Source organism: Lepidochelys olivacea (genome assembly GCF_965140295.1).
Source record: "Lepidochelys olivacea isolate rLepOli2 genome assembly, chromosome: 24".
NCBI classification, from domain to species: Eukaryota; Metazoa; Chordata; order Testudines; family Cheloniidae; genus Lepidochelys; species Lepidochelys olivacea.
The window spans coordinates 14,421,452-14,491,294 of NC_140434.1; the positions used below are offsets into that span (position 1 = coordinate 14,421,452).

At 54.3% G+C, this 69,843-nt stretch overlaps 2 protein-coding genes across 5 annotated transcripts; one reads left to right on the forward strand and one right to left on the reverse strand.

The window, feature by feature from the left end:
• Positions 1-3,305: 3,305 nt before the first annotated feature.
• HPN (hepsin) lies at positions 3,306-32,690 on the reverse strand. Of its 2 annotated transcripts, none has more exons than XM_084613368.1 (13): positions 32,521-32,690; positions 30,621-30,722; positions 16,022-16,123; positions 15,400-15,441; positions 14,813-14,942; positions 13,911-14,033; positions 12,391-12,431; positions 8,369-8,534; positions 7,898-8,088; positions 7,435-7,530; positions 5,724-5,866; positions 5,473-5,637; positions 3,306-5,228 (listed from the first exon to the last, which is right to left on the reverse strand). In XM_084613368.1, exons 2-13 carry the CDS (start codon positions 30,634-30,636, stop codon positions 5,190-5,192), a joined length of 1,254 nt encoding a protein of 417 aa, XP_084469494.1. In that variant the 5' UTR covers positions 30,637-30,722; positions 32,521-32,690; the 3' UTR covers positions 3,306-5,189. The 2 variants fall into 2 exon arrangements, with proteins under 2 accessions (XP_084469494.1, XP_084469493.1); XM_084613367.1 differs by having other exon boundaries at positions 32,480-32,690.
• A 19,600-nt stretch (positions 32,691-52,290) lies between these two features.
• On the forward strand, positions 52,291-68,300 carry LOC311512239 (B-cell receptor CD22-like). 3 transcript variants are annotated; one of them, XM_084613355.1, is made up of 9 exons: positions 52,291-52,804; positions 61,302-61,370; positions 62,046-62,387; positions 62,883-63,155; positions 63,481-63,756; positions 64,223-64,483; positions 66,166-66,312; positions 66,627-66,676; positions 67,270-68,300. In XM_084613355.1, exons 2-9 carry the CDS (start codon positions 61,331-61,333, stop codon positions 67,351-67,353), a joined length of 1,473 nt encoding a protein of 490 aa, XP_084469481.1. In that variant the 5' UTR covers positions 52,291-52,804; positions 61,302-61,330; the 3' UTR covers positions 67,354-68,300. The 3 variants fall into 3 exon arrangements, with proteins under 3 accessions (XP_084469481.1, XP_084469483.1, XP_084469482.1); XM_084613357.1 differs by having other exon boundaries at positions 62,052-62,387; XM_084613356.1 differs by lacking the exon at positions 52,291-52,804 and adding an exon at positions 57,389-57,502.
• Positions 68,301-69,843: the final 1,543 nt, after the last annotated feature.

Below are 69,843 nucleotides of genomic sequence, written 5' to 3' on the forward strand. Positions count from 1 at the left end.
AGTTGGTAGTTCCAACTAAGTACCGGGTCAAGCTCTTGAGCTTAGCCCACAATCATCCTAATGGCCATGCTGGGGTGAACAGGACCAAAGACCGTTTGGGGAGGTCATTCCACTGGGAGGGAATGGGCAAGGATGTCTCTACTTATGTCCGGTCTTGTGAGGTATGCCAAAGAGTGGGAAAACCCCAAGACCAGGTCAAAGCCCCTCTCCAGCCACGCCCCATCATTGAGGTTCCATTTCAGCGAGTAGCTGTGGATATTCTGGGTCCTTTTCCGAAAAAGACACCCAGAGGAAAGCAGTACATACTGACTTTCATGGATTTTGCCACCCGATGGCCAGAAGCAGTAGCTCTAAGCAACACCAGGGCTAAAAGTATGTGCCAGGCACTAGCAGACATTTTTGCCAGGGTAGGTTGGCCCTCCAACAACCTCACAGATGCAGGAACTAATTTCCTGGCAGGAACTATAGAAAGTCTTTGGGAAGCTCATGGGGTGAATCACTTGGTTGCCACCCCTTACCATCATCAAACAAATGGCCTGGTGGAGAAATTTCATGGGACTTTGGGGGCCATGATATGTAAATTTGTAAATGAGCACTCCAATGATTGGGACCTAGTGTTGCAGCAGTTGCTCTTTGCCTACAGAGCTGTACCCCATCCCAGTTTAGGGTTTTCCCCATTTGAACTTGTATATGGCCGTGAGGTTAAGGGGCCATTACAGTTGGTGAAGCAGCAATGGGAGGGATTTACACCTTCTCCAGGAACTAACATTCTGGACTTTGTAACCAACCTACAAAACACCCTCCAAACCTCTCTAGCCCTTGCTAAAGAAAACCTACAGGATGCTCAAAAAGAGTAAAAAGCCTGGTATAATAAACATGCCAGAGAGCGTTCCTTCAAAGTAGGAGACCAGGTCATGGTCTTAAAGGCGCTCCAGGCCCATAAAATGGAAGCCTCGTGGGAAGGTCCATTCACAGTCCAGGAGCGCCTGGGAGCTGTTAATTATCTCATAGCATTCCCCACCTCCAACCGAAAGCCTAAGGTGTACCATATTAATTCCCTAAAGCCCTTTTATTCCAGAGAATTAAAGGTGTGTCAGTTTGGGGGGGAGGGATAGCTCAATGGTTTGAGCATTGGCCTGCTAAACCCAGGGTTGTGAGCTCAATCCTTGAGGGGGCCATTTAGAAATCTGGGGCAAAAATTGGGCATTGGCCCTGCTTTAAGCAGGGGGTTGGACTAGATGATCTCCTGAGGTCCCTTCCGACCCTGATATTCTATGATACAGCCCAGGGAGGAGATGACGCTGAGCGCCCTGAAGGTGTCTACTACGAAGGGAAAAGTGCTGGTGCTAGGATAACCTCACTGGCATCTGACCAAAATGACCAATGAGGAGACAAGATACTTTCAAAGCCTGAGAGGGGAGAAACAAAGGGTCTCTCTGTCTGTGGGATGTTTTTGTCCAGGAACAGAACAGGAATGGAGTCTTAGAACTTAATAAGTAATCTAATTAGATATGCATTAGAATCTGTTTTGTTTAAATGGCTGATAAAATAACTTGTGCTGAATGGAATGTATACTCCTGTTTTTGTGTCTTTTTGTAACTTAAGGTTTTGCCTAGAGGGATTCTCTATGTTTTGAATCTGATTACCCTGTAAGGTATTTACCATCCTGATTTTACAGAGGTGATTCTTTTACTTTTTCTTCAATTAAAATTCTTCTTTTAAGAACCTGATGGCTTTTTTCATTGTTCTTAAGATCCAAAGATTTGGGTCTGTGCTCACCTATGCAAATTGGTGAGGATTTTTTATCAAGCCTTCCCCAGGAAAGGGGGTGTAGGGTTTGGGGAGGATTTTGGAGGGAAAGACGTTTCCAAGCGGGCTCTTTCCCTGTTATATATTTGTTAGACGCTTCGTGGTGGCAGCAATTAAGTCCAAGGGCAAAAGGTAAAATAGTTTGTACCTTGGGGAAGTTTTAACCTAAGCTGATAAAAATAAGCTTAGGGGGTTTTTCATGCAGGTCCCCACATCTGTACCCTAGAGTTCAGAGTGGGGAAGGAACCTTGACAGGGGCAAAGTCCTAACTCGGCCAAGCTCACCCATCATCCCCGACCCTGGGTGAAAGTGTGACAAAGTGGGGGGTTTCCCTTGTGATGTTGTATGTGAACCTTACTGTTTTGTATGAATAGTGTGTGTGTCAGTTTCCCCCGTGTATTGCAGCAGTGCCTAGGTGGTGGGAATAAGGGTGTGTGACTTTTGCTGAAGCCCTGGGGACAGGTGAAGAGGCTCCAGCTGCCAGCACATAAGTGGTGGCAGTTGCCCTTCATAACCTGAGACCCAGGAGGGGGATGTGACCAGGTGACACTTTGCCTGGGATGCAAGACAAAGACCGGAGGAGGGACAGTGGGCATGTCAGAGGCTGGGTCCCTGGGCAGTCTCCTGTTGGGGACTCAGAGCGGGGTGTCCAGGGCATCCAGCCCGGGGTGCCCACAAATTGGACTTTGCTGAAAGTCACTGATTCCTGTGCTAACAAGCTCTGTCCTACGCTGTGTTCCTGTCGACGAATAAACCTTCTGTTTTACACTGGCTGAGAGGCACAGCTGGCTACAGAGTGGGGGTGCAGGGCCCTCTGGCTTCCCCAGGGGTCCCGACCAGTGGACCCGCCCAGGGGAAGTGCAGGGTGCGAACAGGGGTGCTGAATGCTCCGAGGTCAGACCAGGAAGGCCGAAGCCAAGGAGGCTTTTTGCTCTGGACAGCAAGCCCTGAGGGAAGTCCCACCACCCCAGAGTCCTGGCTGGCTTCATACAGAGCAGTTCCAGAGCATCGGACCTGTGACACCAGCACAGAGAGGGATTAACCTTTGGCCCACTCCGTGATTAACCGGGGGGATTCTGCAGCGGACGGAGTGTTTTTTCTAACCACTTGGCTCTCAAAAGGATTGTGGGGCCGTTCTGTGGCCTGCGCGAGGCCAGGGGGGCCGGACTAGCTGATCCCATTGAGCCCTGCTGGCCTTGCACTCTCTGAAGGCAGACGAGGGAAACTTTAAGCGGCGATCCAGGCTAGCCCCGTATCATGGCAGAGCAGAGGACGTTGGCTGAGCGAAGGGCCATAGGGCAGTTGGTGCGAGGCAAGGCTGTCTCCGCGCCCGACTGCCTGGCAGGTGGGAACTTGGGACAGCCGCCTGCCTCCGTCCCCAGTCCACAGCGATGAACCCCTGGGCCCGCACTGGCCAAGGCCTCAGCTGCCAGGGTTAGTGACCTCCTAAGCAAATGTGCTCTGGAGCCGCGGGGGGGGGGAGTCCCAGACGTGTCTAATCAAAACGGTGTTTATTTTTCATTGCAGCGATCACTGTGCAAACATATACAACAAGAGAGACTCGCCCCCAAGGCCTGGGGGAGAGGAGCTAATGCAATAAGCTATGTACAGGAGCCCCCGCCCTCCCAGCCGGATTGCGCAGGCTCCCAGGTGTCACCCACTGAGCAGGGCTGGGGGTCGGGGGGATCCGTGAGAGTTTGTGTAGCAGGGATGCGGCAGGTGTATAGTGAGCTGGTGGGTGGTTGTGTGTGTCCAGGTTAGAATGGGATAGTGTGTGTCCCGGTCCCTGCTGCCCTCTGCTGGAAGGGAGGGGCCCTGCTCTCTCTGTGTGTGTGTGTGTGTGTGTGTGCACGCACACACGGGTGCTGCCCCCTACTGGAGGGGATGGGCCCTGCTCTGTGTGTCCCTCCCTACTGCCCCCTGCTGGAGAGCATGGGACCTGTTCTGTGTGTACATTCACCTCTCTAAGCCAAGCTGTTCCCCCTGCCCTCCCCAATCCCTGCTATGGGGTTCCCACCCCACGTACACTCCTTTGACCAATGCCCAGACCACCTGAGCAGGGTGTGTTCCAACCAGTGCTGTGCTCGCTAGACATGACCCTCCATACTCAGCCCCCTGGGATGCAGGGGGCTCAGCCTGGGGCCCCACATAGATGCAAGGGGAGCCCTGGTCCCTTCCCAGCCCCCAAGGACCAATTGCTGAGGCAGGCAATCATAGGAGGTGGGTCCAGCTGGGAGCAGTGCTACCCATGGGGGTGTTAAGGGGGCGGGGTGGATTTGCTGTTGGCAACCCTGGACCCGGTGCTGGGAGGGAGGCTCCCAGCCCCTGGAGGTGTGGGCACCCACTGGGAAGGGGGCAGCCTGGCAGGGGTGAGGGCAGCACTCCCTACGCCTCTGGGGCTCTGCTGGGGCAGGGGGAGGCTCTGTCCTGGTTTGGGGCATCAGCTCTGGACCCATGTGTCCAGCAGCCCCCAGAGCTGTGTATTAGGATTCCTCCCAGGGTGTGGGTCAGGGTCTACTTCACCCCACGCAGGGCTTTGTCTCAGCCCCCCCAGGGCTGTGTATTAGGATTCCTCCCAGGGCTGTGAGTCAGGATCTAATCCCCCACCACCCACAGGGCTGAGCTGCTGGCACTGGAGAGCCCCAGGCTGATGGGTCTGCTTTTGCCCAGAACTGCAGGGGTTAAGGCCAGGCAGCTCCACCCTGGTTGGCTGATGGTGGCAGAGGGTGTGGCCTATGCAGGCTCTCCCACCATTGTTAACCAATCACAGAGAAGCTCTTTTCCAGCCCCCGCCCCCTTGCTCCGGGGATGAAGAACTCCAGCAGGCCCTGGAGCAGCCATAGCTGTAGAACCCATTGGCAGGTGGAGGCTTAAAGGGCCACGCTGCATTGTGATAGGTGGAGCTAGAAAACCCCATTGGCAGGTGGGGTCTTAGAGGGCCGGTGCTGTATTATGATAGTGGATCTATAAGTCCACCATTGGTGGGTGGTGGCTTAAAGGGCCACACTGCATTGTGATAGGTGGATCTGGCCCATTCCTCCCCAGCCCCCACCCACACTCGCATTTAGGGTGACCAGATGTCCTGATTTTATAGGGACAGTCCTGATTTTGGGGTCTTTTCCTTATATAGGCTCCTATTACCCTCCACCCCCATCCCGATTTTTCACGTTTGCTGTCTGGTCACCCTACTCTCATTCCAGTAACGCAGACAAGGCGCTGTGGGGGTCAGAGGTCGAAGGTCATTGGGTTGCAAGGTCCAGTAGGTCATGTAGGAACAGCTGCCCCTCGTGGCTGGAATGGAGGGGGCAGCGTCTGTCTGGCTTGGGGGGCGAGGGGAGGGCTGGCGTAACTCCGTAGTGCGGGAACCTGGGCAGCAGGGGTCAGTGCTGGGAAACGATCCCGCTGGCCAGGGAGTGAGTCTGCAGAGAGAGACACGGGCATCAGGGGCTGGCACAGCTGGGGTGGGACAGACCGGGGCGGATCCAGGCTGGGGAGGGGGTGGCAATGCCACCCCCCTGCAAATACACTGGAGGGATGATCCCTCCTGCCTCCAGGAGGCCAGAGTAGGAGGGATGGGGGGGTCAGACTGGGGGATCCCACCCCCCTCAGGGAGAATAGACTGAAAGGGACGATAAATGGAGGGACCATCCCTGCCCCACACACCTTCATGGCCTGGTGGATCCAGTCGTGGAAGGCGCCAACCCTGGTGTAGACCCCCGGCTTTTGGGGCAGGGCGCAGCCGGTGCCCCAGCTGACCACGCCGCAGAGCCGCCAGCGGGGGGTGCGGGAGATGCCGTCCTCACACACAAAGGGCCCCCCGCTGTCACCCTGCCGGGAGGGAGACAACAAAGAAGTCAGTGCCCTGACACTGGCCCCTACTGCCCACCTGCCCTGCCCGCCCCGGCCGGCCCCACCTGGCAGGCATCGGTGCCACCCTCGGCATAGCCAGCGCAGAACATGCGGGGGCGGATCTGGTTGCCGTAGTACTCAGGCGAGTTGCACAGTGCGGTGCTGATGATGGGCACAGAGGCCTCCTGCAGGATGCTGGACTGCTGCCCTGGGGGATAAGGGGAGGGAAGAGTGGGCATGGGGTCCCCCGCCATGCCCCCACCTGCCCTGCCAAAACCCAACTGCCGCCCCCCCCAGGGCATCCCGCCCCATCCCAGCTTCTGCCTGCCCCACATCTGCCCCCCACCCCACCCCTGCCCACCCAGCATCCACTTGCCTGCACCCAGCCCCTGCCCGTCTTACTTCTCCCCACCCAGAACCCAGTGCCCACCCGCCCCTGCACCCAGCCCCCACCTACCCAGCACCCACCCCACCCCCCTGAACCCAGCTTCTGCCCACCTAGCTCCCACCCCTGCCCATTCCCCCAGCAACTGCCCTGGCACTTGAACTGTAACTCTCCCCCCCCACACACACACCTGCCCACTATATGCCTCCACCTGAACCCTGGCACCTCACCTGCCTAGCATCCACACCAGCATCTGAACACTGGCACCCATCCCTATAGAGGAGGGACCTCCGGATTGGTGCGCCCCCATGGGGGTGGGCTTTCCTGAACTTGGTTCTTGGGGTCAGGATATCATGGGTTGCTCTGGGTGGCATCTTGGGAAGCCCCTCCCCATGGGCGGAGCCTAGCATTGCTACCCATCCAGTTTTTACCTGGTTTTTGGTTTCTGCGTCTGGGTGCCATTTAGGGTTATCAGGTGCCTGGTTTTGGGGGACCTGACAACCCTAAATGGCATCCAAACCAAAAGCCCGGTTACCATGGGCCGGGGGGAGGCTAGGGTTACTAAGGTCCAGTTTTCAAGCGGAATGCCCGGTCGAAAAGGGACCCTGGAGGCTCCGGTCAGCACCGCTAACCGGGCCATTAAAAGTCCAGTCGGCGGCGCAGCGGGGCTAAGGCAGGCTCCCTGCCTGCCCTGGCTCTGCGCTGCTCCCGGAAGTGGCCAGCATGTCCCTGAGGCCCCTAGGCACAGGGGTGATCAGGGAAGCGCCACACACTGCCAGAGCCCACAGGCATTACCCCTGCAGCTCCCATTGGTCAGGGGGCCAGTGGGAGTTGCGGGGTCAATGCCTGTGGGTATGGGCAGCGTTAAGAGCCCCCTGGCCCCTCTGCCTAGGGGCTGCAGGGACGTGCCGGCCGCTTCCGGGAGCAGCGCGGAGCCAGGGCAGGTAGGGAGCCTGCCTTAGCCCTGCTGCACCCAACCCCCTGCCCCAGCCCTGAGCTTGCTCCCACACCCCAACCGCCTTGTCCCCTGCCCCACCCCAGAGCCTGCACCTCCAACCAGAGCCCTCACCCCCTCCTGCACCCCAACCCCATTGAGAGGATCCAGTGAGCAACCAGAGGGGGAGAAGGGGCGATGAGGGTGGGCCCTGGGGAACAGGTGGAGTGGGGTGGGGCCATGGGGGTCTGGTTACCAGGAATTAGAAAGTTGGCAACCCTAGCGGAGCCTCTAACACAGGTCTCTGTTGCCAAATGGCCCATCTTCCTCCATCCCCAGCCCCCCAGCTGTGTGACCCTGATGAGGGCCCCTCCCCCTGGTTGCCCACAGGAAGGGGCGGGGCCATGTCTAGGGGTGGGGCTGTGCCCCATGGGGATGGGGGCAGTCACACACTCACCGTAGTACTGCGTGTTGCCCCAGCCGGTCACGGTGCAGACCTTGCCGTCCAGGAGGGGCTGCCCCAGCGCCGGGAGGCAGACGGGCTGGACGTCCTCTGGGGAGACAGAGTCTGGGCATGAGGCATAGACAAGGGTTGCACGCCACACAGCCACATGCACAACACACACACCGCACACTATACACACAACACGCACACGACTCGAACCCATCGCGCTATGCACGCAGATAAATGCCCCCCCACACACACACACACGCCACACGCCTTACACGGACCCCACACACTGGTAGGTAAATGCACACCGCGCACACACTACAGACACCCCTCACCCCCACACAACTGCGACACACCCCGGCGTCCCTAACCCGCTCACGCGACCACCCGCGCACAAAGCCCCCACGGGTGGCTCCCTGCAGCGCGAGGTCCCAGGTCCCCGGCCGGGCGCCCCACGCTCCCCACGCACCGGTGAAGCTGAGGGGCGCGGCCAGGTGCACCAGCGCAATGTCGTTGCCATTCTCCTCGCTGTTGGGGTCCAGGAAGGGAAGGTAGCCCGCGTGGTACACCACGCCCGTCACCCCCGCCTGCTGCCCCCTGCTGGACACCTGAGAGATGGCGCCTGAGAAAACCCGCCAGCGGCTCACCACCCGGTTTCTCCTGCGGGGATGGACAGACAGAGACGGTGCATCAGGGGGCTAGGCGGGGCACCTGGGATGGGGCTGCTGCTGAGAGCTGGGAGGCAGGACTCCTGGGTTCTCTCTCTGGCTCTGACAGGAGTGTGGGGTCTCGTGGTTAGAACGTGGGGGCACTGGGAGCCAGGACTCCTGGGATCTATCCCCAGCTCTGGGAGGGAAGTGGGGTTTTGTGGTTAGAGCAGGGGGGCAGGGCTGAAGGCAGGACTCCTGGGTTCCATCCGCGCTTGGTGCTGGGCACTCACTCAGGGAAGCAGTGTGCGGCAGTGACAACCCACTGGCTGGAGATGATGGAGCCGCCGCAGAGGTGGGTTCCGTCATAACGCAGGCTGACCTGCCACGGCCACTTGCCCAGACTGGCGTCCTGGCCCCCCACGATCCGGTCAACAGACAGCTTCCTGCGCCCGCAGTCTGCAGGGGACACGCCAGTCAGTGCCAGCCACCCCCCGCCGCAACCACCAGGGGGAGACAGCACCAAGCCCCCACCCTGCCCCCACAGCCACCCCGGGGGCCTTGGCCACTCCCCCAGCACGGTCCCAGGGGTAACCAGTGGGGCAGCCCCAGGTGACCCCCCTCCCACCCTGACGCCAAGGGAGGTTTCCTGGGTAACTCTGGAGGCTGCATTTTATCCTCTAGCTTCTTCCACGCTGGCTCTTGGCTGTTTTAACTGGAAACTGCAAGCCCAGGAAGTGCCTGTGCAGATCACAATAGGGCCCCGAGCTCATTCCACCAGACCTCCAGCTGGGGTCAATGGGCCGTAGCTCCACTGGAGTCAATGGGGTCAGATCCCAGTTGGGGTCAGTCGGCCACAGAATCATAGAATCTCAGGGTTGGAAGGGACCTCAGGAGGTCATCTAGTCCCACCCCCTGCTCAAAGCAGGACCAATCCCCAATTTTTGCCCCAGATGCCTAAATGGCCCCCTCAAGAATTGAACTCACAACCCTGGGTTTAGCAGGCCAATTGTCAAACCACTGAGCTATCCCCCTCCCCCAATCCCCCCTCATTCTTCTCTTTTGCAAACTAAACAATCCTGGTTCCCTCAGTCTCTCCTCATAACTCATGTGTTCCAGTCCCCTAATCATTTTTGTTGCCCTCCGCTGGACTCTCTCCAATTTTTCCACATCCTTCGTGTAGTGTAGGGCCCAAAACTGGACACAGAACTCCAGATGAGGCCTCACCAGTGTTGAATAGAGGGGAACGATCACGTCCCTCGATCTGCTGGCAATGCCCCTACTTATACAGCCCCAAATGCCGTTGGCCTTCTTGGCAACAAGGGCACACTGCTGACTCATATCCAGCTTCTCTCCACTGTAACCCCTAAATCCTTTTCTGCAGAACTGCTGCCGAGCCATTCGGTCCCTAGTCTGTAGCGGTGCATGGGATTCTTCCGTCCTAAGTGCAGGACTCTGCACTTGTCCTTGTTGAACCTCATCAGATTTCTTTTGGCCCAATCCTCCAATTTGTCTAGGTCCCTTTGTATCCTATCCCTGCCCTCCAGCGTATCTACCACTCCTCCCAGTTTAGTGTCATCTGCAAACTTGCTGAGGGTGCAATCCACACCACCCTCCAGATCATTTAGGAAGATATTAAACAAAACCGGCCCAAGAACCAACCCTTGGGGCACTCCACTTGATACCGGCTGCCAACTAGACATGGAGCCATTGATCCTACCCGTTGAGCCCGATGATCTAGCCAGCTTTCTATCCACCTTATAGTCCATTCATCCAGCCCATATTTCTTTAACTTGCTGGAGTCAATGGGTCCAGATCCCATTGGCGTCAGTGGGGTCAGATCCCAGCTGGGGTCAATCGGCCGTAGCTCCACTGGACTCAATGGGGCCAGACCCCCAGCCCATGTCAGTTGGCCGTAGCTTCATTGGACTCAGTGGAAATTTGAGTTTTTGACAAAGTGAAATTTCTCAGGAAAAGCCTCTGCTCTGGTTGAAAACCCAACGTTCCTGTCCCAGAGAGACTGACGTGTACCCTGGGAGTCCCTGGCTCTGGTACCTCAGGGTGTCTCAGCCCACAGACAAGACCAGGGGACAGGAGGCAACTGAGCTGCACTGCCCACGAGCACTGCGGCCACGTTCAGAACCCAAACGCTCTGCAGTCTGACACTTCCCTGAAAACTGTTAATTTCCCTTGGAAATAAAAAATAAATACTTCAACCAACTCTAATTTGGGCTGGTTATGATGAGCACTGACTAGAGAGAGAGTGGTATGCATGGGGATGAACCCACAGACAGGTTTGTACAGGAGAGATGAACAGAGGGGTGGCTGGAGAGAAGGAAGGATGGGGGGTGTAGGTGTGGACATGGGTGAATGGAGGAACTGTGGAGGGTGGGTACAGAGGTGGATGGATGGATCGATGGGGGTGTGTAGGTATGGAGATGGATGGGTGGGTAGATGGCTGGCTGGGTATGGAGGTGGACGGATGGGTAGATGGATAGTGGATGGGTGGCTGGCTAGCTGGATACTGGGTGTGTAGATGAATGGGTGGGTAGATGGCTGTCTGTCTGGGTGGGTATGGAGGTGGATGGGTGTATGGATGGAGGGGGTGTGGAATGGAGATGAATGAGGCATGGATGGACAGATAGTGGGGGTGTAGTTGTGGAGATGGATGGATGGGTTGGTATGGAGATGGATGGATGGATGGAGGGGGTGTGGAATGGAGATGGATGGATAGTGGATGAATGGATGGATGGACGGGGTGTGGATTAGAGATGGAGGGAGCGATGGACAGTGGGTGTGGAGATGAATGGATGGATAGGGTGTGTATAGTTGTGGAGATGGATGGGTGGGTAGATGGCTGGCTGGCTGGGTGGGTATGGAGGTGGATGGATGGATGGTGAATGTGGAGATAGTTAGATGGATACAGCCAGCATGGATTCACCAAGGGAAGGTCATGCCTGACTAATCTAATCGCCTTCTATGATGAGATTACTGGTTCTGTGGATGAAGGGAAAGCAGTGGATGTATTGTTTCTTGACTTTAGCAAAGCTTTTCACACGGTCTCCCATAGTATTCTTGTCACCAAGTTAAGGAAGTATGGGCTGGATGAATGCACTATAAGGTGGGTAGAAAGCTGGCTAGATTGTCGGGCTCAACGGGTAGTGATCAATGGCTCCATGTCTAGTTGGCAGCCGGTATCAAGTGGAGTGCCCCAAGGGTCGGTCCTGGGGCCGGTTTTATTCAATATCTTCATAAATGATCTGGAGGATGGTGTGGATTGCACTCTCAGCAAATTTGCGGATGATACTAAACTGGGAGGAGTGGTAGATACGCTGGAGGGGAGGGATAGGATACAGAAGGACCTAGACCAATTGGAAGATTGGGCCAAAAGGAATCTGATGAGGTTCAATAAGGATAAGTGCAGGGTCCTGCACTTAGGACGGAAGAACCCAATGCACAGCTACAGACTAGGGACCGAATGGCTAGGCAGCAGTTCTGCGGAAAAGGACCTAGGGGTGACAGTGGACGAGAAGCTGGATATGAGTCAGCAGTGTGCCCTTGTTGCCAAGAAGGCCAATGGCATTTTGGGATGTATAAGTAGGGGCATAGCGAGCAGATCGAGGGACGTGATCGTTCCCCTCTATTCGACATTGGTGAGGCCTCATCTGGAGTACTGTGTCCAGTTTTGGGCCCCACACTACAAGAAGGATGTGGAGAAACTGGAGAGAGTCCAGCGAAGGGCAACAAAAATGATTAGGGGACTGGAACACATGACTTATGAGGAGAGGCTGAGGGAGCTGGGATTGTTTAGCCTGCAGAAGAGAAGAATGAGGGGGGATTTGATAGCTGCTTTCAACTACCTGAAAGGGGGTTCCAAAGAGGATGGCTCTAGACTGTTCTCAATGGTAGCAGATGACAGAACGAGGAGTAATGGTCTCAAGTTGCAGTGGGGGAGGTTTAGATTGGATATTAGGAAAAACTTTTTCACTAAGAGGGTGGTGAAACACTGGAATGCGTTACCTAGGGAGGTGGTAGACTCTCCTTCCTTAGAGGTTTTTAAGGTCAGGCTTGACAAAGCCCTGGCTGGGATGATTTAACTGGGAATTGGTCCTGCTTTGAGCAGGGGGTTGGACTAGATGACCTTCTGGGGTCCCTTCCAACCCTGATATTCTATGATTCTATGATTCTATGATAGCGGGTATGTCAGTGCTGAAATGCATGGGTCGGTAGATGGCTGGCTGGGTATGGAAGTGGGTGGATGGATGGAAGGACGGGGTGTTGGATGGAGCTATGCCCAGGGCTGAGGGCTTCATACCTTGGCAGAGCGTTGCAAGGAACTGGCCCGTCGGGCAGTCGCTGTAAGACAGAAATGCGAGAGGTCAGCGTGAGGGTGGGGCAGGAGGGGATGTGTGGGGGATGTGAGGTGCGTGATCACCCCCCACTGAGCATCTGGGGAAGGTGCCACTCCCACGGATAAGGGCGTGTATGCACACCTCAGAGCCACGTACGTTCACTGACACAGAGACCGGGCTAGACAGAAAAGGACAGAAAGTAGGTGTGAGCTGGGGCAGCAGGGGACAGACACACAGCACGGGGCAGCAGGGGACAGACACACAGCACGGGGCAGCAGGGGGACAGACACACAGCACGGGGCAGCAGGGGGACAGACACACACACACAGAGTTCATTATCATTCATTTATTACGTGATGTTACGATGAACTAACTTCATATAGAATCAAGATGTGCTAAATCGATGCAAGTCGTAGGACTAGAGCAGTAGACATTTGCTCGGTAGCCTGAAGGGATATGGGTGCATTCGCTAGCCAAGTAAACAGGGCTGAAACACCAGGTCTACAGGCTCAGGCCTGTAATATGTCAGCTTAGTCACACTCAGCCAGAAGCTTAAGAAATGCTGGACATAAGTGACCAAAAACGGGCCCTAAGCTACAAGATTCCTGGGAAAGGTGTTGCAATGGGTGGCATTGGGGAAAATTAACAGGAAGAATAATTCTGACGAGAGGACACAGTGTCCTAACCTGTGCCCTTGCCCTAGCCGTAACCCTAACCGCAGGGCTTACGTCATGCTAATGCCACTAAAAGGAACCATAACCAACCTATGGGAAATGGGGAACCCCAACATTCTTGGGGGACACGATACAAATAAGGAAGAAGAGGGTGGACGCCTTCACACGCACACACAGAGTGTTAGATGTGGTCAGAATCACCAGACAAAAGAAGGCTCCCAGACGGGGGGAACTGAGCTTCCTACAGGCATAGGTGCTGACTTTTGGTTTGGCGGGTGGGTGCCCCATCCCGGCGCCGCCCCTTCCCCAAAGCCCCGCCACCACTCTGCCCCACTCCACCTCTTCCTGCCCACGCTCTGCCCCCTCCCCTTAGGTCCTCTCCCCTGAGCATCTCCTGCCCACTGCTCACTCCTTTCTGCCCCCTCCTGCCTTGAAGGCGAGGTATGTGTGTTTGCGGGGCTCAGCCTCCCCTCAGAACTGGCAGGACACAGACAGACAGACACACACCCAGAGCAGGGCTTAGCCTCTCCCACGGGGTCAGCAGGACACACAGACACGGCAGGGCCCATCCCCTCCAGCAGGGGGCAGCAGGAACAGAGAGAGAGAGAGAGCACGCGCGCACAAGAGCACACAGGGCCCAGCCCCTCCAGCAGGGGGCAGCAGGACACACACACAATGCCAATATAAGAGTAACCGGTCCCCAGGGATCCAGCAGCCCAGGCGTGGGGGAAGGGCTGCCCACAGGGTCCCCCTGCCCCATCCTAGCAGCATGGCACCCGCTGCTGAGCCCCCCGCCCTGCCCCACGCACCAGATGGAGACGACCTCACTGAGTCTATGGGCCAGCGGCAGGCGAGACTCGTCCACACAGAAATATCCCGACGTCCCGTTGGCGCCCACGCGCTCCACGTCCAGCTCCGAGTGCCAGAGAGACCTGGGGAGGGGACAGCGTCACCCACAGGCAACCCACCCCTGTCAGAGATCTGCCCCACCGCACAGTGCCCCTCACTCCCGACCCACAGCCCCTGCTATCCCACCCCTGGTCGCCCCCAGTTCTGTCAGTGCCCCTCACTTGTGACCCACAGCACCTGCTAGCCCACCCCTGGGTCCCCCAACCCAGCTCTGTCAGTGTCCCTCATTCCCTACCCATAGCCCCTGCTATCCCACCCCTGGGTCCCCACTGGCTCTGCTGGCGCCCCTCACTCCCGACCCGCAGCCCCTGCTAGCCCACCCCTGGGACCCCCCCACCCAGCTCTGCTGGCGCCCCTCACTCCCGACCCGCAGCCCCTGCTAGCCCACCCCTGGGTTCCCCCCACCCAGCTCTGCTGGCGCCCCTCACTCCCGACCCGCAGCCCCTGCTAGCCCACCCCTGGGTCCCCCCCACCCAGCTCTGCTGGCGCCCCTCACTCCCGACCCGCAGCCCCTGCTAGCCCACCCCTGGGACCCCCCCACCCAGCTCTGCTGGCGCCCCTCACTCCCGACCCGCAACCCCTGCTAGCCCACCCCTGGGTCCCCCCCACCCAGCTCTGCTGGCGCCCCTCACTCCCAACCCGCAGCCCCTGCTGGCCCACCCCTGGGTCCCCCCACCCAGCTCTGCTGGCACCCCTCACTCCCGACCCGCAAGCCCTGCTAGCCCACCCCTGGGTCCCCCCACCCAGCTCTGCTGGCGCCCCTCACTCCCGACCCGCAGCCCCTGCTAGCCCAGGCTGGTACCTGACGAAGCCCATCTCTGCACAGCTCATTGCAGCCACCAGGGCATTGGAGGAGGTGGAGCAGATGAGGCGCCATTTGCCCGCGCTCTCATCGTACAGTGTGAGCCGGAGGTCCGCCGACCCGACCTGGACTGTGGGGTGGGAGGGGACCGCACTGAGCAAGGGTCTAAGAACGTCGTGGGTCACCCTCCACCTCCCCTCCAGCCCTGGACTAGCACCGCGGGGCCGCCTGTGTCCATGTCTCCCTCCAGTGGCCATCCCCAGCACTGCAACAGCCATCCTCGGGGCTCCCAGCAACAGGGAGGGTGGCTCAGGGCAGGGCTCTGGGCTGTTCACAGACCAGCCAATTTCCTACTAACACCCACAGAGTGGCAGCAGGACCCAGTGGACGAGGGCCCTCTACGGGCAGTCAGGACTCCTGGGTTCTATGTCTGGTTCTGGGAGGGGAGTGGGGGCTGGTGGGTTAGAGGAGGGGGATTCGGGTCCTACCCTGGTGTGCACAAGGGGGAGGGTGTCAGACCCCCATTACTGAGGGGGGGCCAGTAGCTCTCAGTCATATGGCCCTGAGCAGGGGGCTCCACAACTTACCACCATACAATCCTTCACTGTCACTCCCCAGCACAGATGTCACTGCAAGAGACAAGAGCCTTAGTGTACATGCAGAGCCCAGCAAGCCCAGTAGGGGGCAGCAGGAGGGGGAGCGCCAGGTGCGCCCACGGCCGTGATTGTGGGGAATGAGGCTATGGCATCAGGGAATGTGAGCCGGGGGGTGGGAATGAGGGGCACCGGCAGGGCTGGCAGGTGGGGCTAGCAGGGGGCTACAGGACAGGAGTAAGGGGCATTGGACAGTTGGGGAGGAGTAATGGGGGCTAGCGGGGGCTGCGGGTCGGGAGTGAGGGGCACCAGAGGGTTGGGTGGGGAAAGCCCAGGGCTGGGCTAGCAGGGGGCTGCGGGTCGGGAGTGGGGGGCACTGGAGGGCTGCGGGGGGGGTGGGGGAGTCCAGGGCTGGGCTGGGCTATCAGGGGGCTGCGGGTCGGGAGTGGGGGGCACTGGAGGGCTGCGGGGGGGGTGGGGGAGTCCAGGGCTGGGATAGTAGGGGGCTGCGCATCGGGAGTGAGGGCCCTGGACAGGGCTGGGTAGGGGGAGTCCAGGGCTGGGATTGCAGGGCCTGTGGGTCAGGAGTGGGGGCCCTGGGGGGCCAGGTTCTTACCAATGGCCCACACGCTGGCCCCGACGCCAGCTAAGAGCAGGAAGCCGCCAGTCACGACAGCCACAACCTTGGGCAGCGACCAGCACGGCACCGTTGGGCCCCCTGGAACAGGAGGGGGGTTAATGGTGCTAGGAACGACCCCCCCTCCCTGGCTCTCAGCACAGGCTATTGCACTGAGTCCCCCCAGCCGGCTGGAACCCCTCAGCCCAGCACACGGCCCTGGGACTGACCCTGGTATCCCGCCCCAGCTCAGCAGCCCCATATCTCACCCTAGAGGAGTCACAGGAACCTGCCTGCCGGTGGCCCCATGAGCCATCCTCCTGCTGTCTGCCCTCCCCCCCCCACCCCCCACTCAGCCAGGCCCATGGGCTCCCGTCATCCTCCCGCCCGGGGTTGCTGTGGTACCAGAGGGATGGAGGGAGGGGAAAGTAGGCCTGGGGACGAAATAGGGGCCTGGACACCCGAGGGGGTGGGGGTGCCAAGCCTCCGCCCCTGTAACCACTAGAACTCCCCCTCCCTCCCTGTACCAGGAATAGAACCCAGGAGTCCTGGCTCCCAGCCTCCTGCTCTAACCACTAGCCCCCCCTCTCCTCCCCTCCCCTCCCCTTTCTGCCAGGCACAGAACCCAGGAGTCCTGGCTCCCAGCCCCATCGTGAAGAGTCAATGAATTCTATGTCCCACAGGCCGAGCGTGGCGGGGTGGGGGTTGGTCCAGGGGGACTTTGCCCTCGGGCAGGGTGCAGTGACCCAGCAAGCACCTGGCAGAGTTGTTCCCATTGCTGGGGCCCCTGCAGGAGAGGCTGGGCCCCCCCCCAGGCATAGCAGGGTCACAGGGGAGGAAACCGGCCCCACGGTGCCACTGACTGGGAGCCCCCACAGCTCAGTTGCCCCATCTAGGGCCAGAGCACCAACCCCTAGACACTGAGTTTTCTGTGTGCCCCTACAGGAAGGTCCCCCAGCACCCGGGGGTCCAAGCTGCAGGCAGTTGGGTGGCAGACTTTGTAGGGGGCTCCATGCTGCAGGGTTGGGGGCTCAGAAGGGGGTCCACGTTGCAGGGGCTGAGGAGGGTTGTTTTGCTCTCATACTCAGTGTTAGCCCCAAAGCCCCACATGGCTCTGGAGGTCTGTGTTCCTGGCAGCACCATCCAGTTTAGTTGACTGATTCCCAGCCCCCCTGCTCTGACCACTAACCCCCCCCCCAAGCTGGGATAGAACCCAGGAGTCCTGGGGAGGGGGGTGTCTCTGTGGGGACATGGGTGTGTGGCTGAATCTGTCCCATGGCCAGTGCAGGGCTGAAGGAACGCAGTGCCAGCCCCATGCTGGGCCCTGCCCTGAGCCCAGAGCCTCATAGCCAGGGGCCACCTGGGCTGGAGCTGCGGATGCTGTGCTGGGACAGTCAGGGAACGAGTGCAGGACGGGTTTCTTGATCTCCTCACACCTGGCCTGGGACGATTGACTCCCCCCCGCCCCCCCCCCCACACACACACCCCGACAGCCCAGCCCAGGTGGGGGGAGGGAGCTGCCAGCCTATACCTGGGGAAGGGGTGAGGGCGGGGTCCAGGGCCTGGCTCAGCCTCACGGCTGCTCCACCACAGGACGAGTGGTGCTCTCTGAAATGTACAGACAGGGAAACTGAGGCACAGAGCAGGGCAATCAGAGCTGGGGATAAAACCCAGAGTCCTGGCTCCCAGCCGCCCACCCCACGATGTACAGGGACAACACAAAGGCTTCTATATCTTCAACTGCACTGAAATAATACAATGGCAACACACTAATTCAACAGCCCTAGTGTCACACAACTGGCCTGTGTGTGTGCAAAGTCACCCTGGGAAGGGGGGGGACACTGGGGCTGTATGTGTGTGTACAGACACCCTGGGGTCACACCCCAGGTTCTGTGGTTCTGTGTGTGTGTGTGTGTGTGTAGAGTTGCCCCGGTGTCACACAGTGGGGATATGTGTGTGTACATTCACCTGGGGAGCATAGTGGGGTTGTATGTGTATGTACAGTCGCCCTGTGTTTCACACAATGGGGCTCTGTGCGTGTGTGTACAGTTGCCTTAGGGTCAAATAATGGGGGGGGTGTGGTTGTGTGTACAAGTACAGTCGCCCGGGGGGCACAGTGGGTCTGTATGTGTGTGTACAATCATCCTAAGGTCACACAGTAGGGCTCTGTGTGTGTGTGTGTGTGTGTGTGTGGTCGCCCGGGGGGGGTACAGTGGGTCTGTATGTCTGTGTACAATCATGCTAGGGTCACACAACTGGGCTGTGTGAGTGTGTACAGCCGTCCTGGGGTGGCACAGCAGGGGTGGGTGTGTGGGTGTGTGTGTGAGACACAGAGAGCGAGAGAGTGTGTGTGTGAGAGACACAGAGAGAGAGTGAGAGTGAGTGTGTGAGACACAGAGAGAGAGCGAGAGTGTGTGTGTGAGACACAGAGAGCGAGTGAGAGTGTGTGTGTGAGAGAGACACAGAGAGCGAGAGTGTGTGTGTGTGTGTGACACAGACAGAGCGAGAGAGACAGTGTGTGTGTGTGTGTGAGAGACACAGAGAGAGAGCGAGTGAGAGTGTGTGTGTGAGAGACACAGAGAGAGAGCGAGTGAGAGTGTGTGTGTGAGACACACAGAGAGAGAGCGAGTGAGAGTGTGTGTGTGAGACACAGAGAGAGAGTGAGAGTGAGTGTGTGAGAGACACAGAGAGAGAGCGAGTGAGAGTGTGTGTGTGAGAGACACAGAGAGAGAGCGAGTGAGAGTGTGTGTGTGAGACACAGAGAGAGAGCGAGAGTGAGTGTGTGAGAGACACAAAGAGAGAGCGAGTGAGAGTGTGTGTGAGAGACACAGAGAGAGAGCGAGTGAGAGTGTGTGTGTGAGAGACACAGAGAGAGAGCGAGTGAGAGTGTGTGTGTGAGACACAGAGAGAGAGTGAGAGTGAGTGTGTGAGACACAGAGAGAGAGTGAGAGTGAGTGTGTGAGACACAGAGAGAGAGCGAGAGTGTGTGTGTGAGACACAGAGAGCGAGTGTGTGTGTGTGTGTGTGTGACACAGACAGAGCGAGAGAGACAGTGAGAGTGTGTGTGTGAGACACAGAGAGCGAGAGTGTGTGTGTGTGTGTGTGTGACACAGACAGAGCGAGAGAGACAGTGTGTGTGTGTGTGAGAGAGACACAGAGAGAGAGCGAGTGAGAGTGTGTGTGTGAGACACAGAGAGAGAGTGAGAGTGAGTGTGTGAGAGACACAGAGAGAGCGAGTGAGAGTGTGTGTGTGAGACACAGAGAGTGAGAGTGAGTGTGTGAGAGACACAGAGAGAGAGCGAGTGAGAGTGTGTGTGTGAGAGACACAGAGAGAGAGCGAGTGAGAGTGTGTGTGTGAGACACAGAGAGAGAGCGAGAGTGTGTGTGTGTGTGACACAGACAGAGCGAGAGAGACAGTGAGAGTGTGTGTGTGAGACACAGAGAGCGAGAGTGTGTGTGTGTGTGTGTGTGACACAGACAGAGCGAGAGAGACAGTGAGTGTGTGTGTGTGTGTACACAGCCATCCTGGGGTGGCACAGCAGGGCCAGCGATGAGCAGTACCATTAGTTGGAGCCCTCCGTGAGCACAGCTCTCTGGGGGTCCCTGGGCAGAGCCAGACCTGGTGTGATACGCACAGCCCCAGCCAGAGCCGGGGCAATGAGGCCGATCATCTATGGGACAGGGACTGTCTCTCGGCCTGTGCAGCGCCTAGCACACAGCCTCTGACCCACCCCCAGGGAGCAGGTGATAGGGATGGAACTGGCGGGCAGAGGAGACATTAACTCCCAGCGCTGAATTCAGTTGGACACCCTGCTGAAGCCAGCTGCCCCTCTGCCCCGTTGCATCACTTCCCCAGGCACGGCCAGAGAGGCTAAAACTCCTTAAAGCAGGGAGGGCTCTTCCCTTGGGAAAATTCCCACTTTTTGTCAAAACTAAAATATCTCCCCCCATATCAGTTTTCAGTCCCCAAATTTTTTTTTTTCTTCTCCCAAGGGAAAGTCAGAAAATTCTCAGAGATAGAACCCAGGAGTCCTGGTTCCCAGCCCTGCCTGCTCTAACCACTAGATCCCACTCCCCTCCCAAACCTGGGGAGAGAACCCAAGTGTCCTGGCTCCCAGCCTCCCCCACCACATCCCCTCCCCTCTTCTGCCAAAACTTTTGTTTTCTTGAGAACCTGATTTTCCATCAGAAAAAGAGTCGCAGCCGGGTCAGCCCCACTCCAGGGGAAAGGCTGTGTAAGCGACTGCCCCAGGCACGGAGCAGCCGCCCCAGAGACAGGGGTCACCTCCCACTCCCAGGCTGCAGGGCCATGTGAGCAGCTCAGGCTGTGGTGTCCTCACTGGAAGATGATCAAAACAGCCACTTACCCAAGCTGGGTTCTATTCGGGGCACAACCCCACCCCAACCCCCGCCCCCCAGGGCTTCCCCTGCTCGTACAGCATAGAAACATAGAAGATCAGGGTTGGAAGGCACCTCAGGAGGTCACCTAGTCCAACCCCCTGCTCAAAGCAGGACCAACCTCAACTAAATCATCCCAGCCAGGGCTTTGTCAAGCCGGGCCTTTAAAACTTCTAAGGAAGGAGATTCCACCCCCTCCCTAGGTAACGTATTCCAGTGTTTCACCACCCTCCTAGTGAAAAAGATTTTCCTAATATCCAACCTAAACCTCCCCCACTGCAACTTGAGACCATTGCTCCTTGTTCTGTCATCTGCCACCACTGAGAACAGCCGAGCTCCATCCTCTTTGGAACCCCCCTTCCGGTAGAATCATAGAATCATAGAATATCAGAGTTGGAAGGGACCTCAGGAGGTCATCTAGTCCAACCCCCTGCTCAAAGCAGGACCAGTCCCCAGTGTTTGCCCCAGATCCCTAAATGGCCCCCTCAAGGATTGAACTCACAACCCTGGGTTTAGCAGGCCAATGCTCAAACCACTGAGCTATGCCTCCCCCCCCCCATTGAAGGCAGTTGAAGGCTGCTATCAAATCCCCCCTCATTCTTCTCTTCTGCAGACTAAATAATCCCAGTTCCCTCAGCCTCTCCTCGTAAGTCATGTGCCCCAGCCTCCTGATCATTTTCATTGCCCGCCGCTGGACTCTCCAATTTGTCCACATCCCTTCTGTAGTGGGTGGACCAAAACTGAACGCAATAATCCAGATGTGGCCTCACCAGTGCCGAATAGAGGGGAATAATCACTTCCCTCGATCTGCTGGCAATGCTCTGACTAATACAGCCCAATATGCCGTTGGCCTTCTTGGCAACAAGGGCACCCTGCTGACTCATATCCAGCTTCTCATCCAGGCCCTTTTCTGCAGAACTGCTGCTTAGCCAGTTGGTCCCCAGCCTGTAGCAGTGCATGGGATTCTTCCTTCCTAAGTGCAGGACTTTGCCCTTGTCCTTGTTGAACATCCCACCCTGATGGGTCAGATTCCTTGTGACTCTCCCAGGCCACAAACCGCTAACAGGGGGAACTGCTGAGAAAGCACCAGGCCTTGTAGAAGCCACAGACCAGCCTGATCGGTGCTGGGGAAACACCCCTCCAAGCCAGGCAGGGGAGGGAAGAGGGACAGGACCCCAGTGCCCCTCACTGGCACACACAGCAATGACCTGCCAGCCTTGCTGGGGCAATCCCTGCACTGGGATCCCGCCAACCAGCTCAGGAGAACCGTTCCCATCATCCCCTCCGACCAACCCACTGCTGCCCAGCACACGCCCCCGAAATCAGCCAGGCCAAAGTACACCTTTACTGTTGAGATGAAGGGGGGACTGAAAGCCACAGAAGTGGACAGACGTGGCACAGATGAGTGGATGGATGGAGTCGGAAGGAGGGGTACATGTGGAGATGGATGGATGGAAGGGTACATGGAAGTAAGGAGGGGTACATGTGAGGATGGATGGAGGGAAGGAGGGATACATGGAAGGAAGGCGGGGTACATGTGAGATACATGTGCAGATGGATGGATGAATGAATGGATGGAGGGAAGGAGGGGTACATATGGAGGGAGGAAGGGGTATATGGAAATAATACAGCAGGGCAAAGATCATCCAACAAGTTCTGAGAATGTATTGGAGAATTTTTTTTATTTCAGATGGTGGAGAAAGCTAGTGGGGAGAGGTTGTTCTAGATTTGACTTTGCCAAATAGGGAGGAACTGGTTGAATTTGAAAGTGGAAGGCAGCTTAGGTGAAAGTGTTCATGAAATGATCATGATGAGTTTGTGATTCTAAGGAACTGGGAAAACAGCACAATAAAGATAATGGATTTCAAGAAGGCAGAGACTTTAGCAAACAGAGAGTTGGAGGTAAGATCCCATGGAAAGCAAGTATAAGGGGAAAAAGAATTTGAGAGAGTTGGCAGTTTTTCTTAGAGATGTAATTAAAGGGAACAAGAGCAAACTATCCCATTTCAAAGGAAAGATAGGAAGTTTGACAACAGACCACCCTGTCTTAACCAGGAGATCTTCAATGCTCTGAAACTCAAAAAAGAGAGTTCTACAAAAATTGGAAATTAAGTCAAACTACAAAGGATGAATATAAACAAATAACACAAGTACGTAGGGACAAAATTAGAAAGGCCAAGGCACAAAACAAGATTAAACTAGCTAGAGACATAAAGGGTAACAAGAAAACATTCTACAAATACATTAGAAGCAGCAGGCAGACCTGGACAGGGTAGGCCCATTACACAATGGAGAGGGCTGGGGGGAAACAATAACAGAAAATGTGGAAATGGCAGAAGTGATCAATGACTTTGTTGTTTCGGTTTTCACCAAAAAGGTTAATAGTGATTGGATGTCTAACCTAGTGAATGCCAGTGAAAATGTGGTAGGATCAGAGGCTCAAATAGGGAAAGAACAAGTCAAAAATTACTCAGACAAGTTAGCAAAAAGAAAAGGAGTACTTGTGGCACCTTAGAGACTAACCAATTTATTTGAGCATAAGCTTTCTTGAGCTACAGCTCACTTCATCGGATGCATACTGTGGAAAATACAGAAGATGTTTTTATACACACAGACCATGAAAAAATGGGTGTTTATCACTACAAAAGGTTTTCTCTCCCCCCACCCCACTCTCCTGCTGGTAATAGCTTATCTAAAGTGATCACTCTCCTTACAATGACAGGTTTCAGAGTAGCAGCCGTGTTAGTCTGTATTCGCAAAAAGAAAAGGAGGACTTGTGGCACCTTAGAGACTAACCAATTTATTAGAGCATAAGCTTTCGTGAGCTACAGCTCACTTCCTCAGATGCATATCGTGGAAACTGCAGCAGGCTTTATATATACACAGAGAATATGAAACAATACCTATTCCCACCCCACTGTCCTGCTGGTAATAGCTTATCTAAAGTGATTTCCAGCACAAATCCAGGTTTTCTCACCCTCCGCCCCCCCACACAAATTCACTCTCCTGCTGGTGATAGTGGTGATTCTCCTTACAATGTGTATGATAATCAAGGTGGGCCATTTCCAGCACAAATTCAGGTTTAGATGTCTTCAAGTCACCAGGGCCTGATTAAATACATCCTAGAATGCACAAGGTGACTGAAGAGATATCTGAGCCATGAGCGATTATCTGTGAAAAGTCATGGAAGACGGAAGAGATACCAGAGGACTGGAAAAGGACAAATATTAGTGCCCATCTATAAAAAGGGAAATAAGGACAACCCGGGGAATTACAGACCAGTCATCTTAACTTCTGTACCCAGAAAGATAATGGAGCAAATAAGCAATTAATTTGCAAACACCTAGAAGATAATAAGGTAAATAACAGTCAGCATGGATTTGTCAAGGACATATTGTGTCAAACCAACCTAATAGCTTTCTTTGATAGTGTAACAAGATTTGTGGATGCGGGGGAAGCGGTAGTGTGGTATATCTTGACTTCAGTAAAGCTTTTGATACTGTCTCGCATGACCTTCTCAAAGATAAACTAGGGAAATACAACCTAGATGGAGCTACTATAAGGAGGGTGCAAAACTGGCCAGAAAACTGTTCCCAGAGAATAGTTCTCAGTGGTTCACAGTCATGCTGGAAGGGTATATCAAGTGGGGTCCCGCAGGGATCAGTTCTGGGTCCAGTTCTGTTCAATATCTTCAATGATTTAGATAATGGCAGTACACTTATAAAGTTTGTGGACGATACCAAGCTGGGAGGGGTTGCAAGTGCTTTAGAGGATAGGATTAAAATTCAAAATGATCTGGACAAACTGAAGAAATAGTCTGTGGTAAATAGGATGAAATTCAATAAGGACAAATGCAAAGTACTCCACTTAGGAAGGAACAATCAGTTGCACACATACACAATAGGAAATGACTGCCTAGGAAGGAGTACTGCGAAAAGTGATCTGAGGGTCATAGTGGACCACAAGCTAAATATAACTCAACAGTGTAACTCTGCAGCAAAAAAAAAAAAAAAAAAAAAAGCAATCATCATTCTGGGATCAGGAACAGTCAACATGGATTTACCAAGGGCAAGTCATGTCTGACCAACCTGATTGCCTTCTATGATGAGAGAACTGGCTCTGTGGATATGGGAAAAGCAGTGGATGTGATATATCTTGACTTTAGCAAAGCTTTTGACACGGTCTCCCACAGTATTCTTGCTAGCAAGTTAAAGAGGTACGGATTGGATGAATGGACTATAAGGTGGATAGAAAGCTGGCTAGATCATCGGGCTCAACGGGTAGTGATCAATGGCTCGATGTATAGTTGGCAGCCAGTATCAGGCAGAGTGCCCTAGGGGTCAGTCATGCAGGCCGGTTTTGTTCAACATCTTCATTAATGATCTGGAGGATGGTGTGGATTGCACCCTCAGCAAGTTCGCAGATGACACTAAGCTGGGGGGAGAGGTAGATAAGCTGGAGGGTAGGGATAGGGTCCAGAGTGACTTAGACAAATTGGAGGATTGGGTCAAAAGAAATCTGATGAGGTTCAACAAGGACTAGTGCAGAGTTCTGCACTTAGAACGGAAGAATCCCATGCACCGCTACAGGCTGGGGACCAACTGGCTAAGCAGCAGTTCTGCAGAAAAGGACCTGGGGATTACAGTGGATGAGAAGCTGGATATGAGTCAGCAGTGTGCCCTCGTTGCCAAGAAGGCCAACGGCATATTGGGCGGTATTAGTAGGAGTATTGCCAGCAGATCGAGGGACGTGATCCTTCCCCTCTATTCGACATTGGTGAGGCCACATCTGGAGTATTGCATTCAGTTTTGGTCCCCCCACTACAGAACGGATGTGGACAAATTGGAGAGAGTCCAGCGGAGGGCAACGAAAATGATTAGGGGGCTGGAGCATGTGACTTACGAGGAGAGGCTGAAGGAACTTGGGTTATTTAGTCTGCAGAAGAGAAGAGGGGGGATTTGACAGCAGCTTTCAATAACCTGAAGGTGGGTTCCAAAGAGGATGGACCTAGGCTGTTCTCAGTGGTGGCACATGACAGAACGAGGAGCAATGGTCTCAGGTTGCAGTGAGGGAGGTCTAGGTTGGATATTAGGAAACACTATTTCACTAGGAGGGTGGTGAAGCACTGGAATGGGTTACCTAGGGAGGTGGTAGACTCTCCATCCTTAGAGGTTTTTAAGGCCTGGCTTGATAAAGCCTTGACTGCGATGATTTAGTTGGTGTTGGTCCTGCTTTGAGCAGGGAATTCACCAGATGACCTTTTGAGGTTTCTTCCAACCCTAATATTCTATGATGTATTAGCAGGAATGTTGTAAGCAAGACACGAAAAGTAATTCTTCCGCTCTACTCCACACTGATTAGGCCTCAGCTGGAGTACTGTGTCCAGTTCTGGGTGCCACATTTCAGAAAAGATGTGGAGAAATTGGAGAAAGTCCAGAGGAGAGCAACAAACATTATTAAAGATCTAGAAAACATGACCTATGAGGAAAGGCTGAAAAAACTGGGTTTGCTTAGTTTGGAGAACAGAAGACTGAGAGGGGACATGGTAACAGTTTTCAAGTACATAAAAGGTTGTTACAAGGAGGAGGGTGACAAACTGTTCTGATTAACCTTTGAGGACAGGACAAGAAGCAATGGGCTTAAATTGCAGCAGGGTGGTTTAGGTTGGACATTAGGAAAAGCTTCCTGACTGTCAGGGTGATTACGCACGGAACAAATTGCATAGAGAGGTTGTGGAATGTCTGCCACTGGAGGTATTTAAGAGCATGTTAGACAAACACCTGTCAGGGACGGTTTAGCTAGTATGTGGTCCTGCCTTGAGTGCAGGGGACTGGACTAGATGATCTCTCAAGGTACCTTCCAGTCCTACACTTCTATGATTCTGTGTGGGCTGACGGCTGGCTGGAGCAGTGTGTGTGTGGAGATGGATGGGATGTGTGTGGAGATGGATGGATGGATGGGATGTGTGTGGAGATGGATGGATGGATGGGATGGTGTGGAGATGGATGGATGGATGGGATGGTGTGGAGATGGATGGATGGATGGGATGGTGTAGAGATGGATGGATGGATGGATGGGATGCGTGTGGAGATGGATGGATGGATGGGATGCGTGTGGAGATGGATGGATGGATGGATGGATGGGATGCGTGTGGAGATGGATGGATGGATGGATGGCATGGTGTGGAGATGGATGGATGGATGGGATTGTGTGGAGATGGATGGATGGATGGGATTGTGTGGAGATGGATGGGATGCGTGTGGAGATGGATGGATGGATGGGATGCCTGTGGAGATGGATGGGATGCGTGTGGAGATGGATGGATGGATGGGATGCGTGTGGAGATGGATGGATGGATGGGATGGTGTGGAGATGGATGGATGGATGGGATGCGTGTGGAGATGGATGGATGGATGGGATGCGTGTGGAGATGGATGGATGGATGGGATGGAGTGGAGATGGATGGATGGATGGGATGTGTGTGGAGATGGATGGATGGATGGAGAGGTATGTCTGGGAATGGATAAATGGATACATGGAAGGAGGAGATGTGTGTGGAGATTGAGGGAGGGGAACATATACATATGATTTGGCTATCAGATCACTTCACCTCCATTCTCCATGAAGAAACCCTAAATCAATAAAGCCTGTAACACCACTGCAGCTGACATCTGATAGCACTGTTAGTATTTATTAGTAAATATTCACCCTTTTAGTCCTTTACTTTCAGCATATTTGATTAATTTATATATCAACTATGCTTTAGAATCTTTATGATATTAACAAAGGAGATGTTTGAATTCTAAGGACCAAAACACTGGGCCTTGTTCTATAAGTAACCCTAGTCAGGTATTCTATCTATTAGGCTTTAATCTAATAATCTGTGGCATCTCCATGCCTATAGAACTCCAGATATCCTTGATTCCCTTAATCAGAGGCTAAAATAGGGAAAGAACAAGTCAAAAATTACTTAGACAAGTTAGATGTCTTTAGGTCCCAAGGCCTGATGAAGTGCATCCTAGAATGCACAAGGAACTGACTGAGGAAATATCTGAACCATTAGCGATTATCTTCGAAAAGTCATGGAAGACGGGAGAGATTCCAGAAGACAGGAAAAGGGCAAATATAGTGCCCATCTATAAAAAGGGAAATAAGGACAACCCGGGGAATTACAGACCAGTCATCTTAACTTCTGTACCCGGAAAGATAATGGAGCAAATAATTAAGCAATCAATTTGCAAATATCTAAAAGATAATAAGGTGATAAATACAGTCAGCATGGATTTGTCAAGAACAAAACTTGTCAAACCAACCTAATTAGCTTTCTTTGACAGAATAACAAGCCTTGATGGAGGGAAGCAGTAGACGTGGTATATCTTGATGTTAGTAAGGCTTTTGATACAGTCTCACATGACCGTCTCATAAACAAACTGGGAAATGCAACCTAGATGGAGCTATTAGAAGGTGGGTTCATAACTGGCTAGAAAACCGTTCCCAAGGAAAGAACAGGAGTACTTGTGGCACCTTAGAGACTAACCAAGTTCCCAGAGAGTAGTTCTCAGTGGTTCACAGTCATGCTGGAAGGGCATAATGAGTGGGGTCCCGCAGGGATCAGTTCTGGGTCCAGTTCTGTTCAATATCTTCATCAATGATTTAGATAATGGCAGTACACTTATAAAGTTTGTGGATGAAACCAAGCTGGGAGGGGTTGCAAGTGCTTTGGAGGATAGGATTAAAATTCAAAATGATCTGGACAAACTGAAGAAATAGTCTGTGGTAAATAGGATGAAATTCAATAAGGACAAATGCCAAGTACTCCACTTAGGAAGGAACAATCAGTTGCACACATACACAATAGGAAATGACTGCCTAGGAAGGAGTACTGTGAAAAGTGATCTGAGGGTCATAGTGGACCACAAGCTAAATGTAACTCAACAGTATAACACTGCAGCAAAAAAAGCGAACATCGTTCTGGGATGTATTAGCAGGGGTGTTGTAAGCAAGACACGAGAAGTAATTCTTCCGCTCTGCTCTGCGCTGATTAGGCTTCAACTGGACCATTTTGTCCAGTTCTGGGCACCACATTCCAGGAAAGATGTGAAGAATTGGAGAAAGTTCAGAGAACAGCAACAAAAATTATTAAAGGTCTAGAAAACATGACCTATGAGGGAAGATTGAAAAAATTGGGTTTGTTTAGTCTGGAGAAGAGAAGACTGAGAGGGGACATGATGACAGTTTTCAAGTACATAAAAGGTTGTTACAAGGAGGAGGAAGAAAAATTGTTCTTCTTAACCTTTGAGGACGGGACAAGAAGCAATGGGCTTAAATTACAGCATGGGCGGTTTAGTTTAGACATTAGGAAAAACTTCCTAACTGTCAGGGTGGGTAGGCACTGGAATAAATTGCCTAAGAAGGTTGTTGAATCTCCATCACCGGAGCTTTTTAAGACCAGGCTGGACAAACACCTGTCAGGGATGGTCTAGATAATATTCAGTCCTGCCATGAGTGCAGGGGACCGGGCTGAACGACCTCTCGAGGTCTCTTCCCGTTCTATGATTCTATTAATGTAGATCTGATGCTGACATAAGCATATATAAACCTGGGATTGATGAGGGGTGATGTTTCGTAGGGGAAATCACTAGGGAAGAATGACCATGGGGAAAGGAGGACCCACTGAGAGAGATTATCTTGAACAACGTTGGTCGTCTCCACTGTAAATAATGATGCCTTTACACATCAATTGGTAAAGATTTCCAAGATTTCCTCTGAAAGGAAATCCCATCGGAACAGATGGTTCTGGGCAGGGGGCTGGGACCATGTGCATAGTGGGGGTTCTGAGAGCCACTGAACCAAACTGTAAACCCTGGATATGATGGAAACCGATTCAAGCCAGGGGGTGCAGCAGCACCCCCAGCACCCCTAGTCCTGAGGGCGGGGTTTGTGGCAAGGAGGGGTCTCTTTGTCTATGTATTGACAGAAGGTTTGGAACTTAGTTGGAGGATGAAACTGCGTGTCCCACCAGTTCCAGTGGAGAAGGGACACGGCCGACTCTGCCCCTCACCCCGGGATGGGGCTGGATCTGTTCTTTCTGTGCCAATCTCCGACTGTGGATTTTGGTTACAGAATTCCAGCTGACCCTCTTATGTGACAATCTCAAACTGCCATTAACTTCAGACATGCAACAACATCACCTCTGCCCCTCCTCTGCCAGCTGGGCCAACTCCTCACCCCCACCACCCATGCACTAACTCCCCACCCCTCTCCCGCAGGCTTCACCCGCCTCCCCACCCCCATCTGGCCCTGGCCCTGGCCCTTCTCCCCAGCCTGGGTGGGGGGGGGAGCCGGGAGTGGGGGACCAGCAGGGAGCTCAGTTCAGGCAGCGTGACCCTCTCGTGTTCTCTGCCCAGCCATCTGGCACTGTTAATGATCAATTTCTGCTGCAGTTCGGGGAGTGGAGTGGGATCAGAAAAGAGGTAGAGGGGAGTGTGGATTCAGAAGGGGGCAGACGGGTGTGGGATATAGGATTGGGAGCATGGGATCAGGGCCCATCGGAGGGGTGGGAGCAAGGATTGGGGAGGTGTGGGGGACTGGAGAAGGGGGTGTTGGATCAGGGAAGGGATTGGAGAAGGAGCAGGGACATGGGATCAGGGATCAAGAAGGGTGGGGGTGTGAAATATGGGACCGGGGAAGGGGTGGGATCAGGGATTAGGAAGGGGCAGGGGTGTGGGATACAGGACTGGGGGAGTGGTGAGATCAGGGATTGGGAAGGGGTGGGGTGTGAGATCTGGGACTGCGGGAGGGACATGGGGAGTGGTGGTGGTGTCAGATCTGGGATTGGGGAAGGGGTGGGATCTGGGATTGGGGAAGGGGTGGGGGTGTAGGATATGGGACGGAGGAAGGGGAGGGATGTGAGATCAGGGTTTGGGGGGCAGGGTGGAATATGGGACTGGGGAGGGGTGGGATCAGGTATTCGGAAGGGGTGGGAAGGATATGGGACTGGGGGAGTTGTGTGATGGGGGAGGGGTGGGGGGATTGGAGATGGGGGTGTTGGATCAGGGAAAGTAGGAGGGATTGGGGAGGGGCATGGGTGGGATCAGGGATCCCCCAATCATAGGGGGCACGGCACTGGCTCGGGCAGGGAGTGGGATGTGGGATTGGGGCAGGAGCAGCCCGCGGCCCAGCTCCCCTGCGACTCACTCACCGTCTTTCTCAGCCATCTCCTTGCAGCGGTTAATGATTGACTGGGGCCACTGGGCCGGGCCAGACAGACCCCGCTCCCCTGGCACCCGGCAAGTCCTGCACCCTGGGGACAGAAAGCACAGTGGGGCGGTGACTACAGGGTTCCCAGCCCTGGCTGGCGCCAGTGAAGGACTCCCGGGCTCTGAGATCCCGCCCGGGGACCCCAAATCCCCTGCCTCTGCAGCCTTTCACCCCACAAGCCTGGACACACAGGGATGGTTTGCTGGGAGCTAAGGTACAGCTACCTCTCAGGCGGGGCAGCTGGGGAACAGCTGCATGTAACATCGCAAGGGGACAGCTCACCCGGTGCTGACATGCAGCCACCTCTGGGGTGGGGCCCGATTCTGTGCTGTCCAAGCTCCACGTACTGAGCCACAGCCCCTGCAAGCCCATGGGGCAGGCACTGGCTGTGGGCGCTGCACTGAGGAGAGACAACCACAGCAGCCAGCCAGCCACTGCCGAGCCTGCACTGCTGTTTTGGCAACGGGCAGCGCTGGATAAACCATACCCACATGCGCCTTTCCATCCACCCATCCCCCATCCAGCCACCCTCCCCTTCCCCCCATGCACCCCTCCATCCACCCCTCCATCCCCCCACGCACCCCTCCATCCTCCCATCCCCCAACCAGACACCCACACATCCCCCCCACACGCACCCCTCCAGCCACCCATCCCCCATCCAGCCACCCTCCCTTCTCCCCACGCACCCCTCCATCCACCCCTCCATCCCCCCCACGCACCCCTCCATCCTCCCATCCCCCAACCAGACACCCACACATCCCCCCACACGCACCCCTCCAGCCACCCATCCCCCATCCAGCCACCCTCCCTTCTCCCCACGCACCCCTCCATCCACCCCTCCATCCCCCCACGCACCCCTCCATCCTCCCATCCCCCAACCAAACACCCACACATCCCCCCACACGCACCCCTCCATCCACCCATCCCCCATCCAGCCACACTCCCCTTCCCCCCATGCACCCCTCCATCCACCCCTCCATCCCCCCACGCACCCCTCCATCCTCCCATCCCCCAACCAGACACCCACACATCCCCCCCACATGCACCCCTCCCTCCATCCATCCCCCATCCAGCCACCCGGCCCTCCCGCCATACACCCCCCCATCCAGCCACCCCTCCATCCACCCACACATCCCCCCACACACACCCCTCCATCCACCCACACATCCCCCCCACACACCCCCACACATCCCCCCAGCGCACTCTTCCATCCATCCAGCCAGCCACCTGCTCCTCCCTGCACACACCCCCATCCAGCCACCCGCCCCTCCCCCCAGGCACCCCTAAATCCAGCCATCCCCCAACCAGACACCCACACATCCCCCCCACACACACCCCTCCATCCACGCATCCCCCATCCAGGCACCCACCCATCCCGCCCACACATCTCAGTCCACCCATCCATCCCCCCACATGCCCCTCCATCCACTCATTGACCCCACTCACCCCACCCCCCCATTCTCCCTCACACCCCTCCACCCACCCCACATACCCATCCCCCAGGGGGAGGAGTGATCTGGGTGTGGTGCCCAAGGGGGCGGGAGATTTGGGGCACAGTGCCCAGTGGGGGTCAGAGTGGGGAGCTGAGTGGGGAGCCCAGGGGAAGGGGTGATGTGGGTGCGGTGCCCAGGGAGCCCGGGACAGGGGTGTCTGTGGTGGGGGTGTCTGAGCACGGTGCCCTGGGTGGGGGTGCCCGGGGGGGGTGTCCGGGGCACGGTGCCAGGGGTGGGGGAGTCCGGGAGCAGTGCCTGGGGCAAGGGAGACTGGGGCGGCGGGTGCCCGGGGCGGGAGGTCCCTTACCGGCGACACGTCCCTCCCGCTCCGGCTGCCTGCGGGCTCACCGTGCAGCTGGCCGGAGCTCCCCCGAGCTAGGCGGCTGGGCGCGGGCCGGCATGGCGGGGGGCGCCGGGCTCAGCGGGCCGATGGCTCACCCGGGGCGGACGGAGCCGGGGGCCCGGGAGGGGAGGACCCGGGCAGGGCTGCCCAGTGGGCGTGGCAGCTCCAGGACACCTGTGCCCGCCCCCCCCCAGCGCCCCCCGGGGAGGGGGCAGGGGGCCAGGCTACACACAGCACAGGTGGGGGGGGGGACGGTAACTGGAGGGGAGAGGGGGCTAACGGTTGGGGGGCGGGGTCTGGGAGCCAGGACTCCTGGGTTCCATCCCACCTCTGGGGGGAGTGCCCTGCCAGGAAGTCTCTCCCCTCGCCGTCCCGGGGGCTGGCTGGGCAGGTAGCCCCCCTCCCCCCCGCATTTTCCTGGCAGTGTCGCTTACCGCTGCCGCCTCCCTTCGCTCAATGGGGCCATTGTGTCCTGTGCCCCTCGGGGCTCCCCTTAGCCTGGGCACGGGCTGGGAGGAGGGGAGTGGGGGCGGCAGATGGGAAACCTGCCCTGGCTGGGTCCCAAGCTGCTGGCTGCTAGGCCTGGCATTGTCCAGGGGAGGAGCCCACACTCTACTGTCCCCCTTCGACCCCGGGTATAGAGGGGAAACTGAGGCACGGTGAGATATTCAAGGGTAGAACCCAGGAGTCCCTGCTCCCAGTCTCTGCTCTAACCACAAAGCGGGACAGCCAGCTAACAAGGGCCCCCATTTGTCAATGGGCTCGCAGCAGAGGCTAATGTTGGCTTAACACTAATTTGCAACCCTGGAAAGGCTGCACCACAAAGTGTCTCCTCTTACAGCCCGGTGTAAATCAGGAGGGACCCCATTGCAGTCACTGTGGTGGATCCCTCTCTCGGTAACACTGGTGTAAATCCACTGATGCATCTGACTGCAGCCTGCCCTGTTTCTCTCCCCCCCCCACCCCCATTGGCCCCTTTCCCATAGGCAGAAAGGGGCCAATCCTGCGCTCTGGGCCTGCATCCAGCCAGCCCCTGGAACAGGCGCCTGAGGATGGCAGGGACAGGCAGCTCCCAGCTCCCCAGGCCAGAGGGGTTTGCTGACTCGGGTCTCTAAGTGCCTGCTCCAGCTTGGAATGAGCCCGGAGGTGCCGGGAATCAGCCTACAGCCCCCCAAGTCCTGCTGCCACTCTCGATTTGCTCTGGTTAATGCACAGCAGGTTATAGCATGTCTGTGCTAGATTGGGAGGGGAAACTGAGGCACACAGTGGGGGAGGGACTGGCCCAAGGCCGTATGGCAGGCCAATGGCCCAGCTAGGAACAGAATCCAGGTGTCCCGAGCCTTAGTCTAGTTCTCCACCAACTTGGCCATGCAGGACAGAAAGTTATAACCCTGAGAGCCCAGATCAGTTGGAATGAAATGACCAACACTGGCCACTAGACAAGGTCAAGGTCCCACCAGCCACTTATCAGGGGCATTTCAGTATCCAGTGCAGGCAAGCGAATCTGGGAACCTTCGAGGGAACCCATTTCCCATTAGAGAGATTGGGGCCCCCCATTGTGCCAGGCACTGCACAGACCCCGACTGAGATCAGGGCCCTGTTGTGCCAGGCTGTCATAAATATAAAGGGAAGGGTAAACACCTTTAAAATCCCTCCTGGCCAGAGGAAAAACCCTTTCACCTGTAAAGGGTTAAGAAGCTAGGATAACCTCGCTGGCATCTGAGCAAAATGACCAATGAGGAGACAAGATACTTTCAAAGCTGGAGTGGGGAGAAACAAAGGGTCTCTCTGTCTGTGGGATGTTTTTGGCCAGGAACAGAACAGGAATGGAGTCTTAGAACTTAATAAGTAATCTAATTAGATATGCGTTAGAATCTGTTTTGTTTAAATGGCTGATAAAAAAACCTGTGCTGAATGGAATGTATATTCCTGTTTTTGTGTCTTTTTGTAACTTAAGGTTTTGCCTAGAGGGATTCTCTATGTTTTGAATCTGATTACCCTGTAAGGTATTTACCATCCTGATTTTACAGAGGTGATTCTTTTACTTTTTCTTCGATTAAAATTCTTCTTTTAAGAACCTGATGGCTTTTTTCATTCTTCTTAAGATCCAAGGGTTTGGGTCTGTGTTCACTTATGCAAATTAGTGAGGATTTTTATCAAGCCTTCCCCAAAAAAGGGGGTGTAGAGTTTGGGGAGGATTTTGGGGGGAAAGACGTTTCCAAGCGAGCTCTTTCCCTGTTATATATTTGTTAGACGCTTGGTGATGGCAGCAATAAAGTCCAAGGGCAAAAGGTAAAATAGTTTGTAGCTTGGGAAAGTTTTAACCTAAGCTGGTAAAAATAAGCTTACGGGGGGTTTCATGCAGGTCCCCACATCTGTACCCTAGAGTTCAGAGTGGGGAAGGAACCTTGACACAGGCACTGCACAGACCCCTAACTGAGATCAGGGCCCCGTTGCACCAGGAGCTGCCCAGACCCCGACCGAGATCAGATGCCCCCACTGCACTGAGTGCTGCACAGACGCTGTTGTCAGATATTTGGCTGCATGTGTGCATTCTCCGTGTGTGCTGCCCCAGCTCTGCACAGACAGCCGGCACAGCAGACCTCGAGCGAACCGCCCAATGACCACAAGTTCCGTTAAGGTTCGAAGGGACCAGGCCAGGTTTATTGTCAACAAAGCATGGTACTAGCACCTGGCAGACTCTACGTGCAATCCATCCCATCATCCAGATCATTAATTAACTAAAACTTGTATGCATGTGACAATGGACAGCTCAGTGAATGGTGGGACTTTTCATTCCGCCTTTGGCTGGACAAAGATACTCCCTCTGAGATACATCTTTATACCCTGATACATACAAGTTACATACTGCTTCTGACATAGTCACTGCCCCCTGCCGTGGCTAGTTATTAACCATCACCATGTAGATGTTGGTTTGATCAGAACATTTCTATTGCATACTGTCATCCTGACCTTATTTTTTAAGGAGGGGCCAGTGTGTTCCTGTTACTCTTGGGGAATGTTTTTGTACCATCCTTGATATTGGGATGTTCTTGTACCACTTGATATCAGGCTGTGTTTCCATGAGTGCTCTGTGCCTAGCACTTCTTAGCAATGTGTATTTCTGCAATATCAGCCCTGTTCTTGAGAGATTTGTGAGCAGGTCCTGCCTCATACCAGGCCTCTGATACAAGGGCTTATGTCTCAGGCTCTCTTCCTACTGCATTCCCCTATTTTTTGTCTTTTTATGCAGAGGATGTTTATCCATCGTCCCAGAAAAGCATAATGCATGGACTGAAGATGGCCCAGTGGACTAAACACTGTTATGTGACCACCTTACTTTTCCATTCACACATGCATAGAATCATAGAAGATCGGGGTTGGAAGAGACCTCAGGAGGTCACCTAGTCCCACCCCCTGCTCAAAGCAGGACCAACCCCAACTAAATCATCCCAGACAGGGCTTTGTCAAGCTGGGCCTTAAAAACCTCTAAGGAAGGAGATTCCACCACCTCCCTAGATAACCCATTCCAAGGGCACACTGCTGACTCATATCCAGCTTCTCGTCCACTGTAATCCCCAGGCCCTTTTCTACAGAACTGCCACTTAGCCAGTCTGTCCCCAGCCTGTAGCAGTGCATGGGATTCTTCCATCCTAAGTGCAGGACTCTGCACTTGTCCTTGTTGAACCTCATCAGATTTCTTTTGACCCAATCCTCCAATTTATCTAGGTCACTCTGGACCTTATCCCTACCCTCCAGCATATCTACCTCTCCCCCCAGCTTAGTGTCATCCACGAACTTGCTGAGGGTGCAATCCACACCATCCTCCAGATCATTAATGAAGATGTTGAACAAAACTGGCCCCAGAATAGACTCCTGGGGCACTCCACTTGATACCAGCTGCCAACTAGACATCAAGCCATTGATCACTACCCATTGAGCCTGACAATCTAGCCAGCTTTCTCTCCACCTTATAGTCCATTCATCCAAGCCATACTTTTTAAACTTGCTGGCAAGAATACTGTGGGAGACCGTATCAAAAGTTTTGCTAAAGTCAAGAAATAACACATCCACCACTTTCCCCATACCCGCAGAGCCAGTTATCTCATAGAAGGCAATCAGGTTGGTCAGGCATAACTTGCCCTTGGTGATTCCATGTTGACTTCCTGATCACCTTCCTCTCCTCCAAGTGTTTCAAAATGGATTCCTTGGGACCTGCTCCATGAGTTTTCCAGGGACCATGACTGAGGCATGGGGTATAATCTGTGAGTGACATAAGGAGTCCTTTATACTTTGTTGGTGGTTGATGATATGGGCTTTGGTCAGGATTATAATATGCATATTTGTTTATGTTTGTACCTTATACATTTTTATAGGACACATTTGGTTTAACACACGCTGCAGAGTATTAAAGTATACAGATGTCCAACAGCCCTTACAAACTGTATAAATTCAAGCATTTTCTTTTAAAAGATTAATAAGCATTTGATTATTTCTTATAAAGATTATTCTTTACTATGGCAGTGTCGATAGCTAGTTTTGTTTGTTGGTTTGGTTTTTAACCAGGTGTTGTAATTTGGCTTTTTTGGTTTGTCATTGCATGTAGCAACACATTCCCATCAGTGCAATTACCGTTATGGCTTGTATTCCCAGCAGTGTTACACGAAGTGTTTGGATGCTTGGGTGTCGAGTAACATCCTCTGGGATTGCCCACCAAGTTGTTTCCTGTTTGCACGCCTTCTACTTCTTCTATTGGATAAGAAGGGCTGTGGGTATTAAGGCTGCCTTAGTTCTTGCCACCAACTCATGTATGTCCAACTGTAATTGCTCCACTGGGGGAAACAATTCAATCAATAAATGTTCTAGGTTGCCAGGAGGAGTAACAATATCGAGTGCTGACAGTCCTTGCTGGCCAAAAGGCCTGGGTTCCGATTTGGATTGCGCTAGTGACTTGCACACAAAATCCTATATTGATTCCAGGACAAATGTTTCCATGTATAGAAAAACTGGAATATCCCAGAGCACATACCCATCTTGTATTCGTTCTACCTCATTGACTAATTCTTTTTGTACCAGTAAGCAGAGGCGCCAACTCCATGGGTGCTCCGGGGCTGGAGCACCCACAGGCAAAAATTAGTGGGTGCTCTGCACCCACCGGGAGCCAAGCTCCCCTGCCCCACCGTCTCCTCCTCCCTTGAGCGTGCCGTGTCCCCGATCCTCCACCTACCTCCCAATGTTTCCTGCCCGGCCGCTGCCAAACAGCTGTTTGGCAGCGTTAGTACGCTCTGAGAGCGGGGGAGGAGCGGGAATGTGGCGCGCTCAGGGGAGGAGGTGGGGAGGAGGCGCGGCCGGGGCGGGGATTTGGGGAAGGAGTTGGAATATTGGCAGGGAGGGGGCGGAGTTGGGGTGGGGACTTTGGGGAAGGGGTGGAAAAGGGGCGGGGTAGGGGCGGGATCTCATGGAAGGGGTGGAGTGGGGCCGGGGCCAGGGGCAGAGGAGGGAGTCAAGCACCCACGGGAAAGAAGGGAAGTCAGCGCCTATGCCAGGAAGGCCAAGTCTCTTTTTGTGTTGTTGCAGCATTCATACAGCCATCATCCATTATGTTTTGTACAACAAGCCTGATTAATTTTTAAGCCAGTGTCAGTTACTAGGCGCACCATGGGATCATGCTGTACGTCAGTATTAGCTACCAAATGGTAGCAACAGTATTAGCTACTGTTGGCATAGTAAACTTTGACTGGATCTCGCATCCACCTTGGGATGGCCATCATGATCTGAAGGCTTTGACTGTCATTATGATCCAAACTTGAAACCTTACCAAATGTAGCAAATTGTAAAAACACTGGCACAATATTATTTACCCCTTGCTCCTGTCTGTGTTTTGAAATGGCTGTGCGGGCCAGGATTCGGGGCCAATCGTCTCATTTTAATAGTAATAAGCTTTGCTTTATGATTTCAATTATTCTATCACCACAGGCCAGTGTCAGTGCACCCGTCCTCGTTCTTTTCCATGCTGTTAATAATTGACAGGACAGTAGAATTTAGGTGGCTGAACCCTTGAGCAATTGAATTGAACCCTTGGTAATTGCATGTTGATCCAGCAATCGGCTGGTAACGCCTCCTCCAGTTTTGACTGCCTTACCTATTCCATTAACGATGCTGTTTATTTTCAGATTGAGATTTTGGATATCTGCTGAACTCCAAATCATAGAATCTCAGGGTTGGAAGGGACTTCATGGGGTCATCTAGTCCAACCCGCTGCTCAAAATAGGACCAATTCTCAATTATTTTTTTTTGCCCCAATCCCTAAATGGCTCCCTTGAGGATTGAGCTCACAACCCCAGGTTTAGCAGGCCACTGCTCAAACCACTGAGCTATCCCTTTCTCGCTCCTCAGATGGGCATGCCAAGACCTGAGCCTCCCAATACGGTCCCCATAAGACCTCTTTTGTTTTCTCCTTTGCTGCAGATATGGTGCAGATATGGCCTGGAGATTTAAGTTTAGAAAATCTGCATCATTCATTTGAAATGGCCAGATGCAGCCAGAGACAGTCCCTGCCCCAGCTGAGATCAGGGCCCCGTTGTGCCAGATGTTGCCCAGACACAGCCAGAGACCATCCCTGCCCCAGCTGAGTTTGGGACCCTTTGTTGTGCCAGGCGCTGCCCAGACAGACTGAGAGACAGTCCCTGCCCCCAAAGAACTTGCAATCTGAACAGCTGAGACAGAAGCTGTCTTTGAGGGGAAACTGAGGCACAAGGTGGGGGGAGGGGAAGAAGTAACTTGACTGAGGTCACACTGTGGCCACACTGGTAGTTGAACCCTGGAGTCCTGAGTCCCATCTTAGTACAGCACCCACTAGTTCATGGTGCCTCTCAGTGAGTGACAAGTCAGGGCTAAATTGAAGTTGCCCGTGTCTTTTTCTTGTCAGAGAATCTCAGGGTTGGAAGGGACCTCAGGAGGTCATCTAGTCCAACCTCCTGCTCACAGCAGGACCAATCCCCAATTTTTGCCCCAGATCCCTAAATGGCCCCCTCAAGGTTTGAACTGACAACTCTGGTTTTAGCAGGCCAATGCTCAAACCACTCAGCTATCCCTCCCAACCACTGAGCTATCCCTCCCATTGTTGTATTGTCTGGCCCAGAGGAAGTCCGTCTGGTCGCTGTGCGTGGGTGTGTAGCTAGGCATGCGGGCCAGGCTGGCTGACGCTCCTGCAAAGGGCTCAGTGCAGACCCACGCACCGCAGAAGGGAACGGCACCATTCCCTTTCCTACCTTGACTTTTTTTTACCCTAGGAAATCAGCTCTAGTCAAAGCTGGGAGCCCCCGTGGAGAGCAGTGGGGCTGGCAGGATGACAGACTCCCAGCCGGTGCCCAGAGCGTGAGCCGGGAGTGAGTGGGGTTCCCAACTGTTAAACCTCTGCTTCCTGGTGAACTCGATGTAATGCAGAAGCTTGGGCTAAAGGCCACCGACTACGGCTGGGAAACCCAGGCCGGTTGAACCTCACAAGCCTAAGGCAACCGTGCTGCTTCTGCCAGCTGCTGAGTGGCTTGGAGCCCCAGTCCCCCTTGTAAAAAGAGATAGCGTTCCCTAGTAGATAGACCAGGACCTGCCACTTGCCTGCTGGGGACCTTGGCCTTGAGAGCTGCTGCTGCTAAGAGCTAGGAATTATTATAATTATTATTATGGCTGGAAGGGGGAGATCCATAACACGAAAACTTGGATTATGCCTTTTTTGTGCTTTTCTTTTCTGCCCGGAAACTCCCCCGCTCCAAAAAAGGCTTGTTTCCTGCTTCTCTTTGAGCTTAGAGACGCCTGGCACTCCCTGGTTGTTCTGGAGGCGGCTTGGGAGCCCCTGGGATGAAGCGTTGGGACTTTTCTCAGCCCATCTGCGAAACATCTGGGTTTTTATCAGAGTGTTTTTCTCCCAAGTGTTCATCAGGAACAGTCCATTTCCCTAGCCCTGGGATTGCAGACCTGACGCGGAGCGCTCTCCCTACGCGGTCCCATTGCAGGAAGGATGCTCTGTGCTCTGTGCTCAGAGCCCTGGAGGCAGACCAGGAAACCCAAACCATGGGGCTCTTCACCCTGGTGGGGTTAAAGATGATGGGGCTGGCATAGCACAGAGCTAAAGCAACCTGTCCAACTATTGACCTGGCCCCAAAGTCTCCATCTGACCCTTCTCTCTGAACCCAGCAGAGCTCTGCACCCCGGGTTCTCAGCTCAGGCATGGGCGCGGGCTGCTTTCCCATTGCCGGCCGGGCTGAAGTTCTGAGTGGGGGTGAGATGTCACTGGCTCCATTTTGCCGAGCCCTCATGGGACCTTCTCACTGGCCCTTTGGAAAGCTGGTGCGCTGGGGACAGCCTCTGCAGCACAGGTCCCTTCCCAGGATGCTGGGGATCCCTCCCTCGGCAGCCGGTGCCACTAAAGGACCCAGCGTTCAATGCTGGCCTTTCCCGGCTGGCACAGGAAACAGGTCCTCACGGCTGGCCGCTCAAGGGGACAATTCAGACTAGAAATAAGGCGTCAGGTTCTAACAGGCAGGAGAATTAGCCATTGGGATGACTTGTCAGGGTTGTGGTGGCATCTCCTATGGGTGGGCTCCTAACCCCAGGGTTAGGGTTCCTATGGGTAGGCCACTTCGAGTTAGGGTTGGCGTTCTTACGGGTAGGGCTCCCCACCCTAATGTTAGTGTTCTTATGGCTAGGGCTCTCTGACATAGGGTTAGTGTTCCTATGGGTAGGCCACTTGGAGTTCGGGTTAGGGTTCCTATGGGTAGGCCACTTGGAGATAACGTTAAGATGACTATCAGTAGGGTTCCCCACCATAACATTAGGGTTCCTATGGCTCGGGCTCCCAGCCCCACGGTTAGGGTTCCTATGTGTAGGGCTCCCCACCTTAGGGTTAGGGTTCAGATGGCTAGGGCTTCTCACCCTAGGGTTAGAATTCATATGGGTAGGCCACTTGGAGTTAGAGTTAGGGTTCCCATGGGTAGGGCTCCCCACCCTAGGGCAAGGGTTCCTATTTCTAGAGCTCCCCAAGCTAGGGTTAGGGTTCCTTTGTGTAGGTCACTTGGAGTTAGGGTTAGAGTTCCTATGGGTAGGGCTCCCCCTCCCTCCCCACCATAGCATTAGGGTTCCTATATGTAGGACACTTGGAATTATTGTTAGGGTTCCTATGGGTAGGGTTCCCCACCGTAGCATTAGGGTTCCTATACATAGGGCTCCTGGACTAAGGGTTAGGGTTCCTATGTGTAGGCCACTTGGAGTTAGGGTTAGGTTCCTATGGGTAGGGCTCCCCGCCCTAGGATTAGGGTTCTTATGGGTAGGCCACTTGTATTTAGGGTTAGGTTACCTGTGGGTAGGGCTCCCTACCCTAGTGTTACAGTTCCTATTGCTGGGGAACTTGGAGTTAGGGTTCCTTTGGGTAGGCCAATTTGAATTAGGATTAAGGTTCCTATGGATAAGGCTCCCTGACCTAGGTTGAGAGTTCCTATGGGAGGGCTCCCCTCTTAGAGTTAGGGTTCCTATGGCTAGGGCTCTCTGCCCTAAGATTAGGGTTAGTATGGGTATGGGTCCCCGCCATAGGGTTAGGGTTTCTATGGGTAGGTCACTTAGAGTTAGGGTTAGGAATCCCATGGGTAGGGCTCCCCCCCATTGCATTAGGGTTCCTATACATAGGGCTCCCCGCATATACTTAGGGTTCCTTTGGGTAGGCTACTTGGAGTTAGGGTTAGGGTTCCTATGGGTAGGGCTCCCTGCTCTAGGTTGAGGGTTCCTATGGCTAGGACTCACTGCCCTAGGATTAGGGTTGTATGGCTAGGCCACTTGGAGTTAGTGTTACGGTTCATATGGGTAGGGCTCCCCGGCCTATAGTTAGGGTTCCTAGGCGTAGGGCACTAGGAGTTAGGGTTAGGGTTCCTATGGGTAGGTGTGACATTATTGATATGAACTGTGCCCATATAGACCATTGTTGCAACCAAGGTCCTATAGTGGTGTTGCCAGCACAGAGTGCCCGAGGCAAGCAACAGCAGGGTTCGTTGCCCGGTGTGCGTCGTCCAATAACCACAACGGGGTTGAGAAGAGGAAAAGTTTATTTGAAGCTTCAAGTGGTGCAGGAAGACATTAATCTCAAATCCTGCAAACCGAGCAGGAAGTTACACAGACTTTTATACATCCTTTCTTCAGCATACTTATCTGTCAAGGTTCCTTCCCCACTCTGAACTCTAGGGTACAGATGTGGGGACCTGCATGAAAACCTCCTAAGCTTACTTTTACCAGCTTAGGTTAAAACTTCCCCAAGGTACAAATTATTTTTCCCTTTGCCCTTGGACTTCCACTACCACCACCAACCTTTATCTGGGTTCCTGAAAAAACAGAGTTTGGACACGTCTTTCCCCCCAAAATCTTCCCAACCCTTGCACCCCACTTCTTGGGGAAGGTTTGGCAAAAATCCTCACCAATTTGCATAGATGACCACAGACCCAAACCCTTGGATCTTAGAACAATGAAAAAGCATTCAGTTTTCTTACAAGAAGACTTTTAATAGAAGTAGAAAAGGAATCACCTCTGTAAAATCAGGATAGTAGATACCTTACAGGGTAATTAGATTCAAAACATAGAGAATCCCTCTAGGCAAAACCTTAAGTTACAAAAAAGACACACAGACAGGAATATTCATTCTATTCAGCACAGCTATTTTCTCAGCCATTTAAAGAAATTATAATCTAACGAATCTCTAGCTAGATTACTTACTAAATTGTAAGACTCCATTCCTGTTCTGTTCACGGCAAAAGCATCATACAGACAGACACAGACCCTTTGTTTTCTCCCTCCTCCCAGCTTTTGAAAGTATCTTGTCTCCTCATTGGTCATTTTGGTCAGGTGCCAGCTAGGTTACCTTAGCTTCTTAACCCTTTACAGGTGAGAGGATTTTTCCTCTGGCCAGGAGGGATTTTAAAGGGGTTTTACCCTTCCCTTTATTTTTATGACAACAGACTTTTATACATCCTTTTTCCTTCAGCATACTTATCCAGGAGCAAGCTGCCCTAAGCATCCATACAGCCAGCCAATCCGGTATACCAGTTAGTGCCCTTTTTCTTTGTACCATCTGTTAAACTATATATGGAGTTGTTTTGTTCAGCATTGTTTTGCCATATCTGCCCTGTCTGTCCAGTTTCAGACAGTCTGCGCTTGCAACATGTTGTTGCAAAATCCTCAGCATGACTGTTGCGAGTGCCTCTGGGTGGGGGGGCCAAGGTCACTTGGGCCTAGTGTGAGGGGGCTTCATTGACACTCGTGGTCTTCCATCCCCTCAAGTTACCTAGTGTCCCCGCCTAGTGTCCCCAACAACTCCCTCCTTTGAGAACACTCAACAGCCTTGGCTGTGAGTTTTCTCACTTGGGCTACTTAATTCTTTACAATAGGACTTTGCATAAGCACTTCGTGATAGCCCTGAAGAGAATGACTTATTAAATTTTGCAAAAGGGCCCTGACACATGAGACTGCACAGCATAATACCATTAATACAAGCAATACAGGAAAGAGAAGTTTCAATAACAGGCTAAATAAACCACGAAGCCAAAACGACAAACCCCAGCCTGAAAACAAGGTTTGCAACCAATCGCTCTCAGGGGGCAATATAGGGAACCTGTGCTCCAGCTCGGGCATGGGCCTCAGCCTGTACCACCTTGTCATAGACCTCATAACTGCTATCATTTACATATACACAACATCGGGGCCCAACGAGGACACAAACCCCGCATTGGGATGCCAAGAGATAGTCCAAAGCCAGCCTGTTTTGGAAGGAAAACGTCCTGAGCTGCTGTACCTCTTTATTTAATGTTTTTACTGCTGACCCTAAATCACTAATTGAGTCCTCTAACTGGAAGGCAACTTTCTCAAGTACCATTTGCAGCCTTACAGTATAGCGGCCTATGCATGCCATGGCTGGCCCGGTAAACAGTGGCGCTATTCCCAGTACAGAGCACCCTACAAGCTTTTCGGTTGTGAGGGGATTCTTTATATTGCCCTCCAATGCCGCAGTTAGTCACCGCAGGGTCTCTTCTCGTGATTCAACAGAGGTATCTCGGGCATTTCTAATCTTTCCTTTGGGCAGTGTGGTAGTTATGGAAAGATGAGGAACATCTCAGGGGGGGAAAGATAGCTCAGTGGTTTGAGCATTGGCCTGCTAAAGCCAGGGTTGTGAGCTCAATCCTTGAGGGGGCCATTTGGGATCTAGGGCAAAAATTGGGAATTGGTCCTGCTTTGCGCAGGGGGTTGGACTAGATGATCTCCTGAGGTCCCTTCCAACCCTGATATTCTATGATTCCATGAGCTATATAACAGCTACCTGTCCAATTGGCTGGCAGCACCTGGTAAGCCTTTCGGCCACATACGAAATAGTGACCCTATAGGGCCCAGTAAGGACTGTTTCTTAAGGGGATTTCTGGGATATTTAAGGCTGCTTTTCCAAACAGTTCATATGCCCCAAAGGGGGCTTCCCATCCTCCTGATTGGGTACAAGTGGGAGTGTTTCTAATTGTGCCATTCAAATTACACTCGCCATAGGGACCACTACAAACCCACCATTGGCTTGCTACATTAGAGATATTAACTGGGCGGCAAGTTATGTTTCCAAACTCTCCTTTTGTGGTAAGATTATTCGTAAGAGTTTCCCCAAAAGGGGAGGAACCATTACACCCACACTGCTGACCTCCCCTCTTGGTCATACCCATCAGCCCACTGTGTAATAACACAGAAGCTCTTTCCCACAGGCCGCCCATAGTAATCAGATTGGTTTTAGGTAAAACATAACACTTCCTCAGTCAGTACTGCAACTGAATACTCCTGGTCCTGGCAAGTGGCTTGCTGCAAAGAGGTCTTGTTCCAGAACGGTGAGTCCGTTCTTTCCTGCTCTTTGGTGGTGGCTAATTCTGCTAGGGTCAAGGGCAGCATGTCAAGGGGCATTCCCGTTTTGGGGACAGTGGAGTCGGAGCACATACCCAGCAATCAGTCTGGTTTGTTAAAGTAGCAACATGGTGCGCAAGCAAAACAAAGGAGTTATGCTCCCGATATGCACAGTTTGGAAATACCAATACAGAGAATAACAATGTTACCCAATTAATTATGACCAGAGTCTTCCCAGCCCAGGGTCTCCAGTACCTGGGTGGGCCCATTTTAGCATTAAGGTGCCCGCTATTTGTGTCTCTTAAACAGTAGCTTTAGCCCGAGATTGTCACTAGATGAGGAGTCAGCAGGCTGGACGGTCCACTGTTCTGCTGACGAGGGGGCGGGTACTGCCTTCAGATGAGAGTGATGGATCCAGTTTTTGTGTCCCTCGACCTTTGCCGCCGTATGGGAGATCAGCAGGACAGTATAGGGTCCTTTCCACTTTTCCTGGAGAGGCTCGTCTTTCCAGGTACGAACCAGCACGGAGTCGACGGGAGAGTCCAAAGGCAGAGGCTGGGAATCCTTAGTATACATGTGAAGAGACAAGAGAACAGCAGACAGGGAACACATATACTGAGACAAAAAACCATTACCCAACTCCCATTCCCCTGATAGAACCGGGGTGCCTTTCACAGGCCATGCCCTTCCAAACATAATTTCAAAGGGACAAAGCCCTAATCTACCCTTCGGGAGAACGCGGACACAGAGCAGGACGAGGGGCAAAGCATCAGGCCACCGTAGGGAGGCTTCTTGGTGCACTTTTGAGAGATGCCGTTTAAGGGTCTGATTGGTACGCTCCACTACCCCACTGGCTTGCGGTCTCCAGGGCGTATGGAGTTTCCAGGGGATCTGTAAGGCATGTGAGATGCTTTGAATGATTTTTGACGTGAAGTGTGTCCCACTGTCAGATTCCATCCACAGGGGGAGTCCAAAGCGAGGAATGATCTCCTTAACAAACTTGAGGGCCACTGTCCTGGCAGTGCAGTTACGGCATGGGAAGGCTTCTGGCCATCTGCTGAACCGATCCACTATAACAAGGAGATATTTGAACCCTTGGGTCCGGGGAAACTCAGTAAAGTCTATTTGCCACACTTGTCCGGGGCCCGGAGTGGGTTCTAGGGCAGCTGGTGGCACAGGATGTCCCGGTCGGGGGTTATTCTTTTGGCAGACTAAGCAGTCCGCCTGTACCTGGGCAGCCAGGGGTCGGAGTCCGGAAGTGATAAAGTATTTTCCCATTAGCTGGATAAGTGCTTCCCTGCCAGCATGAGTGGTTTGATGTAGTTTCTGCAGCACTGGTCGGATTAGGCCCTTTGGTAAGAGGACCTTCCCTTCCGGGGAATGGAGCCATCCCTCCTTTTCCCAGAGACTGAGTCTGTCAGTTAGCTGTCTCTCCTCCCCAGAGTACTGAGGGGTTGGAAGCTCCCCTACTGATGGGATAAGGGCATGCATATGGGCGTTCTCAGTCTGAGGGGATGGCAGGGTGGCAGCATGCTTAGCCTCTCTATCTGCCCGGGCGATACCCCTGGCCACATCTTGATCTTCCCTTTGATGGGCTTTACAGTGTACCGCTGCCACTTCCGAGGGGAGTTGTACGGCTTCTAGGAGCTGGAGGATTTGGGGCCCGTACTTGACTGGGGAGCCTTGGGCTGTCAGCATTCCCCTTTGCTTCCATAGGCCAGCATGAGCATGGAGCACCCCAAAAGCATATTTTGAATCGGTAAAAATGTTGACCCGCTTTCCTTTGGACAGTTCGAGTGCACGGGTCAGGGCTACTAGTTCGGCAAACTGGGCAGAGGTCCCTGCGGGCAAACCTTCGGCTTCCACAGTGTCATGGAGGGTCACAACAGCATAACCCGCCCTCCTTTGCCCATCTATTACAGTACTGCTACCATCAGTGTACCACTCATAATCTGCATTTGGGAGGGGTACATCCTTTAAATCCGGACGGCTGGAGTACTGGACATCTATGATCTCTAAACAGTCATGTTTCTGTTCCTCTGTTTCTGGCAAGAGAGTGGCTGGGTTAAGGGAGGGGCAAGGCTGTAAGGTGACTTCAGAGTTCTCTAACAGCTTAGCCTGGTACCGAGCAATCGGAGCCTGGGTGAGCCAGAGCCCTCGCTTTGTATCCAATAAGGCTCAGACCATATGGGGAGTATAGATTTGCATAACCCCTCCCAATGTTAGCTTCTCGGCTTCCTCAAGCACTAGGGCAGTAGCTGCGGCTGCCCGTAAACATGCCGGCCAACCCTTTGCAACCTGATCCAGTTGCTTAGAAAAATAAGCCACGGGACGTTTCCAGGTCCCCAACAACTGGGTTAACACTCCCAGGGCCACCCCTTTTCGTTCGTGTATATACAATTGAAATGGCTTAGAGAGATCCGGCAGACCCAGGGCTGGAGCTTCCATCAGCTTCCTTTTTAAGATTTTAAATGCCCTGTCGGCTCCTGGGGACCAGTGAAAGGGGTCGCGATCCGTTCCCTTGACACAGTCATATAACGGTTTAGCCCACAGTCCAAACTCTGGGATCCAGATTCTGCAAAAGCCTGCCATACCCAGAAAAACTCTGAGCCGTTTACCAGTGTTTGGGGTAAGGACTTGACAGATAGCTTCCTTTCTTTCGCTTGAAAGCTGATGCTCCCCTTGCCTTAGCTGTAACCTGATCCCGCTCCACCTCAGACAACAGGGTTCTCAGGAGGATATTACAGTCGTCCCAATCCGGCTTGTGACTACTGAGGCACCCCTCGAAGACTGAAATAAACCAGCATGGGTTTCTGGAGAATTCCCCAGCCTGTGTTTTAAAAGCTGCTAGGTCTATTGGATTGAATGGCACATGGGTGTAAACTTGCATGGTGGTAGCCTGACGTCCGTGTGCCCCTGGGCAAGCCACAACAGTCTCGGTAATCAAAGGATAGAATCCCACAGAGGGGGCAATCTCTGTAACCCGAGGCATCCTACCCTTATAAGGTGGGGGTGTGGGGGCCAAAGGGGACACCGGCTCTGCCATTGCAGTGGGGGTGGGGGTGGGGGTCTGGGGACTAACAGTAGCTGCTACCAAACCAGTCGGAGTCAGATTACAGCGCTGTAAAATATGTGGTCGAGAACATAAAGCCAGAAACAAATGTGCATACATATGTTCATTTCATTTCCTTGTTCTCTGACAAAACAGGAGTAACTGGAGGATCGTGTTGTAATTAATTGACCCTCCTGGTGGCCACCGCTCCTGGTCCTCTAGTTGATATTGAGGCCAGTCAACTGTACAGAATTGTTTTAATTGACTCTTAGTCATCGGATCCGAACCAAATACCTTCCAGTTTGCTAGGATACACTCTAAGGGCGTACACTGTGCCCTACCTCCCGAGCTCTGTCCCTGTCCCATGCCTACAGGGTAACCCTGGGCGTCCCCAGGTTCCAACAGAGCATACAATCCAGATTTCAAGAGGTTCCTACCTTATCCAAGGTACCAGTTCCCCACCGTCGCCCACAGCTGCTTCTCCACTATATGAGTGCGTTGCACCGTTGTGCCCTCCGGGGTAGATCAAATCGCGTCTCCTCCGAGGCCCCCGATGAACTCACCGGCGTGCACTGGGCGTTGGTTGTCGCCATAATCCTCAACCACTGGGAGGGGTCCAGGAAGGCTAAATAGCAGCCTCGAGCCCACCCAGGGACGCCAAAAGCTGTTGCCGGCGCAGAGTGCCCGAGGCAAGCAACAGCAGGGTTCGTTGCCAGGTATGCGTTGCCCAATAATCACAATGGGGTAGAGAAGCGGAAAAGTTTATTTGAAGCTTCAAGTGGTACAGGGAGATATTCACCTCAAATCCTGTACACAGAGCAGGAAGTTACACAGACTTTTATACATCCTTTCTTCAACATACTTATCCAGTAGCAAGCTGCCCTATGTATCCATATAGCCAGCCAATCCAGTTACCAGCTAGTGCCCTTTTTCTTTGTACCATCTGTTAAACTGTATATGGAGTTGTTTTGTTCAGCATTGTTTTACCATATCTGCCCTGTCTGGCCTTGTTCAGTTTCAGACAGTCTGCGCTTGCAGCATGTTGTTGCAAAATCCTCAGCATGACTGTTGCGAGTGCCCCCGGGCGGGGGGGCCAAGGTCACTTGGGCCTAGTGCGAGGGGGCTTCATTGACACTCGTGGTCTTCCATCCCCTCGAATTACCTAGTGGCCATGCCCAGTGTCCCCAACAGTGGCACCAAATCTTGTACAAAGGAGGTCAAGTGGGGTGTCCATGGAAAGGTTATGATCTGCTAGTTATGATTATGCTGACTGTATGCATGTATCATTTTTGTTTTTAAAGTTATAAATATTGGCTCGATACTGTCTGTATATCAAACTTGTGCTGTGCTTCTGGGTGATACCCCAGACAATTTGGGGTCAGCACTGCCTAGCCTGCTTGATGGCCCATTAAGGACCATCAGCTATACAACTGACCCATTGAGAGAAGGCAGATACACGTTGTAACTCAGCAAGACATGCAGGGACATGCCTATGGACAGAACTCTAAGGTTTTTCCAAACCATGTGCTGGGTAGTTTGTTTTTGGAACAAAGGAAGCACAGGCCGCATGCCAAGTGACTAGAAAAGGCAGCTGCATCTCCTCCATCTTGTCTTCAGTCCTGCTCCTTACCTCTGGAGGAACTTTGCTACAAACTGAAGCTCTGAACAATGGACTGAATGACCCATCCCAGCTGTGGATGTTCTCCAGAGACTTGATTTGAACCTGCAGTTTATTCCATCACTGCTACAAGCCTGAACCAAAAACTTTGCCATGACTGTATGTAATTGATTCCATTTAACCAACTCTTGCGCTCATCTATATTTCTTTCTTTTTATGAATAAACCTTTGGATTTTAGATTCTAAAGGATTGGCAACAGCATGATTTGTGGGTAAGATCTGATTGGTATATTGACCTGGGTCTGGGGCTTGGTCTTTTGGGATTGGGAGAACCTTTCTTCTTTCACTGGGGTATTGGTTTTCATAACCAGTCATCCCCATAAGGAGTGGCACTGGTGGTGATCCTGGGAAACTGGAGTGTCTGAGGGAATTGCTTGTATGACTTCTGGTTAGCCAGTGGGGTAAAACTGAAGTTCTCTCTGTTTGGTGGGTTTGAAGTAAAGAAACCCCAGCCTTGTGCTGTGGCTGCCCTGCTCTAAACAATTTGTCCTGAAGTGATACTCTCAGTAGCGTCCCACCAAAGGCCGCTTTGTTACAGTTGCGTAGTCGTGCTAGGATCCACAGAACCAGATCAATTAAGCTTTGGATCAGAACTGCACGCTATCCAAATTGGAATTTTGGTATTGAGAGTTTGGTTGGTTAAAGAGCAGTTGCAATGGGTGAGCAGAGAGCATATGAGGGCCTTGACAAAAAAAAGCCCTGGAAGATTTGTGTTCAGAAAATTTGTGAGCAGCTTTAAAAAGAAAGCTACAAATCAAGAACTGAGAGATCTGTTAATGGCCAGTGATCAGAAAGCAGGAGCACAGCCCCTACCTGGTACTACAGAAACTGCAAAAGGAATTAGAATGCAACTTGAGCATGAACAGAAACTAGCAGATCTTCAATTGCTGGAAAAGCAGAAGACAGCTGATATGGAACAGGAAGCTAATGTAAGTGGGGGAACAGTCCCGCTCTTGTGGGGAACTTTCCTGGTTTCTGTACTACCCCCGGTGAAGTGGGCTAGCAAAAGGATCTGAGTCCTCGCTCCCACTTCCTTTACCCAGTGGCCTCCCTGCCCTTGAGGACTCCCCTTCCACTCTCCTGTCTGGCAGAGTCCTCGCAACCCCAACAAGGCTGGGCCCAGGATTCCCGGGGGTCTCAACCCCCAACCCTGCTCTGGTCACCTAGGACAGGGGCTAGGGTGTCCCCACTCCAGGGTACTCTCTCAGCGCTGGGCACTTCTCTGACCCACTGACCATTACATGCATTTGCTTTAACTTGTAAGTTATCTAATCAACAATTAATTTTAAAAAGAATAAGGAATAATGGAAAAGGTTAAAGGAAACACATCACCCCGCTCTGTGGCAGGGAACATCACAAACAGCATCTCTGGAACGTCAGGGCAGTTCACAGTCTGTTCCTCGTACGTCCCAGGCCTCCTGCTCAGGCCCTGGCTGTGCTGCAGGGATGCTGTGGGTTGGACACTCGCTCTGGTGGTGGCCACACGCTCTCAGGCTCTAAGTGGTAGGACCCTTCTGCCCAGTGTCGCCCCCGCCCTGGCGGGGTTACGATCCAAGCCTGGCCTGCAGAGCCTCTTGGCTGAGGCGTCTCCCTGTGCTGGGCCCACTGCCCAGGGTCCCCCTCGCTCTCCCCAGCTGCTCACGCACCCGGCTCCGGACGGCTCCAGCCCCAGCTCCACCGCTCGGCCTCTGCACGGCTGCTGCTGCCTCCAGCTCCCTGGGCTGCTTCTCTGGCCCCTCGGGCTCTGGTGGCTGCAGCTCCGCTCCCAGGACAGGTCTGCTCCACAGGCTGCTTCTGTGACTCTGCTCCCAGCACTGACCTGCTTCCCGGGCTGCTTCTCTGGCCCCTCGGGCTCTGGTGGCTGCAGCTCCGCTCCCAGGACAGGGTCTGCTCTCTCTGGGCTGGGCCTCTGCCTTTGGGGCTGCAGCTCCGCTCCCAGGACAGGGTCTGCTCTCTCTGGGCTGCTTTTCTGGTTCCTCTGGATCCGACCCAGCTCTGCTCCCCAGCTTCGCTTGGGCCCCTGCTCTCTCCTGAGCTCGGCCCCACTCTGTCTGACCCAGGCAAATCCAGCTCACACGGAGGACGAGGACGGGACCTCCCTGGCCTCCTGACTCCCTGATTAGCCTGCTCGCCCTGTCATTCAGGCTGACCTGGAGCATTGGCCTCTCCCCATTGCCCCTGGGGACTGTCGGTCTCAGGGTCCTCATTCCCCATCGACCCTTCCCCCCTTTTTAGTGCTGGGAGCTAGGAACCAAAACACCCCCACTGACTGTTAGTAAGGGGGCAACAGTCCCCTTGCACTAAGGAAAGGGCCGCTGAAGGATAGAGAGAAGCTGCTGAGAGAACAGCTGAATTGGAGGAAAAGGCTCCTAGAAGGCACATGGCGCGTATAGCTGCTGAGGAGAAGGCTCACCAGATGCAACAGGAGACTGCCAGACTTCAGCTATGAGTATTGGAAGAGCAGAGAAAGTCCCCACCGCCTGGTGCTCCAGTTCCCCACCACCAGGAGAAAAACTGGGGAAGTATTTACAACGATACTGAGGATATAGAGGAGTTTTTGTCAACCTTTGAACGCCTCTGCAAGCTGCACAAGATCCCCGATGGTCAGCGAATGCCTGTCCTGATGAGCAGACTGACTGGAAAAGCCAGGGAGGTATTTAATGAATTGGGGGAACAAGAAGCCTTAGATTATGAGCTGTTTAAAGATTCTGTGTTAAGGCAGTTCAAGGTTACTCCTGATTCTTACAGAATTAAATTTGGAAAGTTTAGAATGTCTAATGATTGTACTTTTGTGGAATGTGCCCATAAACTGATGGGTTTTCTTAAAAAGTGGGTTGTGGGAGCGAAAGCGCAAGGGAGCTTTGAAAAACTGCTGGATTTCATAACTTTGGAACAGTTCTTAGACGTTGTGCCTCACCAGGGGAGAGCAGCTGTGTGTGATAGGGACCCTGAGTCAGTCCTGCAGGCCGCAGAGATTGCAGATGCCCATACTCAAAATAGGGCTCGAGAAGGGTGTAAACCCCAGGGGAAAGTTAATCACCATTCGCCCCAGTTTAAGAGGCGAGGAGGATTTAAAAGTGGGACCAGTCCCACTTCTGTGAGAAAAGCTCATGGGGGCCCAGAGCAGAAAAACTCCTACTCCAAGTGGTATGTCATTTGTGTGGTACACCTGGGCACATCAAACCAGAGCATCCAAACGTAAAAAATAAAACCCCAAACCCAGTAAATGCTTAATCCTGTTATTATAAACTCACAGGCAAGCCAACAGAGCCCACCACTGGTGCCCTGTGTACAAATGCTGTTTCTGTGGTCTCTGGAGAATTTGACCTTAAAACTCTTATTAAAGCTAAATACGGGGGAAATAATATAGAGTTTGTTAGCAGTGCAGAAGTGAATGGAGTAAGGTGTATGGCATGGAGGGACCCCACAGCAGATATTACTTTGGTTAAAGCAAGTCTTGTCAGGGAGGAAGATTATTTGCCAGGTGAAAGTGTAACTGTTGTAGCCTTATATGAGTATTTTGTCAGGGTGCCTTTGGCTAAAATCCGCCTTACATGGAAGGGATTTGATGGCACCATAATTGTGGGAGTGAAAAACACAATCCTTAAGGATCTTATGATGGGAAATGATATTAAAATTATGTTCAGTCAAATTAACATAAACCGGGCACAGGGGAGGATTAATCCTGAGGCTCTGTCTATGGAGGGTTTTGCCAAAAGTTTGTCTTTGGGAAATAGCTGTTTGTCTGTGCAAAAAAGCAGTTTGTCTGTGAATGAAGTTGCTGAATGTCTGTCTGCTGTCTCAGAAGTGACTCTCTGAAATTAGATCAAGCACAGAAAAAACTCATTGGTCAGGAAAATGTTTCTCAGGAGCAGATTAAAGTGGATGGTCAGGTTAAAGCCCTGTCTGAGGAAGGAAAGGGTAGATTTTTGATGGATTGTTGGCTAGTACAGCTTGTAAAAGCGAACCTGGAAAAGGTAGCAGTGATTTGCTGGAAGTAGCTCAGTGTAATGTGAAGAGCAGCAGATTATCTGTTGGCTCGCCCAGCCCTGGGATGCAGCCTCCTCTGGGGCAGGGCAGCTGGGGAACAGCCACACATAACGATGCACAGAAACAGCTTGCCCAGCCCTGGGATGCAGCCACCTCTGGGGCAGGGCAGGGCAGGTGGGGAACAGCCGCACAGCGATGCCACATAAGGATGGGTTGCCTGGTGTGAGGTGCAGTCAGGATTTCTGGCTTCTGTTGCCAGCTCTGGGAGGGGAGTGGGGTCTGGTGGGGAAGGGGCAGGGGGAGCTGGGAGTCAGGACTCCTGGGTTCTATCCTAGCTCTGGGATAGGAGTGGTGCCTAGTGGTTAGAGAGCTGGGAGCGGGGAAGGGGGCTGAGAGCCAGGACTCCTGGGTTTTATTCCCAGCGCACTTTCAGTGACTCACCTCAAAGAAATTGTTGTAATGCTCCTGCACTTCCACATCGCTGACATGACCTGGAGGAGAGAGACACAGACTCACTCTGCTGTCGGACAATGGGAAAACTGCATGCAGTACCCCCCATGCCTCCTGTCGCCAGGAGTGAGGGGCGTCTCCGGAGGCTGCGAGCTTCCTCACAAGCAAGGCAGAGCCGAGGCTCATGAATAGAGGCCCAACCAGGGCGTTAAGGGACAGGAAGGGCTGGGAGGCTGAGCACTTCCCCAGACAGTGTCCCATGCAGCTGGGCCAGGAGGGGGTATCGGGTACTCACAGTGCGAGCCGTCTGCCAGCTGGGCTGTGTTCTGGGGGTTCCGGTACAGATTCAGCAACATGACGGTCTACAAAGGGATATGCAGACACAGTGAGGTGTCCGTGTTCCCCAGCTGCCCCACCCCAGAGCGGGCTGCATCTCAACGCCGAACGAACCCTCCCCATGCAGCGTTATGTGAGGCTGTTCCCCAGCGGCCCCGCCCCAGAGGTTGGCTGCATCCAGATCCCCCAGACTCTGCGCCCCGGAGCTCCCCTGCCTGAAGGTGGGTCTGTTCTGGAGGTGGGAACACCTGTCTCCGAGGGTTGCTGTGCACTGGCCAGCACTGCTGACCAGACTGTTAAAAGTCTGGTTGGTGGGGCTAAGGCAGGCTCCCTGCCCGCCCTGGCTCCTTGCAGCTCCTGGAAGTGGCCGGCATGTCCCTGGGGCCACTGGGTGGGAATCTATGTATCTATCTATGCTCCACGCACTGACAATGAAGCTGTTACCCATCGGGGTGACGGGCAGGCAGGCGAATCAGTGGGGCAGGGTCCATGGATGGGGCACGATCCATTCACTGGCCAGGTGCTGAGTCATCAATAGCGACTCACCCCATCACTGGGGAATCTGCGACAGACAAATCATTGGGGTATTTCCCCCACCCCATACCCCTCTTCTGGGCACAGGGTGTTATGAAGGTGGGGCTCTGTGTGCTCTGGGCGGGGAGTGGGAGCTAGTGGGTGATAGCGGGGGTAGTGGGGAGCCAGGACTCCTGGGTTCTATCCCCAGCCCTGGCTGGCAGGAGTGGGGTCTGGTGGGTCAGAGCAGGGGGAGCAGCTGGGAGCAGAACGCCTGGGTTCTATTAACTACTCTGCCTCTGAAGACATAGAATCATAGAATATCAGGGTTGGAAGGGACCTCAGGAGGTCATCTAGTCCAACCCCCTGCTCAAAGCAGGACCAATCCCCAACTAAATCATCCCAGCCAGGGCTTTGTCAAGCCTGACCTTAAAAACTTCTAAGGAAGGAGATTCCACCACCTCCCTAGGTAACCCATTCCAGTTACCACCTCACCACCCTCCTAGTGAAAAAGTTTTTCCTAATATCCAACCTAAACCTCCCCCACTGCAACTTGAGACCATCACTCCTTGTTCTGTCATCTGCTACCATTGAGAACAGTCTAGATCCATCCTCTTTGGAACCCCCTTCCAGGTAGTTGAAAGCAGCTATCAAATCCCCCCTCATTCTTCTCTTCTACAGACTAAACCATCCCAGTTCCCTCAGCCTTTCCTCATACGTCATGTGTTCCAGTCCCCTAATCATTTTTGTTGCCCTCCGCTGGACTCTTTCCAATTTTTCCACATCCTTCTTGTAGTTTGGGGCCCAAAACTGGACACAGGACTCCAGATGAGGCCTCACCAATGTCGAATAGAGGGGAATGATCACGTCCCTCGATCTGCTGGCAATGCCCCTACTTATACAGCCCAAAATGCCATTGGCCTTCTTGGCAACAAGGGCACACTGTTGACTCATATCCAGCTTCTCGTCCACTGTAACCCCTAAGTCCTTTTCTGCAGAACTGCTGCCGAGCCATTCGGTCACTAGTCTGTAGCTGTGCATTGGGTTCTTCCGTCCTAAGTGCAGGACTCTGCACTTGTCCTTGTTGAACCTCATCAGATTTCTTTTGGCCCAATCCTCCAATTTGTCTAGGTCCCTCTGTATCCTATCTCTGCCCTCCAGCGTATCTACCACTCCTCCCAGTTTAGTATCATCCGCAAATTTGCTGAGAGTGCAATCCACACCATCCTCCAGATCATTTTTGAAGATATTGAACAAAACCGGCCCCAGGACCAACCCTTGGGGCACTCCACTTGATACCGGCTGCCAACTAGACATGGAGCCATTGATCACTACCCGTTGAGCCCGACAATCTAGCCAACTTTCTATCCACCTTATAGTCCATTCATCCAGCCCATACTTCTTTAACTTGCTGGCAAGAATACTGTGGGAGACCGTGTCAAAAGCTTTGCTAAAGTCAAGGAACAACACGTCCACTGCTTTCCCTTCATCCACAGAGCCAGTTATCTTGTCATAGAAGGCAATTAGATTAGTCAGGCATGACTTGCCCTTGGTGAATCCATGCTGACTGTTCCTGATCCCTTTCCTCTCCTCTAAGTGCTTCAGAATTGATTCCTTAAGGACCTGCTCCATGATTTTACCCCCCCACACACACACACTAACCTTTAGACCCCACTCCCCTCCTAGAACTGGGATAGAATCCAGGAATCCTAGATCCTAGCCTGCCACTGTAACCACGAGACCCCACTCTGCTCTGAGAGCTGAGAATAGAACCCAGGAGTCCTGGGTCCTGGTCTGGTCTCCCCACTCCCCGCCTCTCACCACTGGCTTTTCTTGACATGTGAAGATCAGGACTGGTGCCATTAAGAGCCAGGAAGTCTTTATCACAGTTCCTTTTCCTCCCCTGAGCCCCAGCCCCTGCCAGCCCAGCACACAGGCTCGTGGGTTACAAATACTTGAGCAGGGATGTTTGTCTCTCTGCCGTAGCCCACTGCCTCCCTGGTTACTGTCCTCGGTGAGATCGGAAGGGGCTCCCAGTGTCTAACGCAGCCCCAGGACCAGGGTAAGTGCTGTGCTCCTGAGATCTCACACTCCCGGGAACTTCCATGATATTGTGTGTGTGTGTGTGTGTTTTGGGAAAGAGTCTGTGTTTAGAGTCTCAAAGCAGCTTAAATTGAAATGGAAGGTGTTGCTCTTAGTTTAGTATCAGTTGCCCCACCCCAGAGGTGGCTGCATCTTAGCGCTGGGTGAGCTATCCCCATGGGGCATTATGTGCAACTGCTCCTCGGCTGCCCTGTGCCAGAGGCGGCTGCATTTCAGCACCCGGTGAGTCATCCCTGTGTGGTATTATGTGTGGCTCTTACCCAGTTGCCCTGCCCCAGAGGTGGCTGCATCTTAGTCCTGGATGAGCCATCCCTGCCTGGTGTTATGTGCGGCTGTTTCCCGGCTGCTCCACCCCAGAGGAGGCTGCATCTCAATGCCAGGGGAGCTGTTCCCGTGCAGCATCTTCTGCAGCTGGTAACTGGGTTATATGGTGTTTGGATGAAGGAGTAATTGAAATTTTAAATAGAGGATCTTGTAGGTTTATTATTAGTTATTATTTGCACTGTAGTAGTGCTGAGAGCCAAGCCTGGGCAAGCACCCCAGTGTGCTAGGCGCTGCACAAACACGGGAATATCGCTGCCCCTCTGGGGAGTGGGAGCAGAATCCAGGGCTTTGTAGGTCAGTCACCTGAAGGAGGAGAAACTAGCGCCATGGAGGCTGGGTATATTCTCAGTGCAACTTGCGTGTTTGCTGTACGTGCACCAGTCCTGGACAGACGTGGTCGTAAACAGCATCCAGGGAACTCCCTCTGTAGGGACTCTCGGCAGAAACCACCAAGGCCGGGTTCCCAGGGGGCCAATAACTCTCCACAGACTGAGGGATTGAGGCAGCAAGCACCCCGGAGAGAACTAAAGTGCAAAAATGAGTGAAAAACAAATTTCTTCCAAACCCTGAACAGTTGCTTGCACACTAAGGGCAAATTGTAACAGCACCACCTGGAGGCTGCTGGCAGAAAAAGATAAGGCCCAGCTCATGTGCCAGGGAGACTGAATTCCCTTGGGGTCTTTGCTGAGCCGTTCTGTACCCCATACTCATGCTCCCGCTCCCCCTCCCCCATTAATGCCCACCTCTCCTCTAGGGGGCAGAGGAGAGCTCAATCCCCATGGTCTGTTCAGCCAGCGAGGGGCTGGTTAACGCCATCTGGGGTGTCGATTTGGTGCTTCAGACACATGTTTGCTAGGAACAGGTCTGAGATGCTCACAGCACCCAGCCGCCTACCAGGGAAAAGCCCCTGCTGATCTAACCATTAGATCCCACAACCCTCCCCAAGCCAAGACTGGAACCCAGGAGTCCTGATTCCCAGTCCCCCCTGCTCTAACCCACTGGACCCCCACTTTCATCCCAAAGCCAGAGATAGAACCCAAAGTCCTGACTATCCATCCCCCTGCTCTAACTACTAGACCCCACTACCCTCCCAGAGCCAGGGAGAGAACCCAGGAGTCCTGGCTCCCAGCCCCCACCCCTGCTCTAACCTGTAGACCCCACTCCCCTCCCAAAGCTGGATAAAGAACCCAGGAGGGCTGCTTTCACCACTAGCCTTGGCGCAGCAAGCTGCAGACTGCAGATAATCGCTGGCCCCTTCCGCCTTCTCTATGAGATCCTGTGTCACATCACACATCACACGAGATGAGATCTCACACGAGGTCATTGTGTCACATCAGATCTTCCGAGACACAAACTCAGCATCTCTGGCCCCAGTGGGGCAGAGGGAAGGGCCCAGCTAGAGGAACTGTGTAGAGGAAGCGTTGTGCCAGGCGCTGCCCATGGGACACTGGTGAGCCCATCATGACGAGGCTGGGGGGGCTGAACCTGCTCAGCAGTGACCCAGGTGTCCTGCTGGAGCCAACTGTCCATGAGCTCCCCAGGCGATGCTCTGGCTAAGAGGGCGAGTGTGACCCTGGGCTGGAGACACAGGGGAATAGCAAGTAGGAGCTGGGATCCCCGCTGGACGTGACATTGGGGAGATTGTGCCTAGCTCTGGGGGGCCACATGGCAAACAAGGTATCCAGAAATGGGGGAGGGGTCAGAGAAGAGCAGCAGGGACAATCCGAGGGCTGGAAAACCTGCCCGACAGCCAAGCACTGAAGGAGCTCAATCTAGTGAGTTTAACCTGGGGAAGGCTCAAAGGGGACTAGATCCCTGACTGTCAGCACCTCCCTGGTGGGCGGGCGGGGGAGGTTTCAGAGGGCTTGTTAACCCAACAGACACGGACAACGTGAGAGCCGACAGCTGGGGGATGGAGCCAGACAAATCAAGACTGGGAATAAGGGGCAGATTTTCCCCACGGAGGGGAAGTGACCCTGGGAAGGACTGCCCCAGAGACAGGGCAGAGTGTCCAGCCCTCGGAGTCTTTCTATGGAGATCAGATGTCCCTAAAAGCACTGCTCTAGCTCGACCATCAGATCTGGGCTGGAGGTCGGGATCCCTGGGGCGGTCACTGGGCTGGGCAGACTGTGTGGGCATAAAGGTCCCTTCTGACATTAAGATGGGTAGATCAGTGAACTCAGCAGTAAGCGGCTGGGCTGGTAGCTTCTCAGGTCTCCTCAGCAAGGCAGGAAGCTGGGATGCTGAATAAAGCTGAACACTGCGAAGTCGTTATCACTATTTCCCACATGTGTTATGGTCACGTCTAATGGCCCAGCTGAGATCAGGGCCCCGTTGTGCCAGGCGCTGCCCAGACACAAAGCGAGAGACAGTCCCTGCCACAAAGCATTTGAAGTCTAAAGAGACAAAAGTAAGATTTTTATCCTCCTTGTACAGGTGGGGAAACTGAGGCACGGAGCGGCGTGGCTTGCTCATGGTCACATGGGGCCCTGTGGCAGCATTGTGTAGCCCATAAAGCTGGCTTTAGCATTTATTTTATGTGGCAGCAGTGCAAGGAACCCACAGGCCTGTCACCTGTGAGACGCTGGCATCAGCAGTTAGCATAAGGCTTGGGGCTGTGGACTTTGGCACAGAGAAATGGCCTAACGGTGACCCCTACGTTTTGGGACGTGGGAACAGAGCGTTTAAGGGGGAGCTTTGTCCACAACGACACTAGAAACATGAGCTAACACCAGCTTGCGGATATTTTAGGATGGGCCCATCAGCAGCTGTCTGTCCACCAGAGAGCCATGACCTACCTATAGGAGAAGGGCCCCCATCACTGGTAGGGGGAGGAGATACACATAAGGAAGAGGGGAGACACCCCTATGGAACAGGCATTAGGCAGGGTGGCGTCAGCGTAACATCAAGTACAAGTCGCATCCCAGCCTGCGGGCAGGAGAGCGTCGTGTAGCCCTTGGGGGCTGCCAGGGTGACAGCGAGGAAGGTGATGGTGAGGAGGAAGATACTGGCTGACAGTCCGGGTTGTTCTGCATGGGACGGTTCAGAGGGACCCGCTGCCGTCTCTCTGTCTACCTCGCTGGGCTGGAGCCTTTGTGACTTTGTTAAATGTGCTAAGAATTCCTCAAGTGCGAGTGTCACGGCTGTGCCCAAGGGGCTCCCAGCTGAACCCCAGTTTCCATAATCCTGGGCCTGACCTGGGGACACGAACCTGTCAAACCCCCGCGGGATCACTGGGAATTCTGAAGGAATCCAAAGAATGACTATGTGACTCCTACATCGGGCTCCAGCCGTGACTAGAGCCAAGATCTCCTGCCTCAGCCCCAAGCCCGGCATCACTATGGAGCTCGTGGCCTTTCTGGGACACCCTCTGTGCTGAAAATGTTTTCGTAGGAACCTTTCCTGGGCCCAAATCCGGTTTCCCTTTCTTGTAGGCCCTACATCAACGTTCACCCTGGAGGAGATGGAGGCCCTGCTGCTGCTGGCCCTCTCCATCCTGACCGGTGCGTGGTGCTGGTTGCGCTGGGGCTGGGATGCGGTAACGGGGAGGCGGGAATGTGGGAGACTCTGCCATGGAGACAGCTCCACCTGCCAATGCTTGAAATCCAGCAGGGGGCATCTGGAATTTCTGGGGTTCAGTTGCAAACTCTAGGGGGCGCTGCGCTGCAGGGGGCAGCGTCGGGACTCTCCCCGGCAGTCAGGGCTGGCCCCGATGCCCCAGGGCAGCACCAGGGGGCGCTGCGCTGCAGGGAGCAGGGTGGGGACTCTCCCCTGGCAGTCAGGGCTGGCCCCGATGCCCCAGGGCAGCACCAGGGGGCTCTGTGCTGCAGGGAGCAGGGTGGGGACTCTCCCCAGCAGTCAGGGCTGGCCCCGATGCCCCAGGGCAGCACCAGGGGGCGCTGCGCTGCAGGGAGCAGGGTGGGGACTCTCCCCTGGCAGTCAGGGCTGGCCCCGATGCCCCAGGGCAGCACCAGGGGCTCTGTGCTGCAGGGAGCAGGGTGGGGACTCTCCCCTGGCAGTCAGGGCTGGCCCCGATGCCCCAGGGCAGCACCAGGGGGCTCTGTGCTGCAGGGAGCAGGGTGGGGACTCTCCCCTGGCAGTCAGGGCTGGCCCCGATGCCCCAGGGCAGCACCAAGGGGCGCTGCGCTGCAGGGAGCAGGATGCTGCTTCCCCTCCAGGTGCAGGCTGCCAGGACTGGGGAGTGACCCTGCCCGTGGACCCCCTGGCTGGATGGAGCGGCTCCTGTGTGACAGTCCCTTGCTCCTACACCTACCCCGAGGGGCAGCTCGTCAGGGCCGTGACCTGGAGCCGGAACAAGGAGAGAATTGTGCGGCTCACTGCAGCAGCGGGGCAGGGCTATGGCAAGGCCGAGCGCGCCCAGTTCCTGGGCGACCTGCAGCACAACTGCACCCTGCGCCTCAACCCGCTGGCACTCGGAGACGGGGGCGCCTACTCCTTTGAGTTCCAGACCCAGAGCCAAAGCTGGAGAAGCCCCCGAGCCCTGTGCCTCACGGTGTCAGGTAATCCCCAGCTCCTCTTCCAGAAACATTTCCCCAGCAACCCAGCCCGGCCCCGTGCAGCGTTATGTGCGGCTGCTCCCCAGCTGCCCCGCCCCAGAAGTGGCTGCACCTCAGCGCCCATCAAGCTGTCCCCAAGGACGGTTGCTGTACCCCGCTCTTAACATTTCACTCAAATCAGATGGCCACATTCTGCAGAGCTGTGAAGAAACAGTGGAGTCTGGTGGTTAGAGGAAGCCAAACTTGGAGTCAGGACTCCTGGGTTCTCTCCCAGCTCTGGGAGGGGAGCGGGATCTAGTGGTCACAGCAAGGGGGGCTGGGAGCCAGAACTCCTGGGTTCTCTCCCAGCTCTGGGAGGGGAGCCTGGTACAGGTCACACCCCCACCTGGGCTTGAGGAAGCTCTCAAAGAAGGGACAGTGGGTGGTGACTGGAGGTGGCTGGGCCCATGGCCGTGCCCCCAGCAGTGACTGGTTCTCCCCCTCACCCACCCTGTGCAGAACATCCCTGCAGGGTCAATTATGGCATGGCCAGGACCGGGGGAGCCCTGAGCGGCAGCTTGTTCTGCTCCATCTCCGAGCGCTGCTCCTCCTCCGGCCTGCATTGGTACGACGGAGCCGGCGCGCGGATCCTGACGGAAACCGCAGCTGGCCAACGCGAGAGCTGGCTGAGCATGCGCATCGTCTGGCAGCACCGGGGGGCGGCGCTGGAGTGCCGGGTGCGGGGCTACCAGAATAGGTGCCTCCCCAAAGGGTCCCAGCCCCCAGCCACAGGTGAGTAGCATTATGTATGGGGATTTTCCTTTGTAGGGGGCACCGGCTCCCATCAGACCCCAGGGCACGAACTGGGGCGGGGCGGGAAACGGGGCACGGGGCCTTTCCCCTCTAGCAGGCTCTGGCTCTAATCCAGTCCTAGGGCAGGGGTCTGGCTGGCACAAGGGGTGGGGAATGGGACACGGGACCTTTCCCCTCTAGCTGGCCCAGCTCCCATCCGGCCCCAGGATGAGGGACTGGCTGGCTCATGGGTGCAGGGAATGGGGCATTGGGCCTTCCCCTCAATAGAGCGCCGGTTCTGACCCATCCCCAATGGCTTTTTCAGGCTGGACCCCCCACCTGAAGGTCCTGGTGGACACGGACGGCCCGGGCCCGATCAGGGAGGGTGACTCGTTCACACTGAGATGCGTGGAGGACAGCAGGTCGCTGGACGAGTTCTACTTCTGGATTCACAACTATGAGGATCTGCCCGGGGGCCCCTCTGTGCAGATCAAAGGGGCAACCTTGTCTCACGGGGGCAATTACACCTGCATGAAGTGGGTCTCCGGCACCGGGCGTGGCTACCTGGCTATATCCCCCACCACCTATGTGGCCATCCTTGGTGAGTAGCCAGTGCCAGGGTGGGGCCAGAGCTCTGGGGGTGGGGGCCAAGGAGCACAGATGGGAGGGGCCCTTCAGTCACTGACATGTCAATTGGGGGCGGGGCCACAGCCCTGGGGGTGGGGCCAAGGAGCACAGATGGGAGGGATCCTTGTCTCACCTACATTCCAAATGGGGGCGGGACCACAGCCCTGGGGGCGGAGCAGGAGAGCACAGATTGGAGGGGGGCCTTTCTGTCACTGACATTCCAGTTGGGGGCAGGGCCACAGCCATGGGGGTAGAACCAGGTTCACAAATGGGAGGGTCCAGGGGCCCTCCTTATGCCATCACTTGGATATGGGAGTGGGGCTAGAGCATTGGGGACGGAGCCATGGAGCCCCTCCACCCCATGCCATGCAGCGCCTAAGCCCCCAACTACCATCCCACAGGGGTGTCATTAGCTCATATCTCATTCGCTTCCTCTGCAGCCCCCCCCGTGGTGCATGTGGTGGCCACCCCAGGCCCTCATTGCAGCACGGGGGAACCCCTGTCCCTGATGTGCCAGCTGGACACCAGCGCCTATGGCGGAGTGGGCTTCTCCTGGTACAAGGATGGCGAGCGGCTGGGGTGGGCACAGCCAGAACTGGCTTTCCTGGGCGTCCAGGTGGCTGATGGGGGAGAATATCAGTGTGAGGTGTACAACACCCTAGGGAAATCCACCTCCCTGCCACTCACCATCACTGTTGTGTGTAAGTACTGGGCGCATTTGACTCCACGTTACGCATTACGTTGCCAGGGAATGGCTTAGAGTCCCCCATGCACCATGGCTGAACCCCGCACCGTCCTTCTGCAGGGCCAACCAAAATAAACAAGCTCCCAGCTCATGCTCCAGCTGGGTCCGCTTTGTTGACCAGGCTCCAGTATCCCTGTCCAGCGCACAGAGCCACCTAGCAGCCAAATGACATTACCAGTCAACCTGTCATCAGGCCGAGAAACACCCATTCAAATGACGTACATGTCGTTGAAATTTAATATTTTTTAATCATCAGGAAAAATGTCTGGTTTGCCACCCTCAAAATTAGCTCTTTGCCGGACTTTTCATTACATTTTTCATCTCAGTTTTTACTTACAGTGTTTTGAAGGAGCAATTCATGGGCGCTGGGTGAACGAGCTGTTGGGGGAGCCTAGCCCCTGGCCCCTCCCTCTCTGCCCGAGGCCACACCCCTCCCCTTCCACCTCCCCTTCCCCACCGGAGCCCTGGTGGGTGGTTGGGGGGTGTCCCTGCGGCCCCCTGCTGTAGGAGCTGAGCCCTGCTCTGTGTCTGTGTGTCCCTGCCCACCCCCTGCGGCCGCCACCCCCCCCCATGTACCCCCAGTTCCAGAGTGCTCCCAACCCCAGTGCCTGGCGGCGTGGCGTGGCCCCAACCCCAGGCCTCACGAGCACCGGCCCCAGCCTGCCCGCCCCAGGCTCTCAGCCACGGAAGAGCGGGAAGGGAACTGGGGGCGGAGCGTGGGTGGGGCCATGCCTGGCTGTTTGGGGAGGCACCGCCTTCCCCATCCTACGCTACCCGCCACCCATGGGGCAATTGTTGAAAATTATAATCAATTAAAATTAAAGTTAAATAATCTTTTAAACAGAAAATGCTGGGGCGGGGGGGGAGGTTGGCAAACAAAATTGTTGAGGATTTTGGGAAACAGACAATTATGATGACTGAACAGAATCATATTTGATCAAAATGCCGATAAAAGAATGGTTGAAAAGTTGGAGGAAGCGTTTGCTCAAAGTCAGATTCAATCTTTGGCGAAAGGGTAGATTCAAAGTTTAGCAAAAGTTTCAATGCCAAATTCCCAAAACTCTGGGGGGAAAGGGCTCCATTTTGTACCCAGCGAAACAGCAACACACACAGGTTTGTGATCGTTCACATTTTTTCTTCCATTGGCCTATGCAGCTGCCGGCACAAGGGGGCTCTGGTCGCACTTGGGGCAGGGTCTGTCTCTTGCTCTGAGTCTGTGGTCTCAGCAGGGACAGGGCCTGTCTCTGGTTGTGTGTCTGGGCAGCGCCTGGCACAACAGGGCCCTGATCCCAGCTGGGGCAGGGCCTGCCTCTGTCTCTGTGTCCGGGCAGTGCTCAGCACAGCGGGGCTCTGATCTCAGCAGAGGCTTCTAGGTGCTATTGTAATAAGAGGAGACTGGAGGTTTGAGGAACCTGGAAAAAAGTCCAATGTCCAATAATCTCTTGGGAGGAAAATTCTCCTGGTTAAAAACCCAGCTTCCTTCCTGCCCCCTCCACTGACACTTGCCTTCATTGTCCCCCCTAGGACTATGCTGCCCCCTCAACCAGCTCCCACCTCCCCATTTCCCCTGGCCTGCCCCACTGCACCCTGCATGACATTGGAGCTAATGACCCTATTCTCCATCTCTCCCCACCACAGACGGCAGTGACTGGTACCAGCTGAGCCCTGGCCCCATGGCAGGCTTCGGAGCAGGGGTCCTGCTGCTCTTCCTCCTGAGCAACCTCGGGGTTTATTGTCTGGCCAGGAGAATCCACCAACGGAAAGAACCAGGGGGGAGTCTGCAGGGTAAGGGACCCCCCTGGGTGGGAATTGGGGGAGTGGCAGGAAAAGGGGGGGCCTCTGGCTGCATTGTGGAAAACCTGGAGTGTGGGCATGTGAAGGAAATCAGCCCACTGCTGTGTGTGTGTGTGTGTGTGTGTGTGTGTGTCCCTGCCGCCCCCTGCTGGAGGGACTGAGCCCTACACTGTTTGTATGAGGGTTGGCGGAAGCGGCCTGCTTTCTGGGGGGGTTGCCAGAGGGGGGAAACGATCGAATTGGGCGAAAATGTTTAAAGAAGGAAAATAAACAGTGAAAGGGGATAATTGTGTCTCCTTCCCCAGAGGGCAGCAGAGAGGACCCCAGCAAGCCACAGAGAGACTCGCTCTATGAGGTCAGTTGCGGGGGTCTGTTAGCCCCTGGGTCCCCACTGCCCCCATATACTGGCTGGGGTTGAGTATGCAGCTGCAGCCTGTGCACCCCCCCACCATCCCCAGCTGGATGGAATCAGCACTACCTGACCATGCATCATAGACCCCGTCCTGCTAATGGCTATGGGGAGATTCTCCTTCACATCCAATAGCCAGGACTTGCATTGGCACAGGAGGCTGGGAGATCTCTGCCCAAATACAACTGGGGATGCTCGTTAGTCTGCCAGATAACTGCAGTTCACAGCTCTGCAGGGCCATAAAGGTGGGCATGGAACCCAGGAGTCCGGGCTACCAGACCCTCCCCTGCTCGAACCACTAGACCCCACTCCCCTCCCAAAGCTGGGGATAGAACACAGGAATCCTGGATCCCAGCCTCCCCTCCCCCAGCCACTAGACCCCACTCCCCGAGCCAGGGAGAGAACCCAGGCGTCCTGGATCCCACTCCCCCGCCCCGCCCCCATTACTGAAGTTACAGGCAGACATCACACAGAGGTCTCCTGCTCAGGGAGTGTCCCCTCTTTCACACAATCTGTCTCTCTTCCTGTGTCCCCGGCAGGAAATCCCATGTGCCGGGGAGATTCCCTGCCCCTCAGATGACAACGGCGACTATTATAACAGCACCAAGGACTATTGTAACTGAGCACGGCCAAGGCCCCTGCCGACCGTCCACGGTCCCCTCCGTGCCGCCGCAACCCGGATCTCGATGACAGTCCATCGCTCACACCCCAGGCAGCATTTACCCTCCTCCATGAGCTGGGGAAACCCAGGAGAACCCAGGTGTCCTGACTCCCAGCCCTCCTCCCACCCCGCAGCAGAGCCCTGGGGCAAGGTCCCACTTGGGCCACTGGAACTGGGCATTTCTGGGGCAGTTTAATTTGTAGTTCCTATTTTCCAGGCTGTGTTGACTTTCGGGAGGCAGGCTGGCCTAGCAGACAGAGAACAGGACTGGGAGGGAGGTGATCCGGGGTCTGCCTGCCTACGGGCAACTCACAGCCCTGCTCTGTGCCTCAGTTTCCCCGAAATGATCCTGCCCTCCTGTGTATAGTGCTTGGAGATCTCTGGCCGGAAAGCACTAGACATGGACAAGGTGTCATTACCCACCAGGCTGCTGTTTCCCTCCAGGTCCAGCCCCTTTCTCAGCTTTAACACAGTTTTCGTCAGGGAATTGCCTTTGTTTTGTTTATTGTTACTGGATAATAAAGTGGGTTTACAAACCCATCAGCTTGGGTGACTGCCGCAGGACAGGGAGGCTTTGCCGAGGGCAGGGGGCTCCGAGGCTCAAAAGGGAAAAATGACGCAGCAAGCAGCCTTTCGAAAGGGAAAAATGACGCAGCAAGCAGCCTTTCGAAAGGGAAAAATGACGCAGCAAGCAGCCTTTCAAAGGTGGATTTTTAGCAGATTGTGCAACCGGGAGCCAGTCGCTCTCCGGCGGGAAATTAAAAACAAACAAAAAACAGAAAAGCAGCAGAAGTCCCTCCCCCCCCCCGACACCCCCAGAGCAGCAAGGCGCTACTTAATGAAATGAATTGGCAATTACAAATGCATCCGATGAAGTGAGCTGTAGCTCACGAAAGCTTATGCTCAAATAAATGGGTTAGTCTCTAAGGTGCCACAAGTACTCCTTTTCTTTTTGCGGATACAGACTAACACGGCTGCTACTCTGAAAGAAGCCAATGTACGCTTGCTGGGGGCGGCCTGGGCAGCTGGCCCCCACCCGGCTCCGGCTTCCAGCCTCCCTAGGGGGCGGAGTCTGGGGGGAGGGAGAGGAGGGGCAGGGTCACAGAGAGGGGCAAGGCCTTGTGGCGAGAGGGGGGAAGCACCCCACAATTTTCTGTCTAACCCACCTTACCCACCCCCGCAGTGGGAATAGGCGGGCGCCACCCCTGGTCTCCCCCCATCGCAGCCAATCACAGAACACAATCCCACTCATTCATGTGCCAGGCTCTAGTTTCCATCCTCCCGGCTCCTCCGTTCTTCGCAATGAGCCGTGCCATGCACCCAGGGGTGCGGACTGGGGGCCAGGATCCCTCACTTTATACCTGCCATAAGGGGGGAGCGATGAGGGGAGGGGCGGAGAGGAGCAAGGGGGGGCGGGATCTTGGGCGAAAGAAATGGCATGAGGGCGGGGACTCAGGGTGAGGGGGCGGCACGAGGGCGGGGTCTGAGGGGAGGACGCAGGCTGGGGGCGTGGCCTGGGGAAGGGGTGGTGCAGGGGCAGAGTCTCTAGGAGAAGGTAAATGCAAGGGCAGGAACTCGGGGGAGGGGCTGAGGCAAGGGCGGAGCCTCAGGGAAAGGGACAGTGCAAGGGCGGAGCCTCAGGGAAAGGGACAGTGCAAGGGCGGAGCCTGAGGTGAAGGGGTGGGGCAGGGGACGGGTCCTCAGGTGAAGGGGCGGGGCGTCGGAGGAAGGGGCTGACTGGTTACCTCACATTCACACTTGTAAACGTATTTTTATAAAGCATATGCAATGACACCGGGGCAGTGCGTGTGTGTGTGGCTGTGCAGGGGGATGTGTTTGTGTTTGTGTAGCTGGATTTGTGCCTGTGTTTGCATCTGTTAGCAGTTGTGGCGGCTGGATTTGTGCGGGTGTTTGTGTATGTTAGTAAGAATGTGTGTGTGTGGCTGGATTCATGCAGGTGTTTGTGTACGTTTGCAGTTATGTTTGTGTGTGTGCATCTCTGCTGCCCTCTGCCGGCTACAGCGACAACTGCTTCTCCATGTGTCACAGCCCCCATACCGTCAACCTCGGTGGCGATTCCCCCATCTTACAAGGGCTGGCTGGCCTGACCCTTTGCCTGTCTGCGGAGTGTGGTGGAGGCTGCAGCTCACCCCCCCGTGGCGCAGGAGGGCGCAGGTGTGGGGCGCTGGGCTCCGATGCACCTGCCCAGCTGCTTACAGTACATTCATTGATCTGCCCATCTTCATGCCAGAAGGGATCGTTGTGCCCATGCAGTCTGCCCAGCCTGGAGACCGCCACCCAGGGATCCCAGATTCCAGCCCAGATCTGACGGTCGAGCTAGAGCGGTGCTTTTAGGGACGTCTGATCTCCATAGAAAAACTCCAAGAGCTGGAGACTCTGCCCTGTCCCTGGGGCAGTGATTCCCAGAGTCAATTCCCCTTCCTGGGGAAAA

What these genes read in the sequence shown, in the direction of transcription:
- HPN (XM_084613368.1), bottom strand. An exon ending in GCCGCACACTGCTTCCCTGA is followed by an intron (nt 8,089 to 8,368) that starts GTGAGTGCCCAG and finishes CCATCCCCGCAG; the next exon opens with GAGAAACCGGGTGGTGAGCC. An exon ending in GTGGCACCGATGCCTGCCAG is followed by an intron (nt 5,638 to 5,723) that starts GTGGGGCCGGCC and finishes CCCTCCCGGCAG; the next exon opens with GGTGACAGCGGGGGGCCCTT.
- LOC311512239 (XM_084613355.1), top strand. Translation starts at nt 61,331, where the DNA reads ATGGAGGCCCTGCTGCTGCTGGCCCTCTCCATCCTGACCG. An exon ending in GGCCCTCTCCATCCTGACCG is followed by an intron (nt 61,371 to 62,045) that starts GTGCGTGGTGCT and finishes CTTCCCCTCCAG; the next exon opens with GTGCAGGCTGCCAGGACTGG. An exon ending in CACCTATGTGGCCATCCTTG is followed by an intron (nt 63,757 to 64,222) that starts GTGAGTAGCCAG and finishes CTTCCTCTGCAG; the next exon opens with CCCCCCCCGTGGTGCATGTG.